This window comes from Taudactylus pleione, unplaced genomic scaffold (assembly GCF_031769625.1).
Source record: "Taudactylus pleione unplaced genomic scaffold, aTauple2 ptg000089l, whole genome shotgun sequence".
Taxonomy (NCBI): Eukaryota; Metazoa; Chordata; class Amphibia; order Anura; family Myobatrachidae; genus Taudactylus; species Taudactylus pleione.
The window spans coordinates 6,274,841-6,346,929 of NW_028284491.1; positions in this window are offsets into that span (position 1 = coordinate 6,274,841).

Below are 72,089 nucleotides of genomic sequence, written 5' to 3' on the forward strand. Positions count from 1 at the left end.
AAAAATGTGACATGCTCATATATGTCCATAATAAATGGATTAAATGCCAATTTCTTTATATTCTCATCTAGTTTGGCTACAAAAGATTTAATTCAACTAGCAAAAGTGTGATTAACCCGATGCTCAGATTTTGCCAATAGCAAGAACATGACTTGACTGATCCATATGTAAGTCTGTCAATTTATATATATAACAGCCCTTTCAAGCATGTATTAGTATTATTATTACTATTATTATTATTAGTATTATATAAATGGTCTACATCATAGAATTTTGGCCCTGGATGTACATCTGTCTTTAATGAAAGTCTCCTAATTGCAGATAGACTACATGTTTAAATATGAAGACATCACACAGCAATTTACAGCTTTCTATGGTAATCTAGGGACGGTGACTATGTTTGCAGCTGTACACTATTAAAATACAACAAGCACATCTGCTCCATCACTAGGGACCCCTGTACATTGCTTTGGCTGTGCATCCATCATTACATAATGGTTTAGGTGTGTTACTAAGCACTATCCTGTGTGTTGCATGATGTGAGGATAGGCACCATTTTACAATTTGTATTTTAGGCATACAGTACTCTATTTACACTTTTGCACCAACTGTGTTGTGACAGATAAGACAAGATTTAAATAATACCCTTAGTGTTGAATGATTCTGAACTAAACCGCCCTGAAAGAAGAAAATCTGCTCATTTATATTTTCTTTTAATTATATTTATATTATAATAATTAGTTGCACTTACACGGCTTGATTCAGAGGTGCACACACAATCGGTCAATGTTTTCAGTCTGTAAATACATACCGATGGTCACCGCCGGGAGCCGCAGAACGAATTTGAGAGAGGCAGTGTCGGGGGGCGTTTCTGGGTGGTAACAGGGAAGTAGATAGCAGGAAACGGGTGGGTTGCAGTCAGTGACTCTGTGTTGAGGTGCAGTTGCACTGACACAGGTCGGACATGTGCAGACTGATAATCTGCGCCTCCATAAGGCTAGTGCAAAGTTCAAGGAGTGATCGATGGTTCATCTTAATACGCACAGAAGAGGATTAGCACCACAGCCTGTGGACATCTCTGTATGATTACCATCAGCTGCAACATTAGAATAAAGATGCAATCGCGCTGTGCTACCTTTGAGAGGGATTCTGCTGCATAGAAGGTCACAGGGCACCGCCTGGCAGTCATTTTACTGCTCCCCATTGCACTTTGTTGAAGCCGGATGGTTGGCTGAGACCTAAATTGTAAAATTAAAATCTGCACGACGCCATTTTGCGAATGGCTACACAACGCCATTTTGCGTATGACTACACAGCGCTATTTTGCGTTCCCCGCACAGTATCAGTAATATACGGCGCTATGTTGTTATTTAGCGTAGTGCGTTTCCCACGCAATAGAACACTGTTAAAAGTCCTGACAAAAACAATACGTACATTTATTACTACATATAATATGAACAACCCAGCAAAGCACGTACCATGGTGTACTTCACAAACACATAGACGCACAACGCATACTAGCGTCTTTTCTTAATATCCCCACACTGACACATTGCACACTGACACAAAAAGGTTCCCTAGCATTAAGGCCAGGGGCGGATTGGGTCTGAAAAGCAGCCCGGGAAATTTTTTGAAGCAGCCCTAATGGGGGCGTGGTTTGTCGAAGGGGGACAGAATCCCTTTTCATAGGACTTAGTTCTGAGTTAGGCGCAGTTGCGGCTTTCCTTGCATCTTTTGCTGCATTTGTGCCTTCAACTTTATGCTAATGCCACTAAAATGCGCTTCCCTGGTTTACATCCGTGTATCCTAATGTGCAAGGAAAGTGATGCCCGCTGTCAATGTCTACAGACACTGCAATCAGGCTTTATGTGTCTTTAAACGCCACCATCAGTCGCACCAGTGAAACTTGCACTAGCCCTATGCTAGGTGCAGATCATCAATCTGTGTATGGCCTCCAATGTGAACAAGTCATTGTCTCTATAAGAAAACACTTTTAGCAACCCGCCCATACTGTGTCTGACTAGCCAAGCTCCAAGCTAGGAACACCCAAGACATTTATAATACGCTTATTGGAGTGTGCGTCTGAACCTGTACAAACACCATAGGGATGCATGCAAGATGCAGCTTGCGTGCAAGCGCCAACAGAAAAACATTGCACAAGAAAAAAATAAAACACATTGTCATCATCCCCCAAGAAAAAAACAGACATTGGTCCCCACAGAATAAAAACAAACACATTGGACCCCAAAATTAAGCAAAAATACAAACACATTAACCTCAATAGCAAAAAACAATGACCCCCACAAGAAAAAAAAAAAAACTCACACACACAATGGTCCCCACAGAATAAATACTGACACATTGGCCCCCACAGGACATTTTTATTTTTGCCTCAATAGGAAAAAATAAAACAATAAAATACATTGGCTCCCAAAGGAGAAAAAAATTAAACCTGGGAGGGGGTAGGGTGGCCATTGTATGTCCCTGGGGCTGGGTGTGATATAATGGATAGTGTATGTCCCCGGGTTGGGGGGTACTGTGTCTAGGGAGCCAATATCTGTGGGGCCAGGGGGTAGTTTAGGTCTATGGGGCCTATAGATATAGCAGAATATGAAAGAGGTAGTAGAGGAGGATAATGTGTAACAGGAGGATAATGTGTAGCAGAGGTTGATAGATGTTACAGAGCAGGAGAGAGCTGTGTTACAGTAAGTGTGTTGTAAATATAATCACATTTACTAAAGTGGTCCTGAGCAGAAGGCTTACATAAAAAGGTGCATATCAGATCGTCTCCTGTGTAGTGAGATGAGATCAGCAGCTCTAGTCTCTACTCACTGTGAATCCAGACACTTCCTGTTACAGCATGTGCCACCTATTCTTGTAAGATGCCGGGTGCCAGAGCATGCTGGGAAATGGAGTTTCACCAGCCACAGACTAGCATCCCATGGATTGAAAAAAACACTACAACTCCCATGGGGCACTGTGCATATGTCGAGCCAGGCATACAGCAGCGTGCTGTACACATGAAGTGGTACAGCTTCAATATGCTCTACCCCGCTGCTCTGTTCCTGGAGCTAGACGGAGCAGATGACTGTCACTGTTGACAGCTCCGGTTTGCGTTCTACAGCGGAGCGCAAATCCAGGAAGCTATGCAGCCGGCACGGTGACAGGTGACAGGTGAGCCGGCCCAGAGGAGGGGAGAATGGGACCGGCCCAGCGGGAACTCTCCCGCTTTCCTGGCGGAACAATCCACCCCTGATTAAGGCTAATATTAAAGGTTTTATACGTTATCAAGTCTATTGTGAAATACATATATTTGGTATATAAGGTTTAGTACATGATAAGCAGACCATGTTTGGTGCCATTCTAAATCCCTGTTTATTTGCAGATTTCCGATTCCATCGGCAAGGAAATCGCAACATGTATCTGCGAATTATGGATCATAGAGAGATAGGCATTGAAATGTACTCTGTAATGTAATGTTTATTAGCCAGTTTAGACTTGTTCTTTAGCGGGAAAACGCACACAAAGAGCTGTTGGAGGGCTGAACTATTACAATACAAACTGACCTATGAACTGTATCGTAACAGAAGAACCAGGAGGAAGAACCAATGGGATTATGCCAACTCGTTCTATTGTATTGCCTATCTCTGCAAGGGTACATATGCAAGCACTCTAGATCTGGTAGTCATCTTTCTTTTTCTGTTGGCGGAGGATTCATAGTTGACGCCGGGAAATCTGTATCCAGAGCGCATGCGTATGTATCGACTGCACCTTGTATTTTGTATAACCTTTGCGCTAATTGTGTTATAGATCAAGGCATGTAACTATTTGCTTTTATGTGAATAATATCTTTTTTGTGTTTTGGAACCACAATCAAAGTCTGGAAAGCAATTATTTCTTATGCATACGCAACGCTAAATAGTGACTTTAGGGTATAGAGGTTAATAGGAATTCATAGTTGGGGGCTCGTGGGGTGAGATCATGCTGCCAATTTACACGGTAACACACGGTTATTGGTCTCTCATCAGAGGGTGAAGGCACCATACGCAGGAAACAATGCATTGCCTTCGAAAACCTGCTACCACTTGATGCTGAGAGACCGCTATGCATTATTGTGTGAGTTCAAGGAGCATTGATTAGAATCCAGGGACAAGGAAGGAAAAAGTTTGTTTTCCTTCGTTGATAAAGTTTCGTGCTAAAAGGGGAAGTCGCACAATAGCGTACGCATATTTCCTATATTGCTGCCACGTGTTCAAACGGTCATTGTATGCGTAGCGTGATTGCTTGTTAAACCTCTGTATTATACTGCTATATTAAGGGAAAAGGTTCTATTTTCTGCACAGAAAAGGTGTATGTAAATTGAAACGTGTGATTGTGAAGGCTACTGTCTGTTAAGCCTAAATAGTGGAGGTTACTGTCTGTTAAACCTCAATGTAAACTCGGTAGGTGCCTGACGGGGCCGTACAAACTACTGGGCAGTGTACAAAGCAGGTACATTGTGGTTATTGAGAAACTAAGGGGTTTCTTGGTCCAGCACCCATTAATCGCAAAATCCATTGATCAGTTAGGTTCTTTGGGCAATGCGATCGAACCGCATGGTTATATAAACCGTGATTGTGAAGTGGGTTGTTGTGGGAGTGAAACTGCTGGCAAGGTTAGGAGTTATTGGAACTTTTACATGCTACCAGTGGGAGTAAACTCAAAGTAGGAGCGAGCGGTGGAAGCTTGGGTTTAATATCGTAGCAGGTAGAATAATTTTCAATAGGTGGTTATTCTGTTCTTCATTATACAAGCCGACTGTAACACCAGGTGGGTCTGCTGTGTATAACGGGAGGGAGGGAGTGCGTGAACATAGTCAAATCATTCACCAATCGAAATTCTCTAGAAATTGCTAAGCGTTTACTCAGATGAGTACAAAGCAATCTCTAGTAATGGTCGATGATGTGCTGCTGATGGACGGGCCGCTTGGGTCGGCCAGGTATGTTATGTTTAAAAAGTATGGTGCGTACACTACAGTGTACTGAGACATATGGGTCAAAATTACCAAGAAATGTAGAACACCTTTTCCTAAGATTGGTAGCTTTGATTTGGAGGTTCTGAACAATGTCAGAGACTGTATATGTTTAGTGAAGTCTCTGAAGAAAAGGGTAAAGTTTAATGATTGCTTGTGGCAGCACAAGGGGAACATGTGGCTTAGTGATGTGCACGCGATGCAAATAGCGTTGTGTGCATGCCGCAAAGTAGTGCTCACGCACAGCAAGGTAGCATTGCAGAAGGTAATGTTAGTAGCACACGTGGACCACCACCGCCCTATGCGGATGGGGTGAAGGTACAGTCAAGCTAAAAATTCATAAAAATGTAACAAGTAACTTGTACCCTCTCCTAAGTTACTATAAGGAACATGTTTATGATGCAGATGATGAACCTGTTGTGATGTCCGCTTTTTCCCATGGTGCACAAATGTTAAATGAGCCACCACAGCAAGCACAGATAGCTGCCCCGCTAGTACCAGAAATGGAGGTAGCCCCATCAGTGCAGGAAGTATTAACACCCGCTGTAACAGTAGCGGAGATTACTAATACCATACATAGTAGCAATAGGCTGAACCCTCAAACAGGTAGTAATGTCAAAGGTAGCAGTGTGGCAGGCATCCATCCCATCCGGACAATAACTGTTCCCAATGGGAATCCGGATGCACATGGTCTAGTGGCCACAAGGAATGTATTATGGGCATGTCTTCCACCCAATACCGATGAGAAAAAGTTTATCATGGCCTGTGTATTGGATGGAGATAGTCCCATAACTGATGAAGGTATTCAGGCCAATATAACCCACACTGTCACCAAATTGGCTTTATTTTTCCCATTAATTGTTAACTGGAGTAAAATCTTCACAAATAAGCAGAAAGAGAGTGAGTCTGCAGCAGATTATTTTACCAGAGCGCTGCAGACTATTACGCAATACACAGGCATAGAGGATATAAAAGACAACACCCATCACAGGGAATTGAAAATCACAGTGCTTATGGATGGTCTTAAAGACACTCTAAAGGCCAGGGTTCAGACCTCACTTCCTGGTTGGAGGACAGTTACGGTAGACACACTCAGGGAATCTGCAATTGAACATGACAAAAACATCTTTAGGAAGAGAGAAATGCAGAGTGAGAAACTAATGGCTGTTAGTATTCAAGCTCTGATGAGAATGCAAATAACACTGAAGCACTCTTATCATACTCAGCCACAATACACTCATCCCATACAACCTCCAAACCCTTATTCCTATACACAACCACAATCTTTCCTCATTCCCCAACCCACACAACAACAAACTTTCACAACACGTCAATCACGAAGGTGTTATAGATGTATCAAGGAGGGCCACATAAGTAAGTTCTGTAGGGCCAGAAAGTGGGGAAACGCCAAACCAGGGAACACCGACATACATACAGAAGGGACACCCACCACCGTCAGGACAATTCAAGCCATCACCTGCTCACATCACAGCAGTGAATGCTTTGCTGGAAGAAGATAGTCAGCTCTAGGGGTCAGGTCACACCTGTAGTCTACAGCCAGTCAGGTTAACTGGGGGTACTAGGGAAGAACCTGTAATGACGGTTGATGTAGCTGGTACTAAACATTCTTTTCTTGTAGACACAGGGGCGACCAGATCAGTGATAAAATCTCCATCTAATTTACAGGTGACCAGCAAAACAGTACCAGCAATGGGTGTAACGGGTAAAGTGCAACATTATCCTTTAACCAAATCTGCAGAGGTTACTATCAGTTCATTGCATACCAGGCATTCCTTTCTCCTGGCAGCAGCAACCCCTACTAACCTACTGGGAAGGGATTTGTTATGTAAAATGGAATGTGTCATTTATTGTACCCCTGATGGTATATTTTTAGATATCCCAGAAAGAGTTGCGCACGAGGTGAGGGATATATTGGACACTCCCCAAAGGTTAAGGTTTCACTCTACTGTTTCAGATAAGAATCCATCTCAGGTAGGGCAGATGTTATCTCAAATACCAGGTTCACTTTGGACCAAATATGAACAGGACACTGGATTGATGGAAAATGTAGCTCCCGTAATGGTAAATCTAAAAAATGGTAGGCAAGCTCCAAAATTCCCCAGTACCCATTAAAACACTAGGTAGAGATAGGGAACTAGCTCTAATAGCACCTGCAAACATCATCATTAAACGGTGCAGTACGTTAAAACCAGCAAAGTATTTACCATATGTGCCTCAGGATGCACAAAGGGTGGAGAGAGGTGAGTCGCTGGCGGAAGGTAAGTTTTGCAGGTATACTGATGCACATGATTGTATGGAATATTTAAATCAGACCTTTACTGCAAGACCTGACATACATGATACACCTTTAGAAAATGTAGATGTGACATTTTACACTGATGGAGTTGTCATAGACAAACTGGCACTGGAGAGTTATGTACAGGTTATGCTGTTGTAAATGACAAAGACATCATAGAAGCCGAACCCCTTGGTCTACCCCACTCGGCCCAAGTGGCGGAGCTGGTGGCACTATAGAGAACATGTGAATTAGCAAAAGGCAAATCTGCTAATATTTACACTGACTCTGGGTACGTCTTTGAGGTAGTACATGATTTTTTGCTCTATAGCATCTAAGAAATTTTATGACAGCAGCAGGCACACCAGTCGCACACTCAAAACATATAAAAAAACTATTGACAGCTATCCAAATGCCTAAGGCAGTGGCCGTCATTAGGTGCAAAGCCCATACATGTGAAGAAGATACGGTGTCACTGGGTAATAACAGGGCAGACAAAGCTGCCAAATGGGCAACAGGTTTAAGAGTAAACACTCTGGAGAGATGGACAAAGTAAGCCGGTGGCATCCAAGGCATACTACCCAAGCTTGGCTGAGGCAGCGTACGGTCTGACTCACCTGGGAAAGCAAGGTATGTGCAAATTGGTCAGGGCGTATTGGTGTGCACCAGGTTTCTCTTCCCAAGCTGAAAAAAGGGCAATGTCCTGTTTGACATGTTTGAGGAAGAATGTTGGAAAAACAATACCAACCAAGCCATCCCACATTCCTCCGACAGACGGACCTTTTGAGGTAATACAAATTTATTTCATCCAATTACCACCCTGCAGGAATCTCAAGTATGTATTAGTTTGTACAGATGTGTTTTCTAATTTGGTTGAGGCATATCCAGCTGCCACTAATACTGCTGTGTTTACTGCTAAAAAGATTTTTCAGGAGTTTGTATGCAGATACTGTATCCCTAGAATTATTGAAAGTGATGTCTTCCAGAACATGTGTAAGTTGATGGGTATTAATAGTAGACTTCACACCCCTTACCGACTGCAAGCCAGTGCCAAGGTAAAGAGGATGAACGGTACTATTAAAAATAAACTGAGTAAGATCATGGCAGAAACTGGACTGGGATGGCCAGAAGCCTTACCACTAGTCCTTCATAGCATCAGGACAACTCCCAGACTCCCTCTTAATCTGTCCCCCTTTGAAGTACTGTTTGGTAGACATTCTCATTTGATTATAAGTCCACAGGAAGATTTGAAAAGTAACAACGAGGTAACTGTAAGGTATCTTATTACAATGAGTAAACAGTTGTAGCAGCAACAGCAGAAACTGAAATTGTTGTCACATGATATGCCAGAAACAAACTGTCATGATGTCAAACCTGGAGAATTTGATATGATCAGAAATTTCTTGTGTTCAGGTTGTCTGACAGATCGGTGGGAAGGTCCGTATCAAGTGTTGCTGATGAGTACAACTTCCTTGAAAGTGGCAGAGAGCGATACCTTGGTCCATTCCACTCACTCTAAGGTCAACCAACCGGTGGAGAGACAAGGCAGTCGAGGCAGATAACATAGACCTGTCAATTGCAAGTCTGTTCCAGGAGGGTTAAATGTTGCAGTGAGACACCTGAACTAAAGAAATTTGTAGATCACTGATCTAGCAATGGAGTGGTATGCTGGGGTTACGTTTGTGTCTTCTTCCAGAGTTTTCATCATCCTAGTTTGTTTTGGGATTTCTGGTTTCTGTGATGGAGGATAGATGATGGAGAGGGGAGCTGATGGTGATATTGATGGAGTGGGGTTGGGAGAAGGAGTACTAAACCAATCGGGGGAGTATCTGACCAAACCCAGTACAGTAATTGTTAAGAGATCTGTTATTTTGGAAACTCGGAGACAGTGTGAAGGTCTATCGTCTGAGGATTATTGTATGTCTGAGTTTTGTGGGTCCTTAGTCGATGAGAGATGCATCCAACAGTGTCAAGCTAAGTATAACCTGTATTGGGGTGGGTATCCTTTAGAGGATTATCATACCATGGTGGGCAAAGTTTTAAACCAAACTGACTGTTAGGTATGCTCTCACGTGCCTCAAGGACAACATAATTTAGGGTTAGTGCCATTCCCATTGAATACCTCTGAGGTTTTAGAATTGCGAAAAGGGGATGCACTGGATGGAAAATTTCTTATGTCCAAACCACCTCATTTTAAACTCCACCAGTACCAAGCAGATAGATCACTTTTATGTTTGAACATCACCAACAACAAACCTGGAATTTGGGAGGTGACTGGGAATAACCAGACGATGACCTTCTCACTAAGAGCTGATAATGAACTTATAAATTTTTAACTTTTACGCACAATTAGAACAGGTGGAAGACACTTCCGGTATAAATATAAACTAAGTTCCACCAAGGAAATGGTTGGTAGGGTACCAGAAGGGTACTGTGCCAAGATAATACAACCAGAAACTTGTATGAGTCAAATGGGAGAACCTGAAATAGGATCACTGGCTAGGGAAATGTGTTTGATGATAATGATGTTTACTATCCCTTATGTACTCCCTGATGACATGTATTTTATATGTGGGAGGAAAGCATATAAGTGGCTCTCTCCGAGTTCAGAAGGTTTATGCTATCTAGGAAGAGTAGTTCCAGAAGTTATGACCCTTACGCGTTGTGAAATGCTTGGTATCTATAAAAACACACCATCCCCATATCTTCATATGCATTTTGAACACCGTGACAAGAGAAACATGATACCTGGTGATGTACATAAAACCACACAATTGATTAGTGAAACAACTGGCTTTCATGTTTTAGTAGCATTGGATCCCACCAGGATTGCTCAGGGTACTCTAAATTTCACATATATTCAAGATCTTGCTAAATTAATAGATAATATCACCGAGATGTATGATGACACGTTTAGGTATACAGGTAGGGAGTTACAAGCTTATAAGAAAGAACTTGTGCAACATAGGCTAGTTTTAAATTATTTAACATTTGTCACTGGGGGATACTGTGTGACTTTGGCCACCCAATTTGGTGTCAAGTGCTGCACGTATATTACAAACAGCACTAGTGACCCCAGGGAGGTGATAGACTGGAAGATGCAGTGAAAATGAGAATTTCGGAAGAACCATAATGCTTCACTGATTGAAGTAGAGGAGAAGGTAGAAGAATGGGTTTCTTGGTTGAACCCAGTGAAATGATTCTCCGGTCTAGGAGAGTGGTTCCAGGAAATGGTTGCTAGTATAGGTAAACTCCTGATCCTTATATTGCTTGTCATCTTAGTAATTGGCTTATGTGTCAGGTGTGTTCCTGCTGTGTTGAAATGTGGAAAATGTAATGCTAAAGTAAACCATGAGAATGAAATCATGATGGTGGTAAGCGATGATAGTATGAATACCAAGGTAGATGTACAACTACATTACAACCCTGAACTAGAATGTACCATCAGATGATGTATAAATTTAGCCATGCATGAAATGTATTATGAAATGTTATTTTAAACATCTTAAATAATGTAAGTCCCTATCCCCTCCAAGACTTTATAGGTTAGGTGCGTCCCCACATCTTTCCCATGATCTTCCAAGATCCGCGGTGTGCGTATAAGGGTAGTTTTATGTCCCTCCCAGAGACACATTATTGATGGTTTAAGAACCACCTTGTGCCATCCCATTATATAACATTAAATAATATGTCATAGTGTAAGACTAAAAATAAATTTAAGACCAAGTGTGATAGCGTGTGGTTGTGCTATCAAACCGCCGGATGGTTGGCTGAGTCCTAAATTGTACAGTTAAAATCTGCATGACGCTATTTTGCGAATGGCTACACGACGCCATTTTGCGTATGGCTACACAGCGCTATTTTGCGTTCCCCACACAGTATCAGCAATATACGGCTCTATGTTGTTGTTTAGTGTAGTGCGTTTCCCATGCAATAGAACACTGTTAAAAGTCCTGACAAAAACAATACGTACATTTATTACTACATATAATATGAACAACCCAGCAAAGCACGTACCATGGTGTACTTCCCAAACACGTAGATGCACAACGCATACTAGCGTCTTTTCTTAATATTCCCACACTGACACATTGCACACTGACACAAAAAGGTTCCCTAGCATTAAGGTTAATATTAAAGGTTTTATACGTTATCAAGTCTATTGTGAAATACATATATTTGGTATATTAGGTTTAGTACATGATAAACAGACCACGTTTGGTGCCATTCTAAACCACTGTTTATTTGCAGATTTCCGGTTCCATCGGCAAGGAAATCGCAACATGTGTCTGCGAATTATGGATCATAGAGAGATAGGCATTGAAATGTACTCTGTAATGTAATGTTTATCAGCCAGGTTTGACTTGTTCTTTGGTTGAAAAACGCACACAAAGCTGTTTGGGTGGGCTGAACTATTACAATACAAACTGACTTATGAACTGTATCGTAACAGAAGAACCAGGAGGAAGAACCAATGGGATTATGCCAACTCGTTCTATTGTATTGCCTATCTCTGCAAGCACTCTAGATCTGGTAGTCAATTTTCTTTTTCTGTTGGTGGAGGTTTCATAGTTGATGCCGGGAAATCTGTATCCAGAGTGCATGCATATGTATAGTCTGTACCTTGTATTTTGTATAACCTTTGCGCTAATTGTGTTATAGATCAAGGCGTGTAACTATATGCTTTTATGTGAATAATATCTTTTTTGTGCTTTGGAACCACAATCAAAGTGTGGAAAGCAATTATTTCTTATGCGTACGCAACGCTAAATAGCAACTTTAGAGTATAGAGGTTAATAGGAATTCATAACTTGCTATCTGATGTTCATGTACTGGACCAGGGCTCTAGGGCTACTTTGAAATACATTGTACTAAAAAGAGGGGGGGCGTAGATAGGTGACCACTGGCGGTCAAAATCTCGGCACCAGATCCCGACCAGCGGGCAGAACACCTGCGCCGGAATCTCGACATCAGTTGAGATGCCAATGCCGGAATCTTTGACTGCCGGCATCCCGAACATAAGTATAGCGGACCAGGTTAGCTTGCAGCTGTGGGAGAGGGTCAGGTTTAGGCACCATGGGGGGGGGGGGGGGCAGGGGTTCTGTGGGAGATAAACCAGGTAGTGTGAGGTGCAGGGGGTGAAAGAGGGAAGCAGAAGCGAATTATCAATATCCCTAAAGCTTGGGGGACGGGGGGGAATTCAACAAGAATATCCATAACCCAACTTCAAAATTCCCACTTCGAGGACTGGTACAGTCTATAAAATAATAGGTAAGAGCTGATTGGCTGCTATGGGCAACTTCTCCGCTGGTTCACTTTTCACTGCTTGATAAATAGACCCCTATATGCTTAAGATGGTATCCGGTCTTTAGGTCTACAGTAAAAAGGTAGACAATGTTTAGGTAGACATTACAAGTTAGACAGGCAATAGGTCGACAGGGTCTGAAGGTCGACAGTGTCTGAAGGTCGACACGCTAAAGATCGAATAGTAAGAAGGTCGTCAGGGACAGAAGGTCGACAGGGTCATTAGGTTGACACATTAAATGGTTGACACTTTAAAAAAAAAAATTTTTAGGGTAAGGAACTTACTGGAGGGTTAGGGTTAGGCACTTACTCCGACAGAGTTACAGATCTGCCCAGCTATTTTGTTGCTCATGGCGTGGCGTGAGTCGCGCCACGGACTTGTGGCATGGCGTGCAGGCCTCTGAGTCGCGCCATGGACTTGTGGAATACCGTGGTATTCTTCAACGAAGGATATGGTACGGCATGTAATACAGTGCTTAACCGCTGGGTGGCGAGTGCTCCACTTTTGTAATTGCATGTAATATAGTGCTTAACCGCTGGGTGGTGAGTGCTCCACTGTACTGAATGTCTATCATATTCACAGCATTTGCATGAACGCACAACCCATACTGTATTTTTAATGTCGCATAATATACTGTACAAATCACTGCACATACTGTATTGTACATACGGTACGGTGCAGTAACTGAATAGTAGAGAAGTTGCCGTAGTTGTTGTCACGGTATAACCGATACTGTAGAATAATTAGATGCACGCACAGCTTTCACTGATATGGGATGCATTACAGTATGACATTATTTTTATTTTTATTTTTTTATTAAAAACAGCAGCGGGAGGAGTGCACAAGGATGAGGCCACTCTCTGTGGTTCACTGTACTGTAGCTGTCGTGTGGGCTAGTGGTTAGGTGGTCACTTTGGTAGAATTATGGTCTGGGGTTCGATCCCTGGAAAAGAATATACTGTACCGTACTGTATATTTTTTTTTTGTCACTGTCTGCTCTGGACACTGTAGGGCTCTGTACTGTACTGTATTTCACTGAATAGTGATTTCATACTGTGGCTATGGTGTGCCCAGAAACCGCAAAACGCAAACATGCGACAACGCATATGCGGGTACAAAATAGCGTTGCATCCAAAACTGATGACATTGGTGATGCTGCTCCAACCTTGCACACTAAGTACGGTAGTAGTGGGATCTGTAGGAGAGAGAGCTCTCTGTATTACACGGTTGGCGCTACGGTGGCTGCGATGGATTAGAAATGGAGGGGGTTACAATGGGATCTGTGGCGCCAAGCCATACACCATGTAGCGCTATGCTGTCACTGAGCATGCGCAGTTGGCTCTATTACTGCAGTCGGTACAGTATTGTATTCTGTTGCATTTCCATCTCTGGCGGGCGCATGCCCAGTAGGAGGGTTGCGATGGGATTTCTGGCGCATGCCCAGTGGGCCGAAAGTCATACACAGTGCATCAGGTCCCTTCCCCTAAAGCAAGCCAAGAGCCTCACATTACCATAATAAAGGAAGCTTTGTTAATCCATTTACTGTAAGCAGTCAGCTCTGCCCTAGTGTCCTGAAAAATGCTACGAATTGTCACCATTGCCAAAGACACCATCCCCCGTCTGCTAGGGCAACTAGTGTGCCGCTATGAATGTGCCTGTACTGAATATTCAAAAGTGACGGTGCCCTACAATTTAGCACCACAGAATAGTGATTTCATAACTGCAGGAACTGTTAGTGAAACTACTGTCTAGAATGTGAGACAGGCCTCTGCATCACAAACTGTGTGCCCAGAAACCGCAAAACGCAAACATGCGACAATGCATATGCGGTCTCAGCCTCGCGCACTATGGCTACGTCCCTTGGACTGTGTCTGAGAGTGCTTTCCGTCTGTGAGAGAGCGCTCTGTGTTCAAAGCTGACTGTGCGTTTGATGCGCAAAATAGCGTTGCATCCCAAACTGATGACATTGGTGATGCTGCTCCAACCTTGCACACTAAGTACGGTAGTAGTGGGATCTGTAGGAGAGAGAGCTCTCTGTATTACACGGTTGGCGCTACGGTGGCTGCGATGGATTAGAAATGGAGGGGGTTACAATGGGATCTGTGGCGCCAAGCCATACGCCATGTAGCGCTATGCTATCACTGAGCATGCGCAGTTGGCTCTATTACTGCAGTCGGTACAGTATTGTATTCTGTTGCATTTCCATCTCTGGCGGGCGCATGCCCAGTAGGAGGGTTGCGATGGGATTTCTGGCGCATGCCCAGTGGGCCGAGAGTCATACACAGTGCATCAGGTCCCTTCCCCTAAAGCAAGCCAAGAGCCTCACATTACCATAATAAAGGAAGCTTTGTTAATCCATTTACTGTAAGCAGTCAGCTCTGCCCTAGTGTCCTGAAAAATGCTACGAATTGTCACCATTGCCAAAGACACCATCCCCCGTCTGCTAGGACAACTAGTGTGCCGCTATGAATGTGCCTGTACTGAATATTCAAAACTGACTTTGCCACTACGGTTATGACTACATTACAGTGCACCACAGACGCCTGCCGTAACAAGAGAATTAGTGTCGGCGTGCGTCGTGCGTCGTGCGATGTACGACATGCGTCACTGGCTAGTCAAAATGTCTTCTGTCAGTGCAAGACGCTACTCGTCCGGCGAGCTCTTTGTCTTGGTTAAGTGGCGGGACCAAGCGTTCGCCACTTACCAAGACAAAGTGCTCGCCTACAGAGCCGCAAGTAATGAAATCTACAGGCAATATGGCATTCGCCGCTCAGGTCGCTCACTGCAGCGCAGGTGGAGTGACCTGCTTCGGAGGGACAGGCCTCACCTACAGCGAATTCGGAGGCGAATAATTCGTAGTAAGTACAGCATTGCTGTATAATCACATGAATTACAGTATACTGTACAATAACGAATACAGTACAATGCACGACTCTGACATACTGTACATTACTGTACACTGCACTGTAGGGTGTTGGATAGTACAGTATCTGACGATGACTGACAGTTGTTAACACATACTGACATGACTGGCAGACATTTGATTGACAGGCTGATTAAATCTACAGTACTGTACATGGACTAAAGGGTTACACACTATTGTTCGACATGGCATGTTTGATTAATAAATTAGTAACAAAAGGCAAGTTGATTGATCCACCATTCTAATGTCTGTCGACCAAATCTGTTAACCTACAGTACTGTACACACTATTTTTCTGTGCTGGGCCTGCCCCCTTTAAGTCTGACATTATTACTGTACGTCATGGACAGATTCAGGGGTCTCCAATCAGCTCCCAACTGTCATCTCACAGACTGTGTTTGAAAAATGATATTTGGGAGCTGATTGGCTTGCACCTTATCACTTTTCTCTCTGTGCGCCATTTACAGTACAGTACAAAAGAAGGGAAATACCAGGGCGAATTTTCATTTGGTATCACTGTGATACAAACGAAAATTCCACCGGTACATACAGTACTTACCCCTCCGGCGAGGTCTCGCAAAGTCCTCAGCGGGGTCCTCTGCTGGGTTCGGGCTCCAGTGTCATGCACATGTGCCATCTTGTAAAGCTCGTGGGGTGGCGACAGTGCCACCCACATAGCCTATGTGTAACGTTGCACCACTTGGTCATACTTTACTTTACTGGACTGTATATTTTTTTATATACAGTACAGTACAGTACCATACTGTTTTATTTTGGCCCCAATGCCAGCTTCACAGACTACAGTAGTTTATGTACTAGTTTGTATTTTAATCAATAAAAAGGCCTAAGGCCATCTACCTTAATGATGACATGTATTTTTCCCCACAGGGCGAGCAGCCCCCCCTGCCCTGGCAGCGCCGCCACCACCACCACCATCACTGCCACCACCCCCATCACTGCCAGCAGCCGGGCCCAGTTGGCTGAATTTTCAGAGTAAGTACAGTACACACTACTGAGGCCATCTACAGTACTGTACCGTAATCCCTCTCCAATTTGGAATAGAGGTCTGAACTCTTGTTTTCAAATGCTCCTTAATGACGACATGTATTTTTCCCCACAGGGCCAGCAGCCCCCCCTGCCCCGGCAGCGCCACCACCGCCGCCACCACCATCACTTCCACCACCCCCATCACTGCCAGCATCTTCTGCAGCCTCCTCAAATGACAGTGGTAATGATTACAACAGTTACAGTATGGACACAATAGTGTCATGCTACTACCTTTTTGATTTTTTGTACTGTATAATATATTTTTTTCTTATACTGTACACACAGACAGACTCGTCATTGATGAGGAGGCTGCAGGAAGCCCCCTGCCCTGTAAGTAAAGTACACCTCCCTCTCCCTCTTTCTTTCTCTTTATCTTTCTCTCTCTTTCATTTTCCTCTCTCTCTCTTTTTTGCTCTCTTTCCCTGTTTTTCTCTCTTTCTTTTTCTCTATCTCTCTATCTCTCTCTCCCTGTCTCCCTCTGTTTCTCTCTCTGTTAAAACATCTCCAACGACTTCTCCTTACACAATAATTGTTTATGTCCTTGTGTATTTTAGTTGAAGACATTGAAGTGCCTCAGCCCTCCCCAGGGCAAGAGGAGGACCCAGACTCCCCTCCCCAGCCAAGTAAGTACTGTATACAGTTTAATACTGTAGGACATTTTGTATTAATACTGTACTGTAATACAGTACAGTATACTGTAGTAATGTTACAGTTGAGTATGTTTACCCTCTACTTTCCCACTGAGTACTGTACAATAGTGTATTATTATTTTTTTTATGCAGAACACCTCCATATAGTGATTCTGGAGCTGGACAGCAGCGAATCCAGTAAACCTTTCTTTGTTTTTCTCTTTCTCTCTCTCTCTCTCTCTCTCTCTCTCTCTCCCTCTTTCTTTCTCTCCTTCCCTCTCCCCCCTCTCTCTCTCTCCCTCTGTCTTTCTCTCTCGCCCTCTCCCCCTCTCCCTCTTTCTCTCTCTCCTTCCCTTTCCCCTCTCTCTCTCTCTCTCGCTCTCTCTCTCTTTCTCTTTCTATCTCTCTCTTTCTCTCTCCCTGTCTTTCTCTCTTGCCCTCTCCCCCCCTCTCTCTCTCTCTCTCTCTCTCTCTCCCTCTTTCTTTCTCTCCTTCCCTCTCCCCCCTCTCTCTCTCTCCCTCTGTCTTTCTCTCTCGCCCTCTCCCCCTCTCCCTCTTTCTCTCTCTCCTTCCCTTTCCCCTCTCTCTCTCTCTCTCGCTCTCTCTCTCTTTCTCTTTCTATCTCTCTCTTTCTCTCTCCCTCTGTCTTTCTCTCTCGCCCTCTCCCCCTCTCTCTCTTTCTCTCTCTCCTTCCCTTTCCCCCCTCTCTCTCTCTCGCTCTCTCTCTCTTTCTATCTCTCTCTTTCTCTCTCCCTGTCTTTCTCTCTCACCCTCTCCCCCTATCTCTCTCTCTTTCTCTCTCTCTCTCTGTCTCCCTGTGTTTCTCTCTCTCTCTCTTAAAATATCTCCAACGTCTTCTCTCTTTTCTGTAACATACTGTACTGTCATTTTTTTCAACAGCATCACCAGAGACCATACCCCCACCCAGCCCCAGCGACAGTTTGCGTAAGTACAGTGCATTGTTCTCTCTCTCTCTTTTCATTCTGTCTCTCTGTCTCTCTCTCTCTGTCTTTCTCTCTTCCTCTCCCCCTCCCTGGGGGAGAGGAAGAGAGGAAGAGGGGCTCTTGTCAGTCTCTCTCTCTCTCTCTCTCTTTCTCTCTTCCTCTCCCCCTCCCTCTCTCTTTTTCTCCCTCTGTCTGTGTTTGTTTTTTGTTGTTATAGAGGCTCTGTTCAAGATTTATGGTGCTTACACACTAGGCGATAAAGTGGACGACTCAGGGAGCATATCGTGTAGTGTGTACGCACCATTACACAGTTTATTTGTTTCCAAATGGTTTTGATGGAAACTGTTCTTTGTCCACAGTCCTAACACCTTCGGCGGCTACAACACCACCACCCCCCACTGGCATCTCTGTGCCGCGTAAGTAAAGTACACCACATTGTTTTCTACAGCACTGTATCGCTCTCCTTTTTTACCCTTGTCAGTCTCTCTCTCTCTCTCTTTATCTCTTCCTCTCCCCCTCCCCCTCTCTTTTTCTCCCTCTGTCTGTGTTTGTTTTTTGTTGTTATAGAGGCTCTGTTCAAGATTTATGGCGCGTACACACTAGGCGATAAAGTGGACGACTCAGGGAGCATATCATGTAGTGTGTACGCACCATTACACAGTTTATTTGTTTCCAAATGGTTTTGATGGAAACTATTCTTTGTCCACAGTCCTAACACCTTTGGCGGCTACAACACCACCACCCCCCACTGGCATCTCTGTGCCGCGTAAGTAAAGTACACAGTGTGGATACAGTACATAGCCATAGTGCTACAAGGGTATGGCTATGGTGCAGCACCTCTGGCAATGCATTGCAACCCCGCCACTGGGCACAAGCCAGAGATCCTATTTGTACCGTAACCCATCAGAACTGGCTATAAGTTACCACAACGCAAACTGTGCTGACAGTTGACGCAATTTTGCGGTTTAAACGCCGAGTCAGTTTGTACTAGAGAGACCCCTCTCTTATACACAGTCAACTATCAGTTACTAAACATATTAAATTAATAATGTTACCAAGTCTAAGACAGCATTTTCATTGACGCAAGTTTGCGCTCTGCATCTGCCCTACAAACTGCTGTTAGTCCACTACTGTAGCACCTTATGTACTGTAGTAATGAATTTACTATTGTGTATACTGTGCGGTACTGTAAGTCTCGGACAGTGCAGAATGGCACTAGTGTGAAAATTCAACAGTACTGTTGGCAATACAGACAACTGGGTATGCACCATAAAATAGCGCAACTTAATGTATGGCTTGGCTCCACTGGACATGGGGCACACATTCCATTGTGATTAAAATCCAACCACTGGGCACGCGCAGACATTGACGCAATTTTGCGGTTTAAACGCGCAGTCAGTTTGATATACAGAAACCAGTTTCTTTATCAGGGCCCATTGCCACTTGATGGTCATAATAAATAACTATAATGTCCGCGTTCATGTCAGCGCCGGCATTGACGCAAGTTTGCGTTCTAAGGTACAGTACTGTATGTACAATAATAAAAATCCAAGTTTCGCTGTTTGACTCCCGAAGCACTGGGCAGACATGCGCTCCACATGTACTGTATTGAATACTGAATATTTTAAGTGAAGATTTTAAAAATAAATTAAAAAAACATACTGTATTTTCAAGGTCTCGAACACACGGAACAAGAAGAGAGGAGAAGCAGTGAGACTAGGCATTAGACCGCTTCACCCATTAATAGAGTTCTGTAGTTTGTAAAGTCTAATGTCTAAGCTTCTGTCAAACAATCATCGGCCAGTGATACAGAACATACCGTACGGTACATTGGAAAGTGACACCTGGTGGGCAAAATGTTGTATTACACATCATGAAATCACACGCATGCGCTATGTAGTTTAGGAAAAGTGACACCTGGTGGGCAAAAAGTTGTATTACACTTAATGAAATCTGACGCATGCGCTATGTAGTTTAGGAAAAGTGACATCTGGTGGGCAAAATGTTGTATTACACGTAATGACTTTTTTCACTAATAAACTTTCTTTGTGGCGCGACTCATGGCGTGGTGTGTGGTGCGCCATACGTGGCGTGAGAGATAGCGCTGTGATGCCACGTTATAGCTGGGCACATCAGTAGGCACCAGGAGGGAGGTTTAGGCACTTACTGGAGGGTTAGGCACTAGAAGGGACGGTTAGAGTCAGGCACCTATGCCAACGGTTAGGGTTAGGCACCAGGAGGGAGGGATACGGTTAGGCACCAAGGGGAGGGTTAGGGTGAATATTAGGACTAGAAAAAAAACACGTGTCGACCATTTCTGTGTCGACCATTTGAGTATCGACCTAATGACCCTGTCGACCTTCTGTCCCTGTCAACCTTCTTACTAGTAGACCTTTAGAGTGTCGACCTTCAGACCCTGTCGTCCTATTGCTGGTCTAACTTGTATTGTCTACCTAAACATTGTCTTTTTATTGTAGACCTAGTGATCCACACCCCTTAAGAGCTCAAGGCAACTGAGTAAAGAAAGGGGTTATGCTATAGGTGAAGCCATGCTCACCATGTCTAAGTTGGTCATGAATGGTTTTGTGAGCTCATATATTTAAAAAAGTATAATGCTGAGTATTCCAAGTCAACAGTTCTTTGGAGTAACATTTTTAATATTTACTGTATATATGTTGCAGTTCTACTTTTTTTATATGTATTCTCCGTGAAATAGATGCAAGGGAATATATTGGGAACCAATGGGGGGGGGAGGAGGTCGGCAAAACAGCAAAACACAGGCGTCCCGGGGCATTTGAACACCGTTGCATGGACGTGCATAAATTGTTCACTGCAATGCCCTAAGCAGCCTGAGGCCTGAAAGCGTGCAATGAAATTAGCAATTTCTGAGTAAGGTTAGGGCTTGTGCAAGTGTGCATGAGGCTGCGATGGTACTCGATGGTACCGATGGTTTTGCAGTGTTGCTAAATATTATGGACGTGTAGTGCTGCGGCAGCATAGCGATCACAATTAATTAGCATATTATCGCAGTTGAACTGCGTACTTAATTTCAGCTACGATCGCAATATCTATCCTTGCTGAATCAGACCCACAGTCCGTTAATATTCAGGAGGTTAAACATTCACATCATCTTTTATTTCCACCTTAATAAATGTTAGTCTCAATAAAACCCACATATATATTGTGATAGAAATTGGGAATATATTTCAGTTACAGATTGCTAGCTTGGTGTCAGTAGGACATACAATAACAACTGTGTGCAAACAAAGTTTCTACTTAGAATAATGCATTACCTAATTGCTATCACTGATATCATACAAAGTGTTACGTTTAAAGTCACATTCTGTGGCTTTCAAGTTAACAGCTCGTTTAGTTAATTACACTGTGACCAGTTTGCTAATCACATACAATTGTGCTGTGTTGAATAAGGTGAAGCAATCCTTTCACCACGGTGGAATGACATAGTGCCAAGCTAAATGCACCACATTATTACAGTCAGATACTGACAACACCTCACAGGTCAAGCCCACTTACTAGCTAGTGTAATTACTGCAAATGGGAAAATTTTTCAGTTGCATATAGCTAGCTTGCAGTGTCAATAGGGCATATAATAACAATTGTGTGCAAAGTTTCTATATTTAGTACTAGCTGTTGCCCGCGGCTTCGCCCACAGTGAAATCTCTTCTGCCAACATTTTTTTTATTTGAGGTGTTCTAGGTGTATTGCTTTGCATAGGGCCCTGTCGTGGGAGTGGCCAATGTGACCAGCAGCGCTATACAGTCTGGTGGCAGCAGCGACTTCACCCATCACTCACACCAATGTCACTGTGTGCCCTGTGCACAGACTGCTACGTAGCCTCTCCTATTCACCCATCACTCACACCAATGTCACTGTGTGCCCCGTGCACAGACTGCTACGTAGCCTATCCTATTCACCCACCACTCACACCAATGTCACTGTGTGCCCCGTGCACAGACTGCTACGTAGCCTATCCTATACACCCACCACTCACATCAATGTCACTGTGTGCCCTGTGCACAGACTGCTATGTAGCCTATCCTATTCACCCATCACTCACACCAATGTCACTGTGTGCCCTGTGCACAGACTGCTATGTAGCTTATCCTATTCATCCACCACTCACACCAATGTCACTGTGTGCCCTGTGCACAGACTGCTATGTAGCCTATCTTATTCACCCACCACTCACATCAATGTCACTGTGTGCCCTGTGCACAGACTGCTATGTATCCTATCCTATACACCCACCACTCACATCAATGTCACTGTGTGCCCTGTGCACAGACTGCTATGTAACCTCTCCTATTCACCCACCACTCACACCAATGTCACTGTGTGCCCTGTGCACAGACTGCTATGTAGCCTATCCTATTCACCCACCACTCACAACAATGTCACTGTGTGCCCTGTGCACAGACTGCTATGTAGCCTGTCCTATTCACCCACCACTTACACCAATGTCACTGTGACCCTGTGCACAGACTGCTATGTAGCCTATCCTATTCACCCACCACTCACATCAATGTCACTGTGTGCCCTGTGCACAGACTGCTATGTAGCCTATCCTATTCACCCACCACTCACACTAATGTCACTTTGTGCCCTGTACACAGACTGCTATGTAGCCTGTCCTATTCACCCACCACTCACACCAATGTCACTGTGTGCCCTGTGCACAGAATGCTATGTAGCCTATCCTATTCACCTACCACTCACACCAATGTCACTGTGTGACCCGTGCACAGACTGCTATGTAGCCCATCCTATTCAAGTGACCGTGGGCCAAAAGCACCTTTCCCTCCACCCCTTACCGCCACGCACATGGTGCCACGGAATCGGTATTATCTCCCGCTGGACGTCAGACCGGCAGATATAATACAGATGCCGGAAGCTAGAAAGGACCAGATCCCGACAGGGTAAGTATCTAATCTATTCCTGATGTTTTCCCCCCCTAACCCTAACCCTCCCTTAGGGGTGCCTAACCCTAACCTTCTCCCAAGGGTGCCTAAACCTAACCCCCCCTCCCCGCACCCTAAACCTAACCCTCCCGAGTGGGTGCCTAAACCTAACCTCCCCCTGGGGGTGCTTAACCCTATCCACCCCTTCCCCTAGCCTAAACCTCCCAGGGGGGGTGCATAACCCTAAGTCCCCCCCAGGAGCCCCTAACCTAACCCTCCCCCTCCCGGCTGTCCGCTGCCACCCTGCCCAGCTTACCTTTGTTCAGTATGTCTGGCGTCGGTCTCGTAGTATAGGGCTAATGATAGGCATCTGGATTTTGACGCCTATCATTAGTACCTTGCCGGGATATGACAGTCGGGTAGCCGGCGGTTGGCATTTCGACCATCAGCTTCCTGACTGTATACCAGTGCCACACCAATCTCTTACATTGATGATGTCAATACATTTTGTTTTTGTTATTGCTCAGTTTTAATTTGACGGATTGAGATTACACAAAGTGCAGGTTATTTCTAGGAGTTTCCACTACAAAATGATGCAGTTTTCAAGAAAATTTGTTCAGTAGTTTTTGCGCCAACTTGGAACAAGCGAACAGACACAACATTCTTATTATATTAATATAGATAGTGCCTTATCTAATTCCTATCACTGATACCATGCAAAGTGTCATATTTAAAGTCAGATTCTGTGGCTCTCAATTTAGCAGGTCGTATAGTTAATTACACTATGTAGATAAAAGTGATTGGACAACCCCAGGCAAGTGAAATACATACAATGCATACCATTGCACACACGTTCCCAGTGGCCACTAATGTGGCGGTTTCAACACTTCATAGAGAGGCCCATGCACTTGCAGCTCTATGAAAACAACAAATGTTTTTATCAGGACGATAATGCCACCTGCCATGTTTCCAGGGAGACGCTGGACTGGTATACAGAACATTCTGTAACCCGGATGGGCTGGCCAGCTCAGAGTCCAGATCCTAACCCCACTGAGAACCTCTGGGACAAATTGGAGTGACAGGTGCGTTCTAGGCTGACTTGACCTTCTTCAGTGTCACAGTTGGTCACGGTACTTAAGGAGGAATGGCAAAACATACCGCCTGCTGTTATCCAGGACCTTGTGGACAGTTTGCCAAGAAGGGTGTCTGCAATAATCACTGCACGTGGTGGACCCACAAAGTACTGGCGTCAATCAAATATTGTTGATCTATTTGCTGTCAGTGTACAATCACTTTTGTCTACATAGTGTACATTGTGGCCAGGTTGCTAATCACATATAATTGTGCTGAGCTAAATGAGGTGAGGCAATCCTTTCAGCACAGTTGAATTAAAAAGTGTCAAGCTTAATATGCCACATTCACACAGTCAGATACTGACAGCACCTCGCAGGTCAAGCCCACTTATTAGCTAGTCTAATTGCTGCAGCTCATATACAAAATACAACAATATACATTTGTAAAAAAAGGTACACAGCAGGGGCAGAAGTATGGGAGACAATGGAGGAGCCTGCCGCCGGGCACCAGCACTGAAGGGGCACCTCCTCCATCACCCACAATATATTCACCCCGTTTAGGGCTGTAAATATGGGGGATAGGGGCAGGAGCGCCGAGAGGGGGGGCGTAGCGGGAACAATTTACCCGGGCCCGGGCTTCCAGAGGGGCCGTCCGGCACCGCCCCCCCCCCTTCCTCCTTCCTCCCTCGCAGCAGCCCAGCACACAGCATGTGCTGGGATGCAGTGGGAGATTGCAGCCGCGAGCAATCTCCTATGCCTGAGGGGGGGAGTGATCACATTGATCGCGCCCCCCCTGGCTATGCGCCGGGCTGAGGGGCTCACAGCGCCTCCTCCCCGGCGCACGGCACTGCAAAAGTATTTTTTTTCTTCAAGGGGGCGTGGCCATGCCTCCCGCGACTAGGCCATGCCCCCTCTTTACCGGGGCCCGACGGTGCTCTCTACGCCCCTGGATAGGGGGGCACTAAATGATAACTTACCTCCGGGGCGTCTGGGGTGAACTTATGACGCTGGTACACAGTGTGGCAAGCGTATGTGTGTGTAGGTTTAGTTGGCCAAATAGTAACAACATCTTTACCAAATTAGTGTCTTTTTTTTTTTTACTACATTTGATACAATATTTTAATATATCATTAATTACTTTTAATTCTTCTGCAAACAGGTTGAGTTTTACCAGAACACTATTTTTCAATGAAATTTACCTTCTACACCTGCAACTGATGATTCCCTTCCTTTTCAATATTCAGGCCCGTATTCAATTGCCGGTGAAAAGCCTGCTAAGTTTCACCTGCCGGACTTTTGCTTACATCGCGTGTTTTTGGCGCGCGGCCACTTTTCGCCCTATTCAATTCCAAAGGACGCGAAAACACGTCCCGGCAAAACTCAAACATGCGAAAAGTGCTGCCAGATTTGGGGAAATCAGCCTGACACCCCCCAAAAGATGCACTGACATGGGGGATAACTATGGATACCCCCGAATAGCCCTGCTGAAGGTATTTGTTGTGCTTAAATGCTTTCAATAGCTGCTAGTTAGCGTCTTTGCACAAGTGGTGAAGAATAGCATTAAGTAGGTTTTTTTGCAAAAATAAGTAGTCCCAGCAAATTTGGGGTACATGAAAATGGATGCAAGTATGTTTTAAAATCGCTAAAGTGAGGTTTTAAAAAACGCACCTTCAGCAAACACCTGCAATCAAAAAAACACCTGGGGCATACTTGGGGGTCCCCCTGGAGTCTATTTGGCTAGTTTTTAAGTTTGTCCCCCAACTTTGAACTTTTTTGCCCCTAAAACGAAAGTACTTTATTGGGGTGATCTGAAGTTTTTTTTAAACTTTTTTTGTTTCCACAACTTTCCACCTCGAACCCCCAATTCTGCACTTTTTTTCCGCCTGCATTCAGAGGCGAATCTTTTCCGCTGGTTACAAGGCGCAGACTTCTCGCCTAGTGAAATGACGTCATCGGCGCAAACTTTTAGCCGAAAACGGCTTTTCGCGGCTAATTGAATACGGCCCTTACTGTATGGGCAAATTGAGGAAACTTTGATGCTATTTGATTATTTTCATTTGCAGTGCAATACACAAAAACATCATTGCCTTTTAATACAGACTTTATATATATGTAACTTGACTTTACACATTTAATATACTGCAAAAGTTGAGTATACAGTAAAGGTTCAGTTGTTTAGACTTCTTCATTAAAATCGAATTAAAAAAGCAATCTCATATTTTCTATACATTTGTATTTCCTTAATTTTTTTTAAATGTAATGGACTATAGTAGGCCTGGCCAACATGTGGCTCTCCATTGGTACCCTCACACCGATCAGCTGGTGAAGCATGCTGGGACTTGTAGATTCACAACAGCTGCAGAGATACAGGTTGGCCAGGCCTGGGTTATAGCTTCTAATATCCCTACACTTACTTATCATTAAGTTAGAGATGAGCATTTCAGTTTTGCTGAAAATTGAACACACCCGAACTATGGGGTTCTGAGTCGAACAGAGGGCCTGATTCAGAGATGCTCGTAAGCGGCCGCTCGTTCGCTCCGAGCGATGTTCGCACATCTGCGCATGTGTATGGGTCGTAATGCGCATGCGCCAACCAGTCAGTGCGGTTGGAAATCGAGCGCTCACAAAATAGCGAGTGCCTGCTAATTTGAGTGACAGGATGAGGCGTTTGTCGGTGGTAACAGGGGAAGGTGCTTGAAAACGGGGGAGTGGAGATCCGAACGCAGGAGTGCCAAACGGTCAAAACGGGCGTTTTAAGGGTGTGCATAATTAACAAAGCAGCATCATCGACCACGTCACTTGGTTGTCTCTTAGCCTGAACTGTTCGCATGATTGCGGTAGGAAAATCCAACCACAAGCACTGCGAGCAGTTCAGACGCCTTTCGATGTACTCGATTAATCTAATAAATAGTGGAGATGACGTAGGATGCGAGCGGCCAGGGGGCGTCCTTACAAAATAGCGAGCGCATGTTTCGTTCGCTCGCTCAGACATAGAGGCGTCAACAGACCGCAAAGAGCGAGCGCTCAATTTAAATAGCCGGCCCCTTTTTCTGAACGAGCGAGCGCAAATAGCGTCCGGCACTGAATCAGGCCCAGAGTCCTGACTTTGATCTCTTTTGGGGTTTGGTAGAATCGAATCCCAGCTCAGGTCTTCTTGCAAGTCGGATCTTGGATCTAAAAACCGGATCTGGCATATTTTTGAATGCATGTCAGTCCCTCCCTCGTAATGTCAGGTGCCCGGTGTTTTTTTAAAGAAATCCAAAATCTTAGAGGGTGGTTTTGCCAAAACAAGGATTTGGGGGTCCGTGCATCTCTCTACTTAGAGATGGTAAAAGTGTAGTAATAAACTTTTTTACCATTTTTATTTGAAATTTAACTAAAATATTAGTCAATAGTGTATTCAATTGTAATCACATTAATTTATGACAACATATTCTATGGTAAATAGATGTTGCTGATGAAGATCTACAAAATTTGCCATCATTGTAGTACAATTAATAGGTAAAATATAATTATATTTTCAAAACTATTTATGGAGTATATAAAAAGCATGTGGTGATCTAGTGCTGCAGACTGTACATGTGAAACTGAAGTTCTTAAAGATGACATTATTATTATTATTATTATTATTATTATTATTATTATTATTAAGCATTCTGTTTGCAGCTCTTCCATTGCCAAATACTTCCACCATTTTATTGAAGGGCGCAAACTATTTTCTGGACCCAGGGCTGGGTGTAGAAATATTCATTAATAACTTTGCAGCTCCCATAACTGTGGATTTGTCTGATTACAATACAGTGAAATATTTTAAAGAGGAGCAGGAGCTAGATTTTGTGGTTATGGATTGAAAGATCTACAGTAAAAAGGTAGACAATGTCTAGACTAGGCATGTCAAACATGCGGCGCAAATTAAACTTTTATGCGGCCCAAATATATATATTATGCGGCCCAGTCAGTAGGGCCGCCTTCATTCATCCCCTGCCGCGAGCAGAGCTCAGCTCCGATCGGGCAGTGTTACTGCATTCTCAAAAACATGGCCGACGGGGGAGCTGCTGCGCATGCCCATCCTCAGTAGTGCCTCCCATAAGCCTTTGCGGAACCATCAGTCACCACTGACGGTCCCATCCGCAGCCCGCTTCCAACCTGTGCAGATGCCGCGCTGTGCACTACTGTGAGGAGGAGAGTAGGACACAAAGGAAAATGGGTAAGTGCTTGGGCAGGCAGTCACAGTGTGATCTGTGATGGTGCAGCATGAGGGGAGGCAGTGGGATTTGTACTGGTGTAATGAAGCAGTGGGATCTCTGAGGGGGTGTACTGGTGTGATGAAACAGTGGGATCTGTGAGGAGGTGTACTGGTGTAATGAAGCAGTGGGATCTGGGAGGGGGTGTACTGGTGTGATGGTGCAGTGGGATCTGTGAGGGGGTGTACTGGTGTGATGAAGCAGTGGGATCTGTGAGGGGGTGTTCTGGTGTGATGATGCAGTGGGATCTGTGAGGGGGTGTATTGGTGTGATGATGCAGTGGGATCTGTGAGGGGGTGTACTGGTGTGATGATGCAGTGCGATCTGTGAGGGGGTGTACTGGTGTGATGATGCAGTGGGATCTGTGAGGGGGTGTACTGGTGTGATGATGCAGTGGGATCTGTGAGGGGGTGTACTGGTGTGATGATGCAGTGGGATCTGTGAGGAGGTGTTCTGGTGTGATGATGCAGTGGGATCTGTGAGGTGGTGTGATGGTGCAGTGGGATCTGTGAGGGGGTGTACTGGCGTGATGGTGCAGTGGGAACTGTGAGCGGGTGTACTGGTGTGATGGTGCAGTGGGATCTGTGAGGGGGTGTACTGGTGTGATGGTGCAGTGGGAACTGTGAGGGGGTGTACTGGTGTGATGGTGCAGTGGGATCTGTGAGGGGGTGTACTGGTGTGATGATGCAGTGGGATCTGTGAGGGGGTTTACTGGTGTGATGAAGCAGTGGGATCTGTGAGGGGGTGTACTGGAGTGATGAAGCAGAGGGATCTGGGAGGGGGTGTACTGGTGTGATGATGCAGTGGGATCTGTGGGAGGGGGTGTACTGGTGTGATGATGCAGTGGGATCTGTGAATTGGTGTACTGGTGTGATGATGCAGTGGGATCTGTGAGGTGGTGTATTGGTGTGATGGTGCAGTGGGATCTGTGAGGGGGTGTACTGGTGTGATGATGCATTGGGATCTGTGAGGGGGTGTACTGGCGTGATGATGCAGTGGGATCTGTGAGGGGGTGTACTGGTGTGATGAAGCAGTGGGATCTGTGAGGGGGTGTTCAGGTGTGATGGTGCATTGGGATCTGTGACGGGGTGTACTGGTGTGATGATGCAGTGGGATCTGTGAGGGGGTGTACTGGTGTGATGATGCAGTGGGATCTGTGAGGGGGTGTACTGGTGTGATGATGCAGTGGGATCTGTGAGGGGGTGTACTGGTGTGATGATGCAGTGGGATCTGTGAGGGGGTGTACTGGTGTGATGAAGCAGTGGTATCTGTGAGGGGGTGTACTGGTTTGATGGTGCAGTGGGATCTGTGAGGGAGAGTACTGGTGTGATGAAGCAGTGGGATCTGTGAGGGAGAGTACAGGTGTGATGATGCAGTGGGATCTGTGAGGGAGAGTACTGGTGTGATGAAGCAGTGGGATCTGTGAGGGAGAGTACAGGTGTGATGAAGCAGTGAGATCTGTGAGGGGGTGTACTGGTGTGATGAAGCAGTGGGATCTGTGAGGGGGTGTACTGGTGTGATGAAGCAGTGAGATCTGTGAGGGGGTGTACTGGTGTGATGATGCAGTGGGATCTGTCAGGGGGTGTACTGGTGTGATGAAGCAGGGGGATCTGTGAGGGGGTGTACTGGAGTGATGATGCAGTGTGATCTGTGAAGGAGAGTACTGGTGTGATGATGCAGTGGGATCTGTGAGGGAGAGTACTGGTGTGATGATGCAGTGGGATATGTGAGGGGGTGTACCGGTGTGATGAAGCAGTGAGATCTGTGAGGGGGTGTACTGGTGTGATGATGCAGTGGGATCTGTGAGGGGGTGTACTGGTGTGATGAAGCAGGGGGATCTGTGAGGGGGTGTACTGGAGTGATGATGCAGTGTGATCTGTGAGGGAGAGTACTGGTGTGATGATGCAGTGGGATCTGTGAGGGGGTGTACTGGTGTGATGAAGCAGTGAGATCTGTGAGGGGGTGTACTGGTGTGATGATGCAGTGGGATCTGTGAGGGAGAGTACTGGTGTGATGATGCAGTGGGATCTGTGAGGGAGAGTACTGGTGTGATGATGCAGTGGGATCTGTGAGGGGGTGTACTGGTGTGATGAAGCAGGGGGATCTGTGAGGGGGTGTACTGGAGTGATGATGCAGTGTGATCTGTGAGGGAGAGTACTGGTGTGATGATGCAGTGGGATCTGTGAGGGGGTGTACTGGTGTGATGATGCAGTGGGATCTGTGAGGGGGTGTACTGGTGTGATGATGCAGTGTGATCTGTGAGGGAGAGTTCTGGTGTGATGATGCAGTGGGATCTGTGAGGGGGTGTACTGGTGTGATGAAGCAGTGAGATCTGTGAGGGGGTGTACTGGTGTGATGAAGCAGTGGGATCTGTGAGGGAGAGTACAGGTGTGATGATGCAGTGGGATCTGTGAGGGAGAGTACTGGTGTGATGAAGCAGTGGGATCTGTGAGGGAGAGTACAGGTGTGATGAAGCAGTGAGATCTGTGAGGGGGTGTACTGGTGTGATGAAGCAGTGGGATCTGTGAGGGGGTGTACTGGTGTGATGAAGCAGTGAGATCTGTGAGGGGGTGTACTGGTGTGATGATGCAGTGGGATCTGTCAGGGGGTGTACTGGTGTGATGAAGCAGGGGGATCTGTGAGGGGGTGTACTGGAGTGATGATGCAGTGTGATCTGTGAAGGAGAGTACTGGTGTGATGATGCAGTGGGATCTGTGAGGGAGAGTACTGGTGTGATGATGCAGTGGGATATGTGAGGGGGTGTACCGGTGTGATGAAGCAGTGAGATCTGTGAGGGGGTGTACTGGTGTGATGATGCAGTGGGATCTGTGAGGGGGTGTACTGGTGTGATGAAGCAGGGGGATCTGTGAGGGGGTGTACTGGAGTGATGATGCAGTGTGATCTGTGAGGGAGAGTACTGGTGTGATGATGCAGTGGGATCTGTGAGGGGGTGTACTGGTGTGATGAAGCAGTGAGATCTGTGAGGGGGTGTACTGGTGTGATGATGCAGTGGGATCTGTGAGGGAGAGTACTGGTGTGATGATGCAGTGGGATCTGTGAGGGAGAGTACTGGTGTGATAATGCAGTGGGATCTGTGAGGGGGTGTACTGGTGTGATGAAGCAGGGGGATCTGTGAGGGGGTGTACTGGAGTGATGATGCAGTGTGATCTGTGAGGGAGAGTACTGGTGTGATGATGCAGTGGGATCTGTGAGGGGGTGTACTGGTGTGATGATGCAGTGGGATCTGTGAGGGGGTGTACTGGTGTGATGATGCAGTGTGATCTGTGAGGGAGAGTTCTGGTGTGATGATGCAGTGGGATCTGTGAGGGGGTGTACTGGTGTGATGAAGCAGTGAGATCTGTGAGGGGGTGTACTGGTGTGATGAAGCAGTGAGATCTGTGAGGGGGTGTACTGGTGTGATGATGCAGTGTGATCTGTGAGGGAGAGTACTGGTGTGATGATGCAGTGGGATCTGTGAGGGGGTGTACTGGTGTGATGAAGCAGGGGGATCTGTGAGGGGGTGTTCTGGAGTTATGATGCAGTGTGATCTGTGAGGGAGAGTACTGGTGTGATGATGCAGTGGGATCTGTGAGGGGGTGTACTGGTGTGATGATGCAGTGGGATCTGTGAGGGGGTGTACTGGTGTGATGATGCAGTGTGATCTGTGAGGGAGAGTACTGGTGTGATGATGCAGTGGGATCTGTGAGGGGGTGCACTGGTGTGATGAAGCAGTGAGATCTGTGAGGGAGTGTACTGGTGTGATGAAGCAGTGAGATCTGTGAGGGGGTGTACTGGTGTGATGATGCAGTGTGATCTGTGAGGGAGAGTACTGGTGTGATGATGCAGTGGGATCTGTGAGGGGGTGTACTGGTGTGATGAAGCCGTGAGATCTGTGAGGGGGTGTACTGGTGTGATGATGCAGTGAGATCTGTGAGGGGGTATACTGGTGTGATGATGCATTGGGATCTGTGAGGGGGTGTACTGGCGTGATGATGCAGTGGGATCTGTGAGGGGGTGTACTGGTGTGATGATGCAGTGGGATCTGTGAGGGGGTGTAGTGGTGTGATGATGCAGTGGGATCTGTGAGGGGGTGTACTGGTGTGATGATGCAGTGGGATCTGTGAGGGGGTGTACTGGTGTGATGATGCAGTGGGATCTGTGAGGAGGTGTTCTGGTGTGATGATGCTGTGGGATCTGTGAGGTGGTGTGATGGTGCAGTGGGATCTGTGAGGGGGTGTACTGGCGTGATGGTGCAGTGGGAACTGTGAGCGGGTGTACTGGTGTGATGGTGCAGTGGGATCTGTGAGGGGGTGTACTGGTGTGATGGTGCAGTGGGAACTGTGAGGGGGTGTACTGGTGTGATGATGCAGTGGGATCTGTGAGGGGGTGTACTGGTGTGTTGAAGCAGGGGGATCTGTGAGGGGGTGTACTGGAGTGATGAAGCAGAGGGATCTGGGAGGGGGTGTACTGGTGTGATGATGCAGTGGGATCTGTGGGAGGGGGTGTACTGGTGTGATGATGCAGTGGGATCTGTGAATTGGTGTACTGGTGTGATGATGCAGTGGGATCTGTGAGGTGGTGTATTGGTGTGATGGTGCAGTGGGATCTGTGAGGGGGTGTACTGGTGTGATGATGCATTGGGATCTGTGAGGGGGTGTACTGGCGTGATGATGCAGTGGGATCTGTGAGGGGGTGTACTGGTGTGATGAAGCAGTGGGATCTGTGAGGGGGTGTTCAGGTGTGATGGTGCATTGGGATCTGTGACGGGGTGTACTGGTGTGATGATGCAGTGGGATCTGTGAGGGGGTGTACTGGTGTGATGATGCAGTGGGATCTGTGAGGGGGTGTACTGGTGTGATGATGCAGTGGGATCTGTGAGGGGGTGTACTGGTGTGATGATGCAGTGGGATCTGTGAGGGGGTGTACTGGTGTGATGAAGCAGTGGTATCTGTGAGGGGGTGTACTGGTTTGATGGTGCAGTGGGATCTGTGAGGGAGAGTACTGGTGTGATGAAGCAGTGGGATCTGTGAGGGAGAGTACAGGTGTGATGATGCAGTGGGATCTGTGAGGGAGAGTACTGGTGTGATGAAGCAGTGGGATCTGTGAGGGAGAGTACAGGTGTGATGAAGCAGTGAGATCTGTGAGGGGGTGTACTGGTGTGATGAAGCAGTGGGATCTGTGAGGGGGTGTACTGGTGTGATGAAGCAGTGAGATCTGTGAGGGGGTGTACTGGTGTGATGATGCAGTGGGATCTGTGAGGGGGTGTACTGGTGTGATGAAGCAGGGGGATCTGTGAGGGGGTGTACTGGAGTGATGATGCAGTGTGATCTGTGAGGGAGAGTACTGGTGTGATGATGCAGTGGGATCTGTGAGGGGGTGTACTGGTGTGATGAAGCAGTGAGATCTGTGAGGGGGTGTACTGGTGTGATGATGCAGTGGGATCTGTGAGGGAGAGTACTGGTGTGATGATGCAGTGGGATCTGTGAGGGAGAGTACTGGTGTGATGATGCAGTGGGATCTGTGAGGGGGTGTACTGGTGTGATGAAGCAGGGGGATCTGTGAGGGGGTGTACTGGAGTGATGATGCAGTGTGATCTGTGAGGGAGAGTACTGGTGTGATGATGCAGTGGGATCTGTGAGGGGGTGTACTGGTGTGATGATGCAGTGGGATCTGTGAGGGGGTGTACTGGTGTGATGATGCAGTGTGATCTGTGAGGGAGAGTTCTGGTGTGATGATGCAGTGGGATCTGTGAGGGGGTGTACTGGTGTGATGAAGCAGTGAGATCTGTGAGGGGGTGTACTGGTGTGATGAAGCAGTGAGATCTGTGAGGGAGAGTACTGGTGTGATGATGCAGTGGGATCTGTGAGGGGGTGCACTGGTGTGATGAAGCAGTGAGATCTGTGAGGGAGTGTACTGGTGTGATGAAGCAGTGAGATCTGTGAGGGGGTGTACTGGTGTGATGAAGCAGGGGGATCTGTGAGGGGGTGTACTGGAGTGATGATGCAGTGTGATCTGTGAAGGAGAGTACTGGTGTGATGATGCAGTGGGATCTGTGAGGGAGAGTACTGGTGTGATGATGCAGTGGGATCTGTGAGGGGGTGTACCGGTGTGATGATGCAGTGTGATCTGTGAGGGAGAGTACTGGTGTGATGATGCAGTGGGATCTGTGAGGGGGTGTACTGGTGTGATGAAGCAGTGAGATCTGTGAGGGGGTGTACTGGTGTGATGATGCAGTGAGATCTGTGAGGGGGTATACTGGTGTGATGATGCATTGTGATCTGTGAGGGAGAGTACTGGTGTGATGATGCAGTGTGATCTGTGAGGGAGAGTACTGGTGTGATGGTGCAGTGTGATCTGCATATAAGACTTTTTTTTCTCTTGCAACCCAGCCCACTAGACTTTGAATATTCGGCCTGGTTGGTATTTTGAGTTTGAAAAGCCTGGTCTAGATAGACACCAGATGTTAGACAGGCAATAAGTGGACAGGGACAAAAGGTCGACAGGAAGAAAAGGTCAACACACTGAAGGTCGACATGTAATAATGTCGACAGGTACAAATGGTTGACGGGTCAAAAGGTCGACATTGTCGACATGAAAATGGTCGACACATGTTTTTTTCTAACACTAATCTTCACCCTAACCATTCCCTTGGTGCTTAAACCTAACCCTCCCTTCTGGTGCCTAACCCTAACCGTCGGGGTAGGTACCTGACCCTAACCGCCCCTTCTAGTACCTAACCTTACCACCTGGTGCCTAACCCTAACCGTTGGGGTAAGTGCCTAACTCTCCGGTAAGTGTCTAACTCTAACCCTAACAAAAATGTAAAATTATGTGTTGACCATTTTCATGTTGACCATTTGCATGTTGACCTTTTGACCCTGTCAACCTTTTGTACCAGTCAACATTCTTACATGTCGACCTTTAGTAAGTCGACCTTTTATCCCTGTCGACCTTTTGTTCCTGTCGACCTATTGCCTGTGTAACATCTGGTGTCTATCAAGACATTGTCAACCATTTTACTGTAGATCTTTAGACTGGATACCGATTTAGTTATAAAAAGACTTATGCATGATTACTAAAATTAGATGAAAAAGATGCTACACTGCACCTCTCAGAGCGGCTGAGTCATGCTGGGCATCTCGCATCGTATAACTTATTGAGGCTGGGTGTATGAGGACACCTCTGTACCTCATTTATCTTAATGAACCCAAATGACTAAGGGCTACTGTAGATTTTTTAAGCAATGATTTTTGCAATTCTCTGTAGTTTTTACCCTGACATTTAAAACTTGTAGTTTCCCTCCCACATAATTTCAGATGCCAGGTGTTTTTTTAAAGAAATCCAAAACCAAAACCTTTGAGGGTGGTTTTGCCAAAACAAAAATATGGGGGTCCGTGCATCTCTCTATTACGGCAATAATATTACATGTGAAACACGCCTGGTTTTGCATCTAATATTATTGCTTGCAAAAAAATTATTTTCATCAATGGTAAATGTGCATAATTTCACCTGTTGCATCTGCACTGAATGTATTCTCCAGTTATCACACCTGTATTTGCAGGGTCACCTGATTGTAAACTTTGCCCTACGTGATCCTGAGGGAAGAGAGATTGAGCTAAAGCTGGGTGGTTGACCCAATTGGTACTACAAGATAGTGGTTAAGCCTCTATTACCACCCATATGAGCAATCAGTGGTTACACATGGACTGAAACCCAATCATCATGCAGTTTAAGGTAGGCTTCCATGACCATGTTCTAATAAATATTCATTCCTGCTCACACTATTATGGGGTGTGGTATATTATGTCGACATGGCTGTAATGTCAACATGCTAGGTGTGTTGATACTGATGTAATGTCAACATGATTAGAATGCCGACAAAACGTGGTCTAGTGGTCACTTACCTGGTAGGGTAGAGTGGTGACTCAAGTGGTATCTTCCGGGTCTGGCGGTGATGTCCGGATGACTTCCAGTGGATCCTGTGTGGCTTCCAGTGTTAAGTATGACTAACCCTAACGCTCCCTCTAGTACCTAACCTTACCCTTTCCTCCTTTAGCCTAATCCTAACTCTCCCCTACCATAGTCTAACCCTAACCTGCCCCTACCGTAGCCTAACCCTAATCCTCCACTTCAGCCCATGCGCATTGTGAACATGTCGACATTCTGCATATGCCAACATGTTCAATGTTTACATTTCAACATCATAAATGTCAACATTGTGTTGATAACATTATGACTGTTGACTTTGTCATTGTTGACATTATGACAACATCCCATATTATGTGTACTCAAACACATTATAGAGCACTGATGGTCTACGTACACTGCAGGCAGAATACTGGTAGGCCGAATCTAAATTCTTAAGAATACAACTTATCAATTAATGAATTAATGAATTAATTAATTAGGATTCAATTACATCACTGGCATGTAATGACAATATACACATACAGTTTTGGTGAAATAAAATAATTTATACCCATTGTTAAGATGTTTGGGACCTGTGTTGCATGTTGGAGTCATCATTTGGCAGCGACAGGAATTGCAGTCGTCCTTCTAGCTCTGTTCCTATTCGACTACTTTGTTCTACTCTCCGCAGAAGTCCGGTGGTGGGTATTCCTCAAATATATCCATGCTGCACACTAAGAGAATCTCACTGCAACTACCCAATGTTAATACTGTGACACATATGAACGGAACACTTCCAGGATCTTCACTAAGGAAAGTCTCACATCATACATAAGGTGTAAACATTTTTTATGCATGGGTACTATAATACTATTATAATAAGAAGACAGATTGACTAGGTGCATCTTACTAGGCAGATACTGTGGGGTATATTTACTAAAGTGTGTGGATTTTTAGAAGTGGTATTCTAACTATTGGTTGCTATGGGCAACATCTCCACTTCTAAAAACCTGCACTTTGTTAACTATACCCCTGTAAGTCTACCTCTAGCTCTGTCACACTTAGACACTTAAATGTTTCAGGGGAGATCTGATGAACCCCAATCTGGCAAATGTACACTGTAACAAGGGTCAGGTCATGTCACCTGCCCAAAAGAATACTGCTCAGTTTGTACATCTGTATAAACGTATATATCCCATGTGTTATCTATTATAATAATATAATCTAAAACTCCATAAACAAATCTAGGTTGTTCCGATTTTTCCCAAAATTAAGCAAAATAAAATAAAGAAGAAAAGAAAAGTTAATTCACTTATAATATACTAATATGATATTTAATACAGTGATAACACATACCTGTACTGTACCTCCCTGTTCCATGTAATAGAAACACATGCACAAATAAAATAAGGAGGTGTAGTTATGTTCTTCTGGTGTGTCATCCTAAGAATGGCTCTCTACAAATAGTGCATTGGTAATATGAATTCTCAGCATGCACCTGGGTCCAATATTTAAGAAAGCTGAAATGAAAAGTTAGAGTGGACTGGAATGATTTTCTGATGTTTAACGTTAGGCCATGGATGTATTTGCCTCCAAGTAGACTCAGACATGAAACCACCATCATTGAACACTACTTTGCATACATAGCTTCTGCTGCAGTGAACATATATATATATATATATATATATATACTACAAACGGTTTGGGTATGAAATCCCGGCAGCTTTTCAGCTGAAATGCAGACGCCGGAATTTGACATACCAGAATCCCGACGGGGCAGGTAAGTATACTAACCCTACCCTTCTCGCCTAGTTTTAGGGTGCCTAACCCTAAAACTCCTGGGGTAGTGCCAAACCCTGAGTCCCCAAGGGAGTGCCTAAACCTAACCCCCTTCTTGCATCCTAGACCTAACCCTCCTGGGGGGGTGTCTAACCCTAACCTCCCCCCCGGTTGTGCCTAATCCTAACCCCCCTTGCCCTAGTCTAACCCTAACCCCTGGGGGTGCCTAAACCTAACCCTCCCCCCCATCTGTCGGGATTCTGTCATCGGGCTAAAGATAGCTGTCGGTATTTAGACGCCTATCTTTAGTACTAAGTCGGGATTTCGACGCCGAGATTCCCTCAGATGGCTTCCCGTGCGTTGGTATTATAACTACATCGCCTACAAACAGTTAGCAGCAATCACCTGAAAAACTGAAACTTTATTAAGTGTATTGTGCATCTGTTTTACGGATTTAGTGGGCCTGTATGACAGAGTAGTGCTTGAGTCCCCCCCCTGAAAATAAGAAGTCCTTGGAGTTGATGACAAGTGCTTCCAGCAGTAAAAGGCTGTCAAGTGTAGCTTTGGTTTCTGAAAAGCACAGTTTCCAGCATATTGAGCTATTAGGAGTCTCACTCAGAACGTCATGCACGATTGGAACTTGATGCCAGAACAAGCAGAAAATAATTAAAATGTAGGAGTGTGGTGACAAAAGGGGAGGTAGGCATGGCCATTGACCGGTTGGCCGCCATTCACTGAGGAAAGACACTGAAGCTGTCAAAGCTGCTGGACCTGCTGCCGAACAGTCTGTGCAAGTACTATACACTTAAGAGCTCTAGTGCCAAGCAGAAGAGCAAGGAGTTTTTATAGGCATGTAGAAGAAGGAAAGGGCTTCACATCTCACTGACAGGACAAGTCTCCCAGAGTAAGCTGCAATACTGAAAGAGAGCTGCAAAACTTACATCCAAAGCCGCCAGTTTAGTCACCAGAGCTGCTAACCTATCAGGGAGAAATGCAAAATTGATTAAGATTGATTACACAGTGAGCAGAATACTGTTTAGTGTCAGTGAGGGAGCACCAACAACTCGATGTCACACCCACCGTGATGTAGTAAAGCTGTGTGGAGCTCCTGTAACTTCTCATACTTGCATTATCTTTGTCTCTATGTATTCATGTAATCATTTTAATAGAGTATATTAGGGTAATAATATGTCAAAATCGCACACTTACTAGCTTTGTTTTGTTATTAAAAATAAAAACTCTTTTCCATTCCAAAAAACTTATGAGATTAATCACTAAAACAATATTACCCTATACGTTATTCGTGCTGTAACAATGTAAGTAACAATGTGTGTGAGTCACCCTCTGTACCTGAGAGGTGAGTACAGTAGCGTATTTTACCTTGCAGCCCCCCAGTATAAATCTGCTACCAGAGAGCCAGTCCGTGGCTGCACTGGCTACACTGTGACTGGTAATGACTTCCCATTGGAAGTGCTACCTGCCAGTCACCCACAGGACAGGCAGTCCCAGAAGGAGGTGCTTTCCTGGGAGTGCTAGTCCAGATTAATTAGCATAGAGTGTGTTTCCAGTGGGAAGCCACTCCTCTGCCTCTCCTCTGCCTATCGGGTAGCCCTACCCGGCAGTCAATGCAGTCACTAGAAGCCAGTGTTATGCGCATGCGCAGAGCTATTGCTGCTTGTGTGCATGCTCCGGTCTCGGTTACCTGTCAGATCCATTGCGCAGGCACTGGGATCCTGCTGGTTGGGACCGTCTCCTCCTCTCCTCGGGCAGTGGCAGTCACCCTCATCAAAGAGGGTAGGAGCCACTCCTGGGTGACTGCATTTAACTGATATTTAATGGTGTGTTTATATACGCTAATGTAATAACTTTCAGAGATTTGGGGTCTGTTGATGATGGGCTGCAAGCCTAAATGTTTTAATCAAAATATGAACAAAATCCTCATGCTTTTATTTGCAAGATACACAAATATTTCCAGTATAATATTGTTAGCAAGTCTTTCTGTTTAGTAACAATGTTACCATTTTTTTAAACAGAGAAATAATAAAGTTATTTTGAAAGTACATATAGTTCTATCAGTACCATTTATTTATTCCTATTACTGTGAATAACCCATCCTGGTGATAATGATGGAGCATGCTTTTTTCAGGACCAGATTAGAAATATAATGGATGTCTAGTTGTACATCCTGATGTATTTGCCTTAACTGAACTGGTTTAAATGACGTTGTTTTCCTTTTAAGTTACAAAATTGATGTTGTGTGTGTGTCTCGGGCTGTGTTTAATAGGCCATGCACGTTTTTGTTTGCATCCAAGTAAACTGAAACATGAAAATACAGTGGACACTGCTTTGCCTAAGCAACATTTTCTCACAATGAACATTCACATATAAAGCAAACAGCCAGCCACAAGCACCTAATGAACTGTAATTTTCACAACTGTTATAACAATGTCACCTGTTATCCTTGTGATATTTGTGTCTCTATGCATAATATGATATCATTTCACTCAGTTAATACAGAAGAAAAACATATATATTCTATAACAATCAAACACTTCTCAGACTTAAGCTGGGTATATACATTAGACGATAAGTCGTCTGATGCGGGGTGGATCGGGCCGACATATCGTCCACATCGGCTAGTGTGTACTCACTATGAACGACCCTGCGCGCTCCCGCAGGGTCGTTCATTGCATTGACAGATCGAGCCTACATGCTGCTCATTCTGTCAATGTGCTGAATGACCCCAGGGGCGCCGAGAGGGGGGGGGGAGCAGGTACAGATTACCGAGGCCCGGGCTTCCTGAGGGGTCCGGCGGGGGCCCGGGTCCGGCGCCGCTCCCCCTCCCTCACAGCAGCCCAGCGCACAGCTGGTGCTGAGCTGCAGTGGAGACTGCTCATGGCTGCTGAGCAGCAGCCACAGCAGTCTCCTATGCCTGTGGGGGGGAGCGATCACACTGATCGTGCCCCCCCTGGCTTTGAGCAGGGCTGAGGGGGCCCAGAGCGCCCCCCTCCTCAGCGCTGCAAATCTTTTTTATTTTTTTCCCGGGAAGGGGGCGTGGCCACGCCTCCCTCGATTAGGCCATGCCCCTTATTACCCAGGCAGCTCTCAGCGGGCCTGAATGACCCCATGCATTTGGATGCGGCTGGTAAATGACATATTGTGTGGTCGTTCACCAGATCGTATGGTGTGTACGGACCGCACAATATGTTGTCCGTCGCATCGTCTAATGTGCACCCAGCTTTCATTTGCTACGATAATAAAATACGTTTTTTCATTAATAAAGCAGTATAAGATTGATCACTGAAACAATACTGGGCCTGATTCAGAGTTGAACGCTATTCCGATGTTCACACAGTTGAGTGATTATCGGTGGTTTGCACATGCATCACAGCCGTATTGCGCATGCTGCAAATGAATTGCAAATGCGCTCGCTGTGAGGATTCACTCGCAGTTGATTGACAGGAAGAGACCGTTTTGTGGGTGGTTACGGGGAGTTCCGGCCAAAACGCGGGCTTGTCAGGGTCATTTCCTGGGCGTGTACTAGCCAGCATCTGCAATTGTGCATGCAGAGAACAAAGCTCCAGCGTTTCAGTTACCGCGGCCATTCTGAATAACCATACACTCACTCAAGGAGTAGATGTTTTGAGGATCTGCGTCCAATGCTGCGTTTGTGTACACAGTTGCGGGCAGCTGGGAGAGCTCCGGTGAGTGTCTCAAAACAAATAATTCTGCTGGCTGATGCATTAGTATGTTTTAGCAATTGCCAAGTGGCAACAATCACAAATGCGTTAGCATACAACTCTGAACCAGGCCCATTATCTTATAGGGAATGGATATGAAGTCCCAGCGGTTGAAATACCACCGCTGGATGCCCAATCGTTACAGATCCCGACACACCTACATAAAAAAATGATATGCTCCTCTTTAAAGCAGACACCTTTTCAAGATATTTTGAAAGTGTTTATGTTTTACAAATATAAAACATGTATTACACTTCCCGGTGTGGAGCATGTTTTTCAGTGCCGTATTAAGACTTAAGTTCTGATGGAACTATACTATACTACCGTATTTCCCCGATAATAAGACACTGTCTTATTTATTTTTTTTTGGTTAAAAAAACTCCATAGGGCTTAATTTCGGGGTAGGGCTTATTTTAATTAACATTGACAAAACAGACAGGATAATAAATAAAATGATGACCGTTGTGCTCCCCTAGTCCTGCTTTTATCCCCCATGCCTTCAGTCCTGCTTTTATCCCCATCATGCCCTAAGTCCAGCTTTTATCCCCATCATGCCCTAAGTCCTGCTTTTATCCCCATCATGCTTTCAGTCCTGCTTTTATCCCCATCATGCCCTAAGTCCTGCTTTTATCCCCATCATGCTTTCAGTCCTGCTTTTATCCCCATCATGCTTTCAGTCCTGCTTTTATCCCCATCATGCCCTCTGTCCTGCTTTTATCCCCATCATGCCCTAAGTCCTGCTTTTATCCCCATCATGCCCTCTGTCCTGCTTTTATCCCCATTATGCCCTCAGTCCTGCTTTTATCCCCGTCATGCCCTCTGTCCTGCTTTTATCCCCATCATGCTCTCAGTCCTGCTTTTATCCCCATCATGCCCTCTGTCCTGCTTTTATCCCCATCATGCCCTCTGTCCTGCTTTTATCCCCATCATGCCCTCAGTCCTGCTTTTATCCCCATCATGCTCTCAGTCCTGCTTTACAATTCTTTACTTACTTTTATTTATTTCCTCTTTTTCTCTCCTCTCCTCCGCGGCGCTGCTGTAAATGACGCTGCCACGCACGCCAGCTGCCGCGCGCTCACTGTGTGAGAGTGAGACGCTGCAGCTGTGATTGGATACCACTGTTAAATCTTTGACAGTGGCATCCATTTCTTGCGGGGAGTGGAGCTGGGGGCATTTTAGTGTAGCGCAGGGACCGGACAAAATGGGGATTTTGTTAGGGCTTATTTTCGGGGTAGGGCTTATTTTGGACCGTTTTTCAAAAGTAAGGGTAGGGCTTATTTTTGGGGAAACACGGTAGTTTAAAAAATATTGTAATCCCTCTTGTAGGAATTACTGAAGTAGTTATGCTATCACGTGGATGTAACTATTTTCTAACAAATTTGCTTATTCTAACCTTTATTCATAACTCCTTTATTATATTCTTGTGTTTATCTCCCTGCACAGCCCCAGGCTAGCTAATGGAGTAGTTCTGAAAACTCTATACCATATGGCAAATGAGTAATATTGTATCCACAGATCTCTGTCAGCCTGTTATGCATTGATGTTCTGCTAGACCTCATTACTGCTGATTGACGTTAAGCACTTTTTTCTCTAAGATTGCTGTCAGTCTTCAAAAATGAAAACTGAATTGGTCCTCTCCGTCCATATCATGCCTGGTGCTAAGGCACTTCTATGGATGACTAATGACAAGGAGTGAACACCTACATGAAATAGGGGCTGTCAGCTAAGTAATACACATTTCCTCTGTGCTTCGTTCAGTCCCGGGCTTCTGTTACATTTCTCTTTACACAAAGCAGCAAAGCTCACAATGAAAGACGTGTAAGTGTATGAAAGTGTCTGTTTCTGGAACACCACAAGATTTAAGGGTCTATTAAAGAGTAAAGACCCTGCACTATTTTTGCCCAGTAACTAAACTCCCGTATGCACAGCCAAAAAGGAGGACACATTGTACAAATGCAGGGGGATAGGGAACCCCACTCTATCGGCGCTGATCACAATGGTGAAAGATCCCACTTCCAGGATCTGATCCGGCTGTAGTCACTGCACTTCCACATCCACAGGTCACAGAATAGAAAGGAGGGAAGAATCTGAAGAAATCCCCCTAAACACTCCCATAGGTATTTGCATAGGATCAGTTATATTGGACAAGGCCCCCATTCTCATAAAGAGCCTCTTTATCAATTATTATTTGCAGGATGTCCCTGGAAAATACTCATTTTCAGGGGGTACCCACAATACTAAGTATCCCCTGAATGTATCTAATGTTCCGCTTTTGACAGCAAATGCAGCCCCCATAGGAACTGTATGAGGGCGGCTATCTTGCAGAAATTACCAAGATCCGGAATGCGGAAATGTAGCCGGGATGTAGTATTCAATTAGGTGAAAAAAGCCGCGATCGGCGAAAAAGTATCCTTAATTGCGTATTTTCGCCAGGTGGAAACTATTCGCCATATTCAATTACAAATACTTTTTGTGTACGTGGAAAGTCATTGCAATGTAAAAGGCGAAAAAGTTTTGCCTATGAATACCCGACGGAAAAAAATGCAGAATTGCGGTTTTGGGGTGCAAAGGTGCGGAAACCACTCTGCACCCTTTGGACAGCCCCCCAAAGGAAAACGGTGTAAAAAAAATAGTAAAGGAATTAAAAGAACACCCCAAAAATGACTTTGAAAAAGGGGGCAAAAAAGTACAAAGTTGGGGTACAAACTTAAAAACTATCGAAATAGACTTTGGGGGGGTCTGCAAGTATGGGGGTGGTTTTTGGATTGCAGGTGCTTGCTGAAGGTGCGTTTTTCACACTTTTTAAGACCTCATTTTTGCAAATTTTAACCATGCTTGCACCCATTTTTATGTACCCCAAATTTGCAGGGATTAGTTTTTTCTACCAAAAAAACCTGCTAAATGCTATTCTTCACCACTTGTGCAGAGATGCTAATTAGCTAAAGTACCCCAAATAGCTTCAGCTGGTCTATTTGGGGGTATCTACCATGATCCCCAATGTTAGTGCATCTTTTGGGGGGTGCTAGGCTGATTTCCCCAAATCTGACAGCACTTTTCGCCTGTTTGCATTTCGCCAGGACGCATTTTTGCGTCCTTTGGAATTGAATATGGGAATAAGCAGGGACGTGTCTGATGAGTTTCCCCGCCAAAACACGTGATGTAGGTGGAAACTAGATTCCACTGACGGCTGCAAAATTATCGCGGCTAATTGAATATGGCCCTTAATATACTTCCTGATCTGCATGGAAAAACAGATTCCCTCAGAACTACAAAAATCCACCAGTGCACTCAGCTCAGATGTGAGAGCCATGGGAACTCAAGTGGTGATGCCTGACAGGGGAAATGATGGACCATACCGACTTTAAGGAAAAACTTACAGTGTACATAACTGATTTATGTGACCCTACTGGCTTACTATGGGATGCATCTGAAGATGCCAATAACAGAAGTCACAGGAACAATTTGCATTCTGATGGCAGTTCCAGGAGATTTTGCAGATTTACTAATATATCTGACATGTAAATAAGTCCATTCTCTCTCACATGTGGGAGACAGACAGGTCTGACAGGACTTTGTGGTAGGGTCTCGTGGCCGCAAGCCCCAGAGAGCTTCTGGCTCTTCTGGCAGCACCAGTGATGTCAGTGGGGCCGCCCACAAACGGTAGACGTTCGCTTGGGAACGCCTCCGTTTGTGAAGCCACCCCCCGGCCATGCCTACAAAACGGGACGAGCTGTCGATCAACCTCGACAGCCGCCCCTTTTGTAGTGAGCCACGGAGCGAGTGCTTTTTGCACGTGCGCACTGGGCCACCATCCACCCGCTTGCGAGCGCTATGCGCTTGCGAGCGGGTCTGAATCAGGCCCTATATTCCCTACCACATGCTCACACACATACACACTAGGGATAATTTTATTGTTGGGAGCCAATTAACTAACCAGTATATTTCTGGAATGTGGGAGGAAACCGGAGTACCCGGAAGAAACCCACACAAGCAGAATATACAAACTCCACATCCATTCATCCACTTTATGCTGGAAATCTAAAACAGACAAACCCCTCGGTGACTTTATTCTAAGACCTCTGTTTATATTCCTTTATTGTGGCTTATCAGAAGACAGTGATAAGGGGAGTCCATTTGAAATGCTGGACATTAAGAGAAGTCAAAGAACTAACACAGCCAGGGTTTTATTTATTGCAGCTACCCTTGTGAAAATGACATTTTGGTTGATGTATCCTGCCAATTTAACAAATACCCAACACAAGAGATTTAAGAGCTATCACCTGCGTTAAGTAAACTGAAGCTGTAGATCACAATCCCAATCAATCTCAATGTGGGAAATTTTACCACAATATCTAATGCCGTCTTCACTAAGGCTTGGAACATATCAGAACAATGTGTTTTTCGGGCCGATTCGCTGTCCGACGGGCCAGCATATCGCATTGTGCGAACACACTGCATGATGCATTGGTACAACGGCACAATGTACAATGACCTGCTGCATTTAGCAGCATGGCATTGTACATGATATGTTTTGATTGACCTTGCAGCACGGCCACCCTGAAGATACTCTAAATGACCCGGAGGACTGCGCAATTGCCACTACACACTGTATGATATTCTTTCCAATTTGCCTGGAATTGACAAATAATGAAGATATCATTATGCTGGGTACCTGGCCTTATTGTTAGCCACTCTCAGCCCAAGGAAGAGAGCATCACCAGACAGTAATAATAAGATTATTATTACCCGGTGTTGCCTGAGTTGAATGGACCTTGAAATGCATCTGCAGCCCTCATTTTTTTACATCGCAGACCAACATTGGAGACCATGGCATATGATAATGTGTTTGGAGGACATTAGTAACTGTCAGTGCAGGTGCAGTGTGACAGTTGATCCTCCCACTTACTGCTCTTCCGTTTGAGCTCTGCCTGCCCCCCACTGGTCCATATCAGCCTGTGCCTTCAGATCAGTGCCGTTTTAGATTTGTGGGGAATTGAAGAGGGCAGAAAGGAGTGTGGTGGACTGTCTCTGCCGTAAAGATTGTGATTTCAATCTATGTTACCCAAATTAACACATTGAGGGGGGATTAACTAAGCCTTGGAGAGAGATAAAGTGGAGAGAGATAAAGTACCAACCAATCAGCTCCTAATTGTCATTGTACAGGCTGTGTTTGAAAAATGACAGTTAGGAGCTGATTGGTTGGTACGTTTCTCTCTGTGATTGGTTGGTACTTTTATCTCTGTCTAATGCCGTGTACACACTAGACGATATGCTCCATGAGCGATATCATCTAGTGTTTCCCCTGCAGTGCTGTGCTCAACGTCATTAACGACAAGATATCGTTCAGTGCTGACACCCTCCCTAATCCCTGAATATGCACAACCTTATGATATCGACAGGTTGGCCTGCATGTTCATGTGATGAATGACATCTTCAATGACCCAATGGGGCACGCATCATTGGTCGTTCACCATGTACACACTGGATGATATTGGACACGTTGATCGATAACAATATCATTATCATTCAAATTGTCCAATTTATCGTGTAGTGTGTATGCGGTTTGAGGCTTAGTACATCATCCCCAAGGTCTTTCAAAACAAAGATTCAAACAAGCCACACAGCTATGCCCCCCTCCCACTAGCATCTGCCAGTGGCTCTATCTTGAGTGTGAGATTTGAGAAGGTGCAGCAAACGCAGAAGATGGCAAAGACTCTTTCACTGAACACCAGAGTCTTCCTGAAGACAGCAGATAGAAGTTTGCACTGTCGGTTTGAATAGTGCGAGATCTAGATCCAAATCCTGCATCCATATGTCACTGTAATTATACCAACGTCAGGATTTACAAAATAGATGTTTGGCTGAGATTTATTTTAAGCTCTTTTGTATCAGCAATATATATTTTGGGTTAAACCAGCATTTCTGCTTTAAATATAAGTTTTAGAAAATCTCACTTGCCAGTAATAATACTTTGGTGGTAATGGCAGCGTATTCCCAGCATTCAGCAGGGTCCTGAAACTCCCATTCAGGCAGCACCCTGGCTGTCACTCATCTTGGCCAACACCATCTGCATCTCAGAGATGTGACACCGCTTATCCTGGTATTACTGTGTAACATATCATTTCAATACTACAGAAGATTTATAATATGTCTCTCTTTTGACCTCAGGTTCTGCAGCTGCCGTTCCATTATGAGCCTTTTACTGAGCAGAGGGAAAACATTTTCTCTGTCAAGTGGGATAATTAATAAGATACAGTAGTTAATGCAGATTACATGAAAACATGATTTGATCTAAGTAGCTGCTATTCCTTTCATGCAAGTTAAGTGCTTGGAATAAATGCTCTGGCAGAAAAACATATTTTTGGGAAAAATAAAATAAAAATGTTTATTTTTCAGTTGAAATAATGATTCATTTTCTGCTGCTTTCCATTTTGTTTTACTTTTTAATGAGTATTGTGGATGGAGTGTAAACAAATAGGAAAATATAATCCATTTCTAATCTGTACAGTAATTAGAAGATTTATTAAAAGAAAACCCTTAGGGTTGTTACTGGGTAAAACATAGGTAATGGAAAATAATGTGAATATATACAGCAACCATTCAAAAAAAAAAATCCTAATCCTGCAAGTTACACTGAAGTCATTTGCAAATTTTTGTTATTACTTTTTTGTTGTTTTATAATTGGAGAACAGCACTTATCCTTAACAGAGTGCCCGTGGCGTAAGGGATTAATGGTATTCTAGCATAAAGCAATAGTTGGACAGATCTGAGTTACAAAGGATGACTAAAAAATGTTTATTGCAGTGACATAATATTAGGGGGCAAAGAAGTCACAATTGGATCCCCTGCCTGCTTGTCTGACTGTAGTGGCTCAGAATATATTTGTCAGGTCCTCCATGTTACTTAGCCCTTCGCTTTGATTGGCTAGTGTACGAGAAACCATTCTGATGGCTACTTCCGTATAGACTCCATGTGGGGTATGAATGAACCTCATTGAATGAGGTACATTCAGTGTGAGACAGGGGCTAATAATTAGCCTTGCTCCATGGAAATGATAATTGCACACTAATGAGCACTGCAGTATAACATTCTATCAATAAAACTTCACCAGGCACCTTCCAGAGCATTTCTTAATAGCATTGTGGTTCGCCAAATCAATCAGTTTGGTCAGGAACCAAAGCTCTAGCCATTGCCATATATACCGTATCTCTTCCGCACTGTCACTACTCTTGGCATTGGGGAATCTATAATGGGTGCACCCATAGTCGAGTATAACCTGTACGCCGGCGCCGAAAAAATCACTGGGAAAATGGCATAGATGACTTTTTTCTGAAGATCAAGTCATGCACAGTGCCAGAGTCTACTCAGGTCATGCATCGGTGAGTGAGACTACACGCGGATCCTTTCCTCTCTTAGTCTACCCCTGACTCTTGGTACTTACTTAAAATGGTAGTTACATCATGTGCATTAGACAGCAAAGGCTCTGGCAGAGTGCCACAGCCTTTATTTTCACTGCAAAGATGTCACTGGGAAGATGGAGCCGCAGAGGAGAAAGAACCCGCTTGCCAGTGCCCGTCACAAGGTGAGTGTATCTCTGGATGCAGGGTGTGCAGTCCAGGGCCCCATGTGCACTGCACACCCTGCACACATTGTAAATACACCTATGCTTCTAGTACAGCATGGGCATAGTTGTGACTGAGGCAGACCTGAAAGGAGACATACTGTAGGTAGACTTGTCAGTATCTGCATTATCTGCGGATGCTTCTGGCCTGTTGTAAATACTCACTGATGATAATGGTACTACCATAGGTTCGATGTTGCTGGTTGATTGTGGATTCATGGCTAAAGTTGCTTTCTTTATCGCTTATTAAACTTATCAACATATTCCCAACTGGCCCGCTCTTTGGGGACTGTCCCACCGTCCCACCCGCGGATTGCAGTGTCCCACTCTGCGAGTAGGGGGGTGCACACACAGCTCATCTGGCATTGATGCATTACAATAGTGAGGCTTTAACTTAACAGAGATGGGAAATACCTTTTTATATGCTTAATTGTCATTTTTAATATAAATTAGCTTTACTAAGCATTTTAAGTTAAAGTTATTCAGTTGCAGCTTTTGCAAGTTTAAGCCTGAAATAAAAAAAAAACATTGATATGATCAGTAATGATATGTCCATTTTATTAAATAAAATCACATATATTAAAAATAGTTATAAGGCTACAGGTGATGGGCCAAATAGTGAATGGGAGCAGATGATACTTAATACAGCAAGCAATTCACAATTTGGACTAGGGTACTGAATCGGGGCAGAGGCATACCATGACCCCCTCCCCCATTTCAATAGGTAATGCAACGCCACACTATAAGTAAACCCATAGCTTTGGACTAGTCTCCTAGTGGTCTTGAATATAAAACCAGCAGATGCCTTGATGTAAGTGGGCAGCTAACTTCCAATATAGGAACATATAGTACCACAGGTAGCTCATACAGCAGGTTTTCCACATGGTATCTCATCCTTCTCTCTGCTTGCTCTGTTCATGTGACATGCTATGTCATATTCCAATGACTTGCCCCATAGCTGAGTCTGCAAAGGAGAAGGCCCACACCACTCACCCTGCATGCACATAACTATTATACTTATCTCTGCATCGCCCGTTTCTGCAGACTGAAATTACCGGGAAAATAGAGTTGCTCATGCACAGTAGACCCTGGCACAAAGAAAAAGAGAGTAAGATATTAGAAAAGATTTACAACCTATAGACAAAGCCAGTAGGCTTACATAAAAAGCTGCCACAGACAAGACTACAATCTGCCAATCTGCCAATCTATATGGGAGTTAAGCGAGAATGAGAAAGTCAAATAAAAACCCAGAGAAACATAGAAGACTCAGTATTTACCCTGAGGAAGAGTGGTATTCTTGATACACCCTAAATGCATTGGGACTCGGGAGAGCTCAGGTGTGTTCCAAGTGTCTGCTGCTTGTCCTGTCTCTTTTTATAGTTTCAGATTCCTCAGGCTAATTTTCCTGCTACCTTATTTACTTTCAAGGTCTTCCAATGTCCGCTGTATGTGTGAGTTACCAAGAAAAGGGTTGGCACATACACACCTACTTCTGCCGCCACCTTTAGAATGAGGGCAATAGGACCTAAAATAATTACACTGTAGTTACACAAATGTACTCACTTTTTTGTTAGGTACCAGTTAACACTCCAACATTCAAAGGGCTAACACAGCCTGATCTAACATGCAAACCGTAAACACAGTAATGTTTGTACCAAAATGAACACAGTCAAGCAGCTACTCTCTTCATAAGAGGTCTATTGATTCATTAGTGTAACAAAGACAAAACATATTACATTTTAAATTAAATATAACGAGGTACAGGCTTTGCATATAATTAAAAAATTTTTTTAACAAATGACACAAAAGTGCAGATACATAAACAGAGGGTATACAATATTACAGAGGTGTAATACCTAGGCAGTATAATCTGTATGCCTAGGAAAAGGTGGAAATAAAATGTACAGTTACTCAATTCGATCAAGTCCCCAGATCTGACAAATTGCCATTTTATTCACAGAGAATATTAATATTTTCCACTGGTTTGGCAATAGCAAAGGCAGAATAGATGTTAATGCAGGGGAGTAATAATTCACAAGGTGTTTACTGTAGTCCAAATCCTTCTCTACAACTTTCCTCTGATACCGCACTGAGACATACATAGATATGCCCAGTTACATCTTTGCTGCTTGTGCGGTAAATTGCACCACGCCCGCGAACGGTTACACGCACCCGTGACCCCATAGGATTGCATGGTGTGATCGCAGAGATCGCCATAGTGTACCATATGCACAGTGGCGTACGTTCATCCCAGACGCCCGGAGGCAAGTTATAATTTGGTGCCCCCCCCCGTCACACCCGCTGACACTGTAATGTAGCAATTCGCATGCAGACAGGCTATAGATAGATAAAGGCAGCAGCTGATGGTGTGACATGGAGCTCTCCACTAGTGCATGGTGGCTTCTCAGGTGCCGGGAAGGGGTGCCATGTATTGGGTGGCTGTGACAGTATATTCCGGGTACATAGTTACAGCCCTAAGTGGGGTGAATATGTTGTGAACAATGGAGGAGGTGCCCCTTCAGAGCTGGAGCCCGGAGGCAGGTGCCTCCATTGTCTCCCATAGTTCTGCCCCTGCATATGCAGCCGCATGGCGTGATGTTTGTAGTGCAATCAGCAATGATGTTGTCACAAGTCGCCAGCACACCTTGTTGTACTCCTGTGTCTCGGTTGTTTCTCCTCCTCCGGGTTACCAGCCACACGTCCGGACCTCTGCTCCTGTGCAACGTACATTCAGTACTGGGACCAGGGCCATAGCTGGGGTAGTGCAACTGGTGCCATCGCACAGGGCACCACAGGTCAGGGGGCGCTGTTTGGGCCTGTCAAATTTCTGTTTATTATCATTCTTGCTTGTAGCTTCCTCTTATTTCATCCCCAGCATCTCCTGGCCTCTCCCATCTCTTCCCTGGCCCTTCCCCATGAAGCCATGGCCCTTTTTTTGGGTGCATTATGTCCCTGTGAAAAATGAGGGGTCATGCAATGCTCTTTCAGGCACAGGGCACCAAAAAGTCTAGTTATGGCTCATACTGGGACCACACCTTCAGTTGCTAAGAGACTGGGATGCCGGACTGCGGCACGTGATATGGGGAATACTGGATGACATTCCTCCTCACCTGTGGGATTTCATTAATCACCTGCCTTGCTAGCCTAGGGAGGGAGGATGGTTTAGTCCATGACCCGGCAGAGGGGGAAGTGCCAAAAGGGACACTCCCTGTACCAGTACCTGCGCACACCTATATATATCACAACAAGCTGGCATTAAGAGGAGACCACACTTACCAACATCACTAATCTCCATTATGCTATATGAAAGAGACTCTGTATATGCAGATACCTCAAATGCATCTATTAAAACATGGATGTAAGATACTTTAAAGCATCCTGGTATTATCCATAGTGCTATGTAAGTGAATGTGTGTACATGAAGATACTGTAAGTAAGTCTAAAAAGTGTGTTCTTACTAGATAATCTGTTTATTAATGCTTACATAAGACGGGTGTAAATGTTTGTCATGTACACAGCCACCTGTAACTAGGATTGGCAGGGGCGTATCTATAATGGATGCAGGGTGTGTGGGGAACACAGGCCCCTGGGTCCAGGGGGGCCCCTCACTGCACACCCTGCACCCATAATATTACTTACCTCTCTGGAGTCCCACGTCGGACCGGTGCTGTAAAATGACTGCCTCTTGCCATTAAACATACTTTGGTAACTACCAAAATTGCTGCAAGTTTAAATCATCCTCACAAACACAGTCAGCGCATATAAGACATCAACATGAATGAACTATGACTACTCTGTTAATTAATGTAACAATACCTCTGATATTTACATAGAACATGTATATTTTTGCAATAAGGGTAATAGGATCAATGAGATAACCTAGGAATTATGACACGGGCACACTATTTGCTTGTTTTGGTACTCAGTAGTAATTTATTACCTCAGAATTTCACATATACTGAAGATTGTCCCATATTAATTGGACAGGTGTTGCCATTACCCAGATAAGAACCATCCCTAGCACACATGGACTATATTACTCCAGGAAACACTGAGAAACAAATACAAGAGAGAGATACATAACGAGCGTCCCAGATACCTAGTTTTTATACTACATTCTTACTATCATTTAATTTTCTATCTACTAATTTTAATATTTTGCTGTTATCTACTGTAGAATAATTATATTTTAACATTGTGAAAAAAGTAAATTCATAAAGGTAAAAATGTTATATAAACAGTGCACCACTCAACATAAGTCTCTCCCTTTCTTCTCCTTATACGTCTTATATAAATCGGAGACTAGGGGGAGATGTAACACTCTAAAGAGGACAAGTGGAGAAGTCGATAGCAATCAGCTTTTTAATATCATCTGTAAAGTAAATTTTATACAATTATAACTAGAAGCTGATTCGTTGCAATGGACAACTTCTCCACCAGTCACCTTTAGAAGGTTTGATGCATCTCTTTTTTTTTTTTTGTTAAATCTGTTTATTAAGAGTTTTACAATAACAACATACAAATATTACAAATATATATTGGTATGAATGGAAGGCCTGATTCAGACCCGCTCGCGAGCGCTGAGCGCTGTCGCTATGGGTCTCGCACCAATGGGGGCGTGCTGTCGATGGTGAGTGACAGCACGCCCCCTTTGGTGGGCGTGCCGGGGGCGTTGCCCATACGGAGGCGTTCCCTAGTGATGTCAATGGGAGTGCTTTTGGCTCTGATAGAGCCAAAAGCACTCCTGGGCTTGCGGCAGCGAGACCATCGCGACCATCTTTTTGGCCGCTCGCATAAGCTGTGGGTGGTCACCCACAGCTATCCGAGCGGCCAGGAGGCCGCTCCATTTTTAGGTTGGAGGGCCCTGATTCAGAGCGAGCGCTCTGGTCAGAGCGTCCGGCTCTGAATCAGGCCCAGAGAACGTAGTTAGTGAGGATTATTTAATCTATAATGGATATAGTGCAAAACAATCCAATATTAGTATCACTCAATAATGGAAGTAAATACATCAGTGATATATAATGGGATGAAATATTAACCCTACAGATATATGAGAGTCATAACTCAAAGTCCAGCTCTGAATATATCCCATGCTTACAAAAAGCAAAACAGATCTATTGATCATACAGGGATCTATTTATTACAATCCGTATTGGTAATGCAGATTGTAGTGTGATATTACCGAGTGAAAATTGCATTGCGAATTCAGGCAATATCACAGGGATTTACTACAAATCCCTTGCAGGGACAGAGCTTGCGAGAAAGCTCTGTCCCTGCGAATCCCCTCCGCACAAATACCGTGACAAGTGCCCCGCGCATGCGCTAAACGACCGCCGCTGCTACCCCACCCGGCGCTATGCCATGCCCCCGTCACCAAGCCCCACCCCCTGCGACCCCCCTCCCCCCTGCGACTACCCCTCTCTCTTAATTACACTTACCTCATTGATCCGGGCTCCGGTGATGTCCTCCATGTCCTCTGGTCAGCTACCATCCCATAATGCACTGGGACTCTGTCAGGTGACGACCGGGCCACAGTGCAGCTGAGGAGAGAGGAAATCACCGGAGCCCGGAACTCCGGTCCCTGGAGTCAGGTAAGTTTGTTCTTTTTTTACTTTTTTCTTGCTGTGTATCAGCGTGTAGTCTGTTTAGACCAGGCTCCGGGCTCTGCTCTGCCTGTTAGAGCAGAGTAGGAGCCCGGTAACTGGGGGAGACCCTGGATAATGCCACCTCCAGTGGCGTTATTATCACAGGGCTTTGCCCTGGTATTTTTTCACATTTTATTTTTATTAACTTTGGTCGAATCACATTTCCCATTACAATAATGGGAAATGTGATCTGATTACTAAAAATAAGTGATACTTTGGGGTTGGAGTAGAAGTTTACTAATTCTACTCCAGTTGCCCTTTAGTAACTGTAGGTGAAACTAAAACAATGTGAATATTTATTTGTCAAGAGCCAGGATTTTATTATGCACACTGAATAATATTTAAATGCTATTGTGTTTTATGTCAGCATCGATTTGTATGTAATATTTGACTTCTTTTTATGATGTTAGTCATCAAATAAATAAAATTTTTGTAATTGTCTTGATTGTTTGATTCTGCCATGTCAAGTTTCCTATTATAAAGAGCGCAGTGCCATCTTCAGCTATACTGTTTATGTATACTTTTTTAGACTATCGTAATGTACCTTGACACATGCGCAGTGGCAAAAAAATGGCTCCATTTGTGTAAACATCGTATAGCGTGCATCTCGGAATCAAGACCGTTATCTCTTCCATCTTTACGGTGGAAAACAACTGAACGCCTCTTGCAGAGAGAAAAATCATATGTGTGCTCTGCCATAGATCAGGGAACGCTACTGAAAACACTGCAAACATTATTTGATTTAAATAATTCAATATTACAAAATATAATCACATTTAGGGCTTAATTTTGAAGCAGTGGTTTCATAAACTGCAGTTTCTCATCGGGTTGCATGTGAGAATTTACAACAGCACCTGCAGTCAGTGTAAAGCCCCCAGTGCTGCTTTGAATGTGCGTACTTCAGTAGTACCCCTTTTATACCAAGCCGCCAGAGTCACAGAGCCCTCATTGTGTGACAGGAAAGTGGTCTCACTGGTGTCACCTATAGTCAGTATTATCAGGGCCTGTACCCATTTAGGCAGATATCCCTATTCCCATACTACTTAAAATTGTATATTTTGCACTTTTGAAATGTATATCTTTTTTTAATCTTTTTATACAAGTTGTTTATTTTATGTTTTTTTTTTTTTTGTGTAAAAGCACTTTATGGAAAAAAATTACATACTGTACATGTTGTTCATTAGTGCAAAAGTTTATCATTTCATCAAGTAGCTGAATACAAAAAAAACCTTTGTGTGGTGTATTTATTTTATCATTTTGATGTATTTCTTTTTTATGAAATGCATATGTTTTGCAAGGGCTGACCCCGGTTCAGTGCAATCGTGACCTACCTGGGAATAACCCAGGTTGAAGGTGCAGTGTGAACAGGGTCTGACCTGGGTCTCATCCGGGACTGACCAATGTTCAAAATCCTGGGTCAGACCTGGTTTTCAGGTTTAAAAGGAGTATAACACATGCTCATGCTACAGTATTCCCTCTATCCGTCCAACTCTATGGGTGGGTCAGTGCAAACTTCTGCACCACCACATTGGTGACCGTGTATTTGAACAAAGGTAAACATTTTATGTGAGAAGTAAAAGCATTTGTGCTGCTGTTATCCACTTTTGCAGTTCCAAAACTGCGTTTATTGTCTCCTTTTCTATTAAGGAAAGGTTATTACACCTTTTCCCTGTCTTATCAGGAGTTAGCAGCTGTCACATATAAATCTATTTGTATTTTGTTTATTTTCATTGCTAATACAGTGATTAATTGAGAGTTGTTGCTTGTCAATTTGTTTAAGACTGTCCTTAGTAATCTTTTTGTCCGATCGTGAGTGCTGTGTTTACATTATGGTTAATAGGCTTAATAGGTGATTTAATTAAGATTTAATTGTCTCAGCTTCAACCACATTTAAAAGATTAGCAACATAAATTATTTGTAATTGGTTGGAGACAGACTTCATTTAAAATATTCACCTAGTGCAGTGTTGGCTAACCTTGACACTCCAGCTGTTATGGAACTACATAACCCAGCATGCACTGCTACAGTTTTGCTATTAGGGCATGCTAAAACTGTGGCAGGGCATGCTGGGATATATAGTTCCACAACAGCTGTAGTGTCAAGGTTAGCCAACACTGACCTAGTGTGTTTTTCTGCCTGTTGCACCTCAAGGGAATTATAACAATATTTGGTAACTTAAATTTTATTTTTACTGAGCATTGTAAAGGTTTTATCGTAAACATTAATACAGCAGGTATGGCAAGATGTAGTGTTACATAGTACTGAAATATTTAGATATAAACTATCTCCGTATATTCCAGATGTGTAACTTCAAGTATTGCATAGATTTTATTCATTTTTATTGTAGTCCAAAAACAGGGAACTTTTTTTTCTGTGTGTAAACCCCTTCCCTTTACAAGCACCTGTGAGTTAAATCCATTAACTTGATATGAGCAGCAACCACTATTTTGTATTGCTGTTCTGAGGGGCATGGATGGGACCAGCATTTTGAGGGCATGCTGGTTCCTGTAGTGCTATTTGTAGGTTTCTGGGGTATCTCCTAGGTGAGTTGGCTCTCAACTTAAATATATTTATGTATCTGCTGTTATCATGTGGCACAATAGTATGCAACTATGACCCACTGTGAGTGCTTTTATTATGTAACGTTAGGGACGCTGCTACAGAGGAGCCTTGACGCGACCCAGCGCTTAGCCATGTATTTGCAGATATATGCAACAAAGACCTCTGGATTTCTATGATACTGTGGCCCGTATTCAATTTGAGGTGAAAAGCCGGAATCGGCAAAAAAGTTCCGCCGATGACGTCATTTCGCCAGGCGGAAAAGTATCGCCGTATTCAATTTGAAAGACTTTCCACCTAGGCGGAAAGTCAATGCAATGTAATAGGCGAAAAAGTTTCGCCTATGAATAGCAGGCGGAAAAAAGTGCAGAATTGGGGTTTTGGGGTGCAACGTTGCGGGAACCCGTCTGCAGTCTTTAGACAGTCCCCCAAAGGTAAACTGTGTAAAACATTTTTTAAAAAACACTTAAGAACACTCCAAAAAATCACTTTGAATTTGGGGAAGAAAAAAAAAAATGTTGGGGGACAAATTAAAAACTAGCGAACTTGACTCTGGGGGCTGTCCCCAAGTATGTCCCATGTGTTTTTTTCATTGCAGGTGCTTGCGGAAGGTGGATTTTTCACGTGTTTTTAAACTTAACTTTAGTAACTCTAAAATATGCTGGCCCCCATTTTCAAGTACCCCAAATTTGCTGGGATAAGTTATTTTCTGCAAAAAAACCTCCAGAATACTATTCTTCACCCTTCACCACTTATACAAAAACGCTATTTAGCAGCTATTGAGCACGTTTAAAAACACCAAATACCTTCAGCAAGCCAAATCGGGGGTAACCATAGCTAACGCCCATGTCAGAGCATCTTTTGGGGGGTGTCAGGCTGATTTCCCCAAATCTGACAGTACTTTCCGCTTGTTTAGGTTTCGCCGGGTCCCGTTTTCACGTACTTTCAAATTGAATATGGGGATACGTGCGATACTTTTCCGCCTACAAAGCACGCGATGTAGGCGATAAGTCTGGGAGGCTGAAAAGTATCGCGGGTCCGCTCAAATTGAATATGGCTCTATGTAGTATTCAAGCCTTGGTGCTGTCTTTCTGTTTTTGCAGTGTGCTGGAGGGAAGCTTTTCTTTTCTTTTTTTTTCTGTAGGGCAGAGTAAACCCCTCCCTTTACAAGCACCTGTGAGAAACCATTAAGTTGATATGAACAACCACTATTTTGTACAACATAAATTATTTGCAATTGGTTGGAAACAAACTTCATTTAAAATATTTACCTAGTGTGTTTTTCTCTGCTGCCTGTTGCACCTCAAGGGAATTATAACAATATTTGGTAACCTAAATTTTATATAAACTGAGCATTGTAAAGGTTTTAGCATAAACATTAATAAAGCAGGTATGGCAAGATGTAGTGTTACATAGTACTGAAATATTTAGATATAAACTATCTCCGTATATTCCAGATGTGAAACATCAAGTATTGCATACTTTTTATTATTATTGTTTTTGTATTTCTAATTAAAAAAGTAATTTCACAATTTATGTATCCCATAAAATAAAAGTAAAGCATTGTTTTCCAAATTATTGGGTACATTAATAATATACGGGTAGGCAGTCTCCAGTGTTCCCTTAGCTAAAACACATTCCAAAATATGGAATATTGTTCCCTATGAATGTAAGCCGCTCTGTTCACACCAGGTGAATGTATTTCAGAGCAATGGAAGTCCTGGGTACAAATAGCTTAACAATCCCGCATACTGTAGGTTATATTCTAAGAGCAACCCAAATGCATCAACGTCAAAAAACCATCACTTACGCTATTGTAACTTCCTAGAAATTATAGGAAGGAGTATTGTAATGAAAACACTGTAAGATATTTATTATTTATATGGCTCAACGTGTGACTATGCAATATTGTCATAGCAACCAATCAGCAATTAGCTTTTATATGCTTAGTGCAAATTCAGTTGTCTGACTAGTTATTATTATGGGTTAATTGGAGATTTGCACATTTGAGCAATAAAAGAGTTAGAGAAGTCCGCACAGACCACTTACTCTATATCATAATATTTTAATATTGTCCTGCCCCTTATAGATCATTAGCAGTTCTACTTGGCTTTCAGCTAGGGGGGTGCACCCAGGAATAAAATAGATATCCACAAAAGAAAAGAGAAGTATTCCTATCGCAGGGCACTCAAGGACAAACACATTAAATATAAATAATTCTTGTTCCACCTAATCACAAAATATAGCAACAATATTGACCCATAGTTATACCATTTTTAAAAAAAAAAATAACCTTTAATCAATCCTTAAAATGGGATTCAGCAAAATAAATTTTTGTATTTTAATTTATATATCAAACAATTCAATTGTTATTGCCACCTTTACAATATTTAATATATTCTGTATTATTTGGACTAACTACATCAAATACAGTGTAGTATTAAGTCTCACATGGGCATCTGTAGAAGACGGACATATATTATATCAAAGGCCCTCATTCAGAGCCGTACGCTCTGAGCAGAGCGCACGCTCTGAATGAGGGCCGCCCTCCATAATTATGGAGCGTCCTCCTGGACGCTCGTATAGCTGTGGGTCACCACCCACAGCCTATACGAGCGTGCAGTTTGATGGCCGCGATGGTCTTGACCATCGCGACCATCGCCACTGCGAGCCGGAGCCTGCGGTTGAGTTTTTCAACCGCAAGGCCCGGAGTAATTTTGGCTCTATCAGAGCCAAAATCACTCCCACTGACATCACTAGTGATGTCAGTGGGCCAGCTTCTGACGGTAGGCGTTCCCTTGGGAAGCCCCCTGCACGACCACCAAAGGGGGCGTGCTGTCAATCAACATCGACAGCACGCCCCCTTTGATCCCGCACAACGAGCGAAGGAAAGTCCTTCGCTCGTCGCATCTGGCGCATGCGCACGACGGAGCTCCCGCCGTCGTGCGCATGCGCAGTGCACAACATCGACCCACTTGCGAGCGGACAGCCGCTTGCGAGTGGGTCTGAATCAGGCCCAAAGTGCGCTATAATTCTGTTAATGAAGATCCAGTATTAATATCTTCACTGCCTCAATCACAATCAGCGGCTATTACAAATGGGGTAGTTATGTCAATCCAGTGTTATAATATGGACCTTTATCTCATATGTCCTATATCCTATATACCTGATGTAATCATCTAATCAAGCGGATTGCATGTTTACAGTAAGTTCACATGTACCAATATTAATAACAGCCTCATAATACATCGCCCATTATGTTCATCTCCACTGTAGTTGAGATTGAATCATTATCTAATGCTGTGTTATTAATAGACATATGATTAATTTATTAAAGGCTGCCGTTATATGTTTACCAAAATATGATGCTACTTCATATATAGTAAGAAACCACAATAACATTGGTAATATCATGTATCCCCTTAATAGCCTTTGTCGTTATATCCACTATTCTTATGGGTGGATGAGATCAGTATTGTGGATACACTATGTCCAATAATGCTGAGATGCCGTTATAAGTATCCTCGCTGCCTCAATCACAGATATTGGCTATTACAATTGGGGTATTTATGTCAATCCACTATCATAATACAGACCTTTCTCTCCTATATACTATGTCCTATATACTTGATATAATCATCTAATCAAGTGGATTGCATATTTACAGTAAAATCACATGTACCAATATTAACAACAGCCTCATAATTTGTCGCCCATTATGTCCATCTCTACTGCAATCAAGATTGGATCATTATCTAATGCTGTGTTGTTAATAGGCATGTAATTAATTTAGGGCTGCCGTTATATGTTTACAAAAATACGATGCTGCTTCATATACAGTAGGAAGCATCAATAACATTGGTAATGCCATGTATCCCCTCAATAGCCTTTATTGTTATATCCACCATTCTTATGAGTGGATGAGATCAGTGTCATGGATACAACGTGTCCAATTGTGTTCACATGCCGTTCTGAAACAATATAGCTTTTATCATTCCCTAGCTGCAAGTCAGCTTAATCATTTGCTATGGTATAGGGATTTAAAATCCAACGGGTAACATTTGATTTCAAATGGCAGTCAAAATCGATGCATAGTAAATGCTGTTTTTTTTAGACTGCAATCCGACATCGATACCTGCCGATGACTGTTGGTTTTGAAATAGACTCAACACCTATGGTTAGTAAATTTACCCATAGTAACAATTAGGTGTTCAGGAAGGTATTGGGGAATTATTTACAATGTATGCAGACTAAATCGCTATGATAGCTTTCATACCAGTCACTTATTGAGGAGCGTAGAGGCGACGTGGTACAAAAACAGGTTTGTTTTGGAGGGCATGGCCTGCCAAGTGGGTTGTGGCCTGTCATGTTCCCAAGATTGTATGGCTATGTCCACTTCATGAAAGCTCAATAATTTATAGAGAGGGCCAGATATGCACAATATGGCATGACTATGCCCACACACACTTGGCCACACCTCCCATCTTCGTACAAGGGCACAAATATCTCATGCTGACCATGCACCTCCTAGGAATGTTGACTTTGGGTAAATAGGGTGATGTTTAAGGCATTTTAATTTGAACATAGCTGTTTGTGTCTCCTTGTTACAATAAATTTGCCATTGGGTAATGGGAATGATGTTCTTGTTTAGTTGTGCATAAATGTTGTATTGTTTAACAGTTGTCATGATTCCAAATTATGACTTTCCATGGGAGTACTGAATGGATGCAATGCTTTGTCAAGAAGAGGTCAACTAGCTAAAAATGTTGGTAATTGTTGTTGCAACATTTCTTTCTAATGATTTAAAGTAGGGGTGAGCGGGTTCGGTTTTACTCGGTTTTACTCGGATCTTTTTATTGGCTATCGCCGAACACGTGTTTTGGATAGCGAATAAAATCGAGCCGAATTTGCGGTAAAGTGGCGATAATAACTGAGTAAAACCGAACCCGCTCACCCCTAATTTAAAACATACCATATTGAGAAATGCTTCATTTTAAATTTGGTAATACTTTAAAGTGAACAGAGAATATTGGTTGATAACCATTATATGAAAGGTATAGTTCTTCTTTTGAGCATTGTAATATCCAGATATTGGTACTGGATATGAATAAGTGCTGTTGCTGTACAATATTGTGTCTTAACAAGACTTCTACCTCTGTTCCATACTGAAATCCAAACACTATAATGCTTGAGCAATGATCAATTTTTTAAAGGATTGTTCTACTTTTGGAAACAACCCTTGACCAGCTGAGTACATTAGTGAAACTCCACCATTTTTGTTGGGGTCTTCTGCTGGAGAGCAAGAGGAGCGCTGTAGGAGAATTGCAGGAGAGGAGCATGTACTGAATTGAAGTAAATCTCCTACTCTAACTTTCATTGGAAAGACACACCTATGTCACTCTCTGCCTCTTCAGATACTACATTCCTTCTTTGTGGTAGTGATTTCAAGTCAACTACAAACAGTAGCTAATGTGGCAGTGTAGTCTATCCTATATGAAAAAAACTACAAACATCTGGCTTTCTAAATGGCATAACAGGTGGCCATCTCCTTAATTTACTAAATGTCATAACAGGTGGCCATCTTCTTAATTTACTAAATGGCATAACAGGTGGCCATCTTCTTAATTTACTAAATGTCATAACAGGTGGCCATCTTCTTAATTTACTAAATGTCATAACAGGTGGCCATCTCCTTAATTTTCTAAATGACATGACCAGGAGCCATATTCTTACTTTACTAAATGACATAACAGGCTGCTATCTTCTTACTTTACTACACTACATAGACAAAAGTGATTGGTAACTGACCGCAAATAGATTAACAAGATTTTATTGACGTCAGTACTTTGCAGGCCACCATGTGTAGTGATTACTGCAGACACCGATCGTGGCAAACTCTCCACAAGTTACTGGACAACAGCAGGCGGTATGTTTTGCCATTCTGCCTTAAGTACAGTGACCAACTGTGACATTGAAGAAGGTCAAGTCAGCCTAGAATGCATTTGTCGCTCTAATTCATCCCAGAGGTTCTCAATGGGGTTTAGATCTGGGCTCTGAGCTGGCCGGTCCATCCAGGTTACTGAATTCTCTATATACCAGTCCAGCATCACCCTGATAAAAACATTCGTTGTTCCATAGAACTGCAAGTGCATGGGCATCCCTACGAAATGTTCTTGTTTAAACCGCCACTTGGAACTTGTGTGCAATGGTGTGCATGATATGTATTTCGCTTGTGCAGGGGTGTTCAATCATTTTTGTCTACATAGTCTATATGGCATAACAGGGGGGCATCTTCTTACTTTACTCATGGCATAACAAGTGTCCATCTTCTTACCTTAATAATTGGTATGACCAGCAGAAGTCTTCTTACTTTCCTAAATGGCATAACAGCAGCAATCTTCTTACAAATACAAATTGGTAGCGCCAATCGTCTAACCCGGACCGAAGAAATACAGTTTATTATGGTAATAAAATGTATTATATCCTGTAAAAGACAAGTGTCTTAATATGCAGGCTCTCCCAGAGGGGCTATAAATATCCTTTTAGTGACATAAATAAAGTGCATTAGCATAATAAAAAGAGAACCAGTTTGCAAATATAGTTCCACAAGTAATACCACTAAATTGTATTTGTATCCTACAATCACCTCCTATAATATGTGAGTTTAATAGATGGAAAAATCAAGATTCTATAACAGCGGAAAAATAAAATAAAAATGATAATAAAAATAAAACAATGCATAAAAAAACATTAAATGGAAATGAACATAAATGAAAGTATCAATATAAATGTATGCATGAATAAATAGCTAAATATCAGATCTTGGTCCACATAACTAATTGTATATGTAGTGTTAAATGTAGCAACAAAAATGATGTGAAAGTCTCTGACTCGAAGATCTTCCTTATTGCCTGAATACAATAAAAAAACCAAGTAACAAAAAAAATATGAAGAAGATGATGAAGGATAGAGTCAATGGAATGGCAGGACTGTAAGGTTGCTACAATAGCCGGCTATATGTGAGAATGGCCAGAGGGCCAATTGTATGTAAAAGTCAGCTCACCTGATGGCCATTCTCACATATAGCCAACTATAATGGCAACCTTACAGTCCTGCCATTCAGTGTTGATTAAGGATTCACAAATTGGAGGAACACGGAGCACTTCCTAGCACAGTGTCTGCAACACGGGGAAACTGGCTTTGGATTGATTGCCCAGTTAGGGTTAAGGGAAGAATATTGATACATTTGTTACAGAGCACATAGGGGTGCACCCTGATTGCATAATACAACAGTTTGGAATGCGTCATTGACTCTAAACTTCAACATCTTCTTGATATTTTTTTGTTACTTGGGTTTTTATGTCCATTTAATGTTCTTTTTCTTTATTATTATTTTTTTATGCATTGTTTTATATTTCTTATCATTTTTATTTTATTTTTCCGCTGTTATAGAATCTTGATTATTCCATCTATTAAACTCACCTATTATAGGAGGTGATTGTAGGTGTATACAATTTAGTGGTATCTATATTTGCAAACTGGTTCTCTTTTTATTATGCTAATGCACTTTATTTATGTCACTAATTTAGGACATATATAGCCCCTCTGAGAGAGCCTGCATATTAAGACACTTGTCTATTACAGTATATAATACATTTTAAATAATTTCCATAATAAACTGTGTATTTCTTTGGCCCGGGTTAGACCATTGGCGCTATCAATTGTAATTGTATTCCCTCTTGGTTTGTGGGTGGCAGTGGACCCCTTAGGATAGCTGCCTGACATTTTTCAGGTGTGAACTTGGAGGGCATCCCTTTTTTTCTTGTTAGGCCATCTTCTTATTCTTACTTTACTAAATGGCATAACAGGCGGCAATCTTCTTACTTTACTAAATGGCATAACATGTAGCCATCTTCTTCTTTTACAAAATGGCATAGCAGGTTGCCATGTTCTTATGTAACTATACTTTCATTATGGTTTTTCTCTTATAAAATAACCTAAATGCTCTGGAGCTGAGTGTATACAACTAAAGGTGCATACACACGGGATGATGTGCTGTTTGAATGATATTTTTGAAAGATTTCCCTTGAACTTTCTGTAGTGCAGGACAAACGATATGGGGTGTACACACTGAAATATATCTTTGAAAGTTATCTTTTCGTGAAGTCATCCTGCCACATCTCTGAACAGGCAATTCTTGACAATATCATCCAAACTGGCCTGCATGTACGGATGACCAAAGATATCGTTGTCGTCCAGCGGGAGCGCGCATTGTTGGTCGTTCATTGCATACACACTGAACGATATATTGTTGAACTATATTGTTATCGTTCATATTACTTAAGTTATGGCCTCGTGTGTATGCCCGTTTAGGGTGTTTCAGAGTCATACGCTGCTCAGTTGCATCAACACTTGTGGCCAAAGAGGTGTAACAAGATGGTAATAGGGTGTTCCCAGAAAGGTTAGGTTTAGTGAGAGTACGTCAACAACATTGCAGGCAATACTTGAGCATATGCCTATTTATGCAATATGAGCCTGCACTATAGTCCCTTAAATAAAACACTGTATAAAATTCTTATCCAATATATCACAAAATACACAATAAAAAAACAATATAAATGTGTACTGATTATTTGTACAAAGGTAGTATCAGCTAAAAATGGACAGTCACAGTTAATTGATAGATATTCTGCACAGGAATGTAGTCAGGTTACCAGTAGCTGGGATCCTGACACTGAAAGCCCGACATGGGACTAAAGATAGGCATCGAAATCCTGACGCCTATCATTAGCCCTATGCCGAAATCCCAATGCCCCACATACTGAATGAAGGTAAGCCGGGTATCTTAGGTTGTAGCAGCAGGGGGGTGGGTTAGGTTTAGGAACCCTCAGGGGGATTTAGGATTAGGCACCCCCCCGGGAGAGTTGGGGTTAGGCTAGGGATTTGGGGGGGGGGAGTTAGGGTTAGGCACTGCTAGGAAGAGGTTAGGGTTAGGCACCCCCCCAGGAGGGCTAGGTTTACGGTGCGGGAAGGGGGGGGAGGGTTAGGCACCACTAGGGAGAGGTTAGGGTTAGGTACTCCCCCGGGATAGTTAGGTTTATGGTGCGGGAAGGGGGGGTTAGGGTTAGGCACCAATATTTGGCAGTTAGGGTTAGGCACTAGGGGAGAAGGTTAGGGTTAGGCACCACTAAGGGAGGGTTAGGGTGCTTACTAGCCCCAATTGGGATTTTGATCCGTCGGTCTTCCACTGTCAGTATTTGATCCGGCGGCTATTCAACCACCGGGATTACATACAGATTCCTCTGCACAATGTATGCAATGGTTACTGAAATGAACAAGAACATGCTATAACCACTTCACTGCTATGGACAAGCCAGACTCATCCTTGGCTATACATTACAAATGAAGAGGACAAATCAAAAGATTTGACTTTATTCTTCCATTCCCATGACTGATGGGGCTGAATCTGTAAGTGTCATTGCTGCAACCCAACATCACTTTTGTAAAAAAAAAAAAAATAATGAAAAATATGAAAGCGGGAATGTAAGTCCCTCTATTTCCCCAACCATGGCAACTAGTAAGATGGAAGACCATTTATTTGAAAAATTGGAGGTGCCCCCAATATTACTATATTACCATTGTGTTATGGAAAACAGACATTTTTCTTATATGGGCAGGAGGGCACTACATGTTTTTTGTCACACCCATAATTACACCTGTACACATGAGGGCACCCATATTTGAAAGCAGGTAGTCCCCTCTTTCAAATGATTTCCCCCCATATCGTTTCAAATTGAAAAGGGTTCCTCTCATTTATTGCGGTAAGTTTCCTAATTTAAAAAGAAAAAGTCCAATTAAATTAAACGCATTTTTCCATTAACTGTTTGAATATTTACAATGCTGTTATGAGATTAACTTGCTTACTGCCATGTACAATTTATATTGGTGTATATAAATAAACTCTGGTTTTAAATTATCCCAATAGGATAAGGGGTATATTTACTAAAGTGAGAGTTTTTAGAAATGGAGCTGTTGCACATAGCAACCAATCAGATTCTACTCAACATATACTCCCTAGACCATAGCTTTAATACTACACATACTGGCCACTCGCCCCCACTCACGCTGCAGCTGATGACAGAGGAGGAGAGACCAGCATAGAAGGGTTTATACATTACACAGAGGGCCTAATTCAGACCCGGTCGCGAGCGCTGAGCGCTCGCAAGCGGGTCGCTGTTGCCCAAGTGCGCATGCGCACGAGGGAGCCGGCTCCGTCGTGCGCATGCGCGAGACCCGAATAACGATGGCCAAGCCGTCGTTATGGGTCTCGCACCAAAGGGGGCGTGCTGTCGATCGTGATTGACAGCACGCCCCCTTTGGTGGGCGTGCCGGGGTCATGGCTGCCCAGACTCAACATATACTCCCTAGACCATAGCTTTAATACTACACATACTGGCCACTCGCCCCCACTCACGCTGCAGCTGATGACAGAGGAGGAGAGACCAGCATAGAGGGGTTTATACATTACACAGAGGGCCTAATTCAGACCCACTCGCGAGCGCTGAGCGCTCGCAAGCGGGTCGCTGTTGCCCAAGTGCGCATGCGCACGAGGGAGCCGGCTCCGTCGTGCGCATGCGCGAGACCTGAATAACGACGGCCAAGCCGTCGTTATGGGTCTCGCATCAAAGGGGGCGTGCTGTCGATGGTGATTGACAGCACGCCCCCTTTGGTGGGCGTGCCGGGGGCATGGCTGCCCAGACGGAGGCGTTCCCATGGGAATGCCTACCGTCCGGGTCTAGCCCCACTGACATCACTAGTGATGTCAGTGGGAGTGCTTTTGGCTCTGATAGAGTCAAAAGCACTCCAGGGCTTGCGGCAGCGAGACCCTACCGCAGGGTCTCGTCGCAAGCCCGATAGTCAAGACCATCGCGACCATCATTTTGGCCGCTCGCTATAGCTGTGGGTGGTCACCCACAGCTATGCGAGCGGCCAGGAGGCCGCTCCAAAAAGGAGAAGGGACGGCCCTGATTCAGAGCAAGCGCTCTGTCAGAACGTCCGGCTCTGAATCAGGGACAGAGTTCTTTCCTTCTATGCACCATAGAGTCAGTAAGTGCATGATATTGTTTCTATCTATCTTTGAGGTGCTGTGAGTATGAAGTGTGGCATGATACAAATGTAAATACGGGGTGATTTAGGTAGACCAGAGCTGTGGATTAGTGAACTTTAAAATTTAGTTTGAGCATCATTTTATATTGGCTGGAACTTTTTATAAACTGATGTTTTATAAAACTGATGGTCTTGACCATCGCGACCATCTTCCTGGCCGCTCGCTATAGCTGTGGGTGGTCACCCACACCTATGCGAGCGGCCAGGATGCCGCTCTAAAAAACAAGAAGGCCGGCCCTGATTCAGAGAATCCTTCTGCTTGCAATTTTTGAACGATGAATTAAAAATATTAGTTGATGTAAAATAAAAACATTGATGTTGGATTGTGATAAGCGAAAACATGGAAAGATTAACTCAGTACCAGGGTGGGAAAACCCTCAGCAGAGAAGGTGTTAATGAAGTTCCAGCATTTGGTCAAATTTCCTTTCACCAGAGAGACTTATCCTGTTTACAGGAGACTATATTGGAGTAACAAATGTTCTGTAAAGGTGGGTACACACCTGAAAGATAAATCTGCAGATGATGGTCGTTCATACACACTGAATGACCATCATCTGTGCTGCAGCGGATCCCGGCGGCTGGGGGGCAGGCAGGGGGCGTGGCCTAACTGAGACTTGCATGGCCACGCCCCCCCCTTTTTTTTTAAACACATTTGCAGTGCTGGGGAGGGGGGCGCTGTGTGCCCCTCATCCCGGCGCACAGCCAATGGGGGGCGCGATAAGTGTGATCGCTCCCACCTTTGGCATAGGAGACTGCTCGGGCTGCTGCTTTAGCAGCCTCAGACAGTCTCTCAGTGCAGCCCAGCACAGAGCAGCGTGTGCTGGGCTGCTGTGGATGGGGAGCTGTGCCGGAGTCGGGTAAGTAGTACCCACTCGCGGCTCCCCCCCTCCCTCTCTACACCCCTGTGTATGGGCGACCGGCTGATCGCCCGTACACACTTGCTGATCGACAGATATGTCTGCAGACATATCAGTACAATGGCTGTGCAGCACAGCCAATGCGATATGTCTCTGAACGACATTGTTCAGACATATCGTCTGTACACACTGGCCGACGGGGGCACGATATATTGGCCAATCAATTGATCGGCGAATATATCGGCCAGTGTGTACCCAGCTTTAGACTGCCTCATTTAAATAGTTTTCTTCCACTTTTAAAAATAAGATTAAATAAGAATTGCTATTGGATGCTGTCCTCTGTTGTGAAATAAAACTCGGAAAGGACATTTTCATATAAATATATGATTGTAAGCTTGCAAGCAGGGCCCTCTTACCTCTATGTCTGTCTGTTATTACCCTGTTTTGTTCTATCAATGTTTCCAATTGTAAAGCGCAACGGAATATGCTGCGCTATATAAGAAACTGTTAATAAATAAATAAAATAAATAAATAATATAAAGTAAACTGTATATAGAATACCGTGGCCAAAAACAAATCTGCAGTGATGCAAAATGTTGACATAATACAGATATATACTGTATGGCAATAAGTAAATCAGGTATGACTACAGAATAAGGTAAATAAATATAGGAGACAACTTTGGGCTTGATGTACCAAGCAGTGAAAAGTGTGGAGCAGAGGACCAGTGGAGAAGTTGCCCATAGCAACCAATCAGCTTCAAAGTAGCACTTATCAAGTACATTCTATAAAATGATAGGTGTAATCTGATTGGTTGTTATGGTCCACTTCTCCACTGGCACACTTTTCACTGTTTGATACATCAATCTCAAAAGGTGAGAAGGTCAGGAGAATTGAAATCACAAATTTGTTTACAATCTTTAGAAATGCCACAATCTATATATGTGTTGGAGGAAAAGTTAAAATAAATGAATATAGTTGATCTAATTAGTCACTTTAGTTGGTATGGAAAACAATATTGGGAGATTGTTAAATGGAGATGGTACTGTACATGTATGTAATCAGAAAGATAACCTAAAAGCAGTCAAAACACTAGAGCAATGGAAATAAAAGTTTGGTAGTGGAAGACTTTTGGAAAAAATCTAAACAATATAAACAATATAAGCAGCCTTGAGAGTCAGTATCGAAGACAAAAAAAAAATGGGAGGTTCTTAAACAGAAATGAACAAGAATATGCAATTGTGGTATAAAGTGAGGTTAGATAATTGGTAGACAGTTTGGACAGAAGAGAGATGGTCAGAAAGAAGTAGATAGAACAAATAGGCAGTAATAAATCACATAGGCTGCAAATTACATATGGCGTCCTGTTATCTGTTGGGCTATTTACATATGGCGTCCTGTTATCTGTTGGGTTGTATTAGAAATAAAGCTTAGCAAAAAACAATGTAAGACCCCATCCCCCAACTAGTACCAATGTTCAATCAATAGCACTTACAGTAATAATTAGTCCTCCCTCTGTGCAATTAGCACTTACATTAAATAAATCATCATATTAACTCCCCCAACTTGCCCCAACACTAAGTAAATAGTATTCAAATTGATTCCCCCTTAAACATTCCTGAGAAGAAATATTTAACATTTAATAAATAGCCCTCCTTTGCCTTAAATTTAATTAGTAGCCCCCAAACCACTTCAGTGTTAAATTAATAGTCTCATCATCAGGGGCGTAACTAGTCCGAAGGGGGCCCCATAGCAGAATTTTCACGGGCCCCCCTAGTTCCTAGACCCCATAGCAGCCGCGCCCTCTGCACCTAAGCTAGTAACGCCAGTGTACAATGGTACAGTATCTCTCATGTCTGTGCTGTTTAGTTGCTTTATGTCTGATTACAAATAATCTTAACCAAGAAAGCCAGTCAGATGTCCAGTTATGTTATGTATATCTCCAGCTACATTAATTTTATCAGGACAAACCAGCTTTTACACTCGTGGACAAAGCTGCTTACTATACAATGTTGCTATCTCTCACTTCCTCTTTTGTCATAAGTGACACTGCTTGGACTTGTAGTGACTAACAGCAGTCACAGATATTGTGCCCATGCTCCTACCTGCAGTGAGTGACCCCCCGTAGCTGCCTAGCTGTCTGCATCTAGCCCCGCCCACGTGAATCAAGCCCCGCCCACCAAAGGAGAACAGAGCTGAGCAGCAGGGAAAATCCTAGTATTATAGGCAGAGAGGAGTTACTGGGCCCACCTCTGCAATCTCTCACTTGGAGTACAACATGGTGATGAGCAAGATGCGCTGTGCAGCCGCATCCTGCTCCCTTGTTTCTCATTGCTCCATCCCCTCCTCTCCACATTACTCACTGTCACTCAGCCCTGGGCTTGTTCTCTCCTTTCCGGATGCGTCCTCACTGACAGCATCGCA